This window comes from Eptesicus fuscus, chromosome 3 (genome assembly GCF_027574615.1).
Source record: "Eptesicus fuscus isolate TK198812 chromosome 3, DD_ASM_mEF_20220401, whole genome shotgun sequence".
In the NCBI taxonomy this organism is placed as follows: domain Eukaryota; kingdom Metazoa; phylum Chordata; class Mammalia; order Chiroptera; family Vespertilionidae; genus Eptesicus; species Eptesicus fuscus.
This window is the reverse complement of record NC_072475.1, coordinates 78,552,494-78,624,582: the sequence shown is the minus strand read 5'-3', so window position 1 is coordinate 78,624,582 and position 72,089 is coordinate 78,552,494. Positions and strand designations below refer to the sequence as shown.

At 39.3% G+C, this 72,089-nt stretch overlaps 3 protein-coding genes across 3 annotated transcripts in view; all 3 read right to left on the bottom strand.

The window, feature by feature from the left end:
• Window positions 1-37,404: 37,404 nt before the first annotated feature.
• LOC114228510 (olfactory receptor 5H2-like) lies at window positions 37,405-41,796 on the bottom strand. The gene is made up of 2 exons (XM_028134808.2): window positions 41,789-41,796; window positions 37,405-38,341 (listed from the first exon to the last, which is right to left on the bottom strand). Exons 1-2 carry the CDS (start codon window positions 41,794-41,796, stop codon window positions 37,405-37,407), a joined length of 945 nt encoding a protein of 314 aa, XP_027990609.2.
• Window positions 41,797-53,596: 11,800 nt separating this feature from the next.
• Window positions 53,597-54,529, bottom strand: LOC114228511 (olfactory receptor 5AC1-like). The gene has a single exon (XM_028134810.2). The coding sequence runs from the start codon at window positions 54,515-54,517 to the stop codon at window positions 53,597-53,599; it is 921 nt and encodes a 306-aa protein (XP_027990611.2). The 5' UTR covers window positions 54,518-54,529.
• Window positions 54,530-71,562: 17,033 nt separating this feature from the next.
• The window catches only part of LOC103303673 (olfactory receptor 5AC2), a 930-nt gene continuing 403 nt past the window's right edge, over window positions 71,563-72,089 (bottom strand). The window contains exon 1 of the mRNA XM_008160677.2: window positions 71,563-72,089. This exon is cut by the window's right edge and continues 403 nt beyond it. Coding sequence (XP_008158899.2) covers window positions 71,563-72,089 — 527 coding nt within the window.

The following is a 72,089-nucleotide window of genomic DNA, read 5'->3' as shown; positions in this document are numbered from 1 at the left end:
TAGAAAGAAAACACACTTTTTTCTCTGCCCAATGTTACTAAAGAAAATAATAACTATTAGATCAGGAAATAAATGAAATAAAGGGAGACAATAGAAAAGATCAATTAACATAAGAGCTGTTTTTTGGTGTTTTTTTTAAATACATACAAAATTGACAAATCTTTAGCTAGACTAACCAAGAAAAAGAGAGGACTCAAGTAAACAAAATAACAAACTAAAGATGGGATTTATAACTGACATTACAGAAATACAAATTATCATAAGAGGCTATGGTGAACAGTTAGCAGCTTGCAAATTGGATAAGCAAGAACAAATGGATAAATTCCTAGAAACGTGTAACTTACCTAAACTGAATCATGAAGAAATAGAAAATCTGAACAGAACTATTAATAGTAAGGAGATTAAACCAGTAATCAAGAACCTATCAACAAAGAAAAGCCCTGGACCAGATTATTTCATTGGTAAATTCTACTAGACAGTTAAAGAAGAACTAGGGTCAATCCTTCTCAAACTCTTCCAAGTAATCAAAGAGGAAGGAACACAATCAAACTTATAAAGGGCAACATTACCTTGGTACCAAAATTACATAAGAAGACTACAAGAAAAAAAAGTCAGTATACATGATGAATACAGATGCAAAAATACTTAGTAAAATGCTAGCAAACCAAATTCACTATCATGTGAAACAAATCATACACCATGATCAAATGTGATTTTATCTCTGGGATACAAGGATGGTTCAATATACAATAAAAAAATGTGACATGCCACATTAATAGATGGCCAATAGACATATGGAAAATACTCAACGTCACTAATCATCAGGGAGATGCAAATTGAAACCGCAATGAGGTACCTCACACCTGCCAGAACAGCTACCATCAATAAATCAACAAACAACAAGTGCTTGTGAGGGTATGGAGAAAAGGGAACCATAGTACACTGCTGTGGGAAGGCAGACTGGTGCAGCTAATATGGAAAAACTTACAGAGTTTCCTCCAAAAATTGAAAATGGAACTGCCATTTAACCCAGCAATCCCACTTCTGGGAATATATCCATCCTAAGAATCCAGAAACACCAATCAGAAAGAATATATGCACCCCTATGTTCATAGCAGCATTATTTACAATAGCTAAGATCTGGAACAGCCCAAGTACCCATCAGTAGTAAGTGGATAAGAAAGCAATGGTATATTTATACCATGGAATACTATGCAGCAGTGAAAAGGAAAGATCTCTTATCCTTTGCAACAGCATAGATGGACCTGGAAATTATTATACTAAGTGAAATAAGCCAATTGGAGAAAGACAAATATCACATGATCTCACTTATATGTAGAATCTAATGAACAAAATAAACTGACGAGCAAAATAGAACCATAGACATGGAAACAGGGAACAGACTGATGATCTCAGAGGGACGGTAGGACGGAGGGTAGGAAGATATTAATCAAAGAGCTTATATGCATATATGCATAGCCCATGAACACAGACAATAGTTAGCTGAAGTCCTGGGGTGGGGTGGGACCCCAGTGCAGTGGGGCAAAGGGGAGAAAATGAGGGACATATGTAATACTCTCAACAATAAAATAAATTTAAAAAAATAAAGATAGATATATCTAAAAAACAATAAAATACTTAGGAATAATTTTACAAAGAAGGTGTACATTGAAAACTATAGGACATTGATTATATAAATTGAAGAAGACACAAATACATGGAAAGATATCACATGTTCATAGGTTGAAAAAATGTTGTTAAATATTTATACTATCTAAAGATACCTATATTCAATAAAATCCTTATCAAAATTCCATTTCTATATCTCTTATAGATATAGAAAAAAATCCAAAATTTATATGAAATCACAAAAGACCCCAAATAGTCAAGGCAATCTTAAGAAAGAAGATCAAAGATGGAAACATTATTCTTTCTGATTTTAAATTATACTACAAAGTTATAGAGATCAAAATAGTATGCTAATGGCATAAAAACAGATATATAGATCAATAGAACAGATTCAAGAACCTAATAATTAACTGAACAAAAATGGTCAAAAAATATTTGACAACGGAGCCAAGAATATGTAAAGGGAAATAATAGTCTTTGCGAAAACTGTATATTCACATACAAAGGAATGAAATTATCTTACATCACTTGCAAAAATTAACTCAAAATGGATTAAAAACTTAAATGTGAGATCCAAAGCCATAAAGGTACAGTAAGTGTTGCTGCCAAAGTGGAAGTGGTCGTGGTAGGTACAAGCTGCATCTGAACGCAGTGCCCTCTGTGGAGACAGAGCACAGAGGTGCAGCCATGCTTGTCTGCCAACCACCATTGCCAGGGCCTGGCCGCCTCCCTCATCCTCCCAGAGCTACCAGCTGCTCCAGAAGAAGCTGTAGCAGTGAGTGTCAGGTTGCAGAGCACATTATCTGCAACCCTGAGAACTGGATTCACAGAAGCATTTTTCCCCTGAGCAGTAGGAACACGGTGGAGATAGAGATGAGGCCGATGAGGTCTGGCAGTCATCATTACTGGGAGAACAAAGCCATAAAGGCACCAACTGGCCTTTCCAGGTTCACTCTTCTCCCACCCGTCACGGCTACACTGCAGACAGAATTTGGTTACAGGCTACAGCACTGAGATTTCACAGACTTGAAACCCCACCACCCACCACATTTTGCTGCAGAGTTGGTGCCCTGAGACTGAGATGATCGGGTCCCAGAAGAGCCTCCCACCTTCCCAGGGAATACAGAATGTTTTCCACCACCCACCAAGATCTGAGAAGCCAGAGCAGCAGTTCAAGAGAAACTAAAAGAAAAACTATGCTTCAGTGCCACCTATTGGTAAACAAAAGAAAGACTTCTTAATTACCCTTAACCTACTACAGAAATGTCACTCATAGATGCTTAGAGAATACCATGAGTAACCAAAATAACAAGACAATTCAGAAGGAAAATAAAAAAAAAATCCAGGAAATAATGACATTGAAGTATGTGATTTAAATGACAGAGAATTCAAGATTGCAGTTCTGAAAAAAATCAGCAAAATACAAGAAAACACAAATAGGTAGTGTAATGAACTCAGAAAATAAAATCAGTGAACAAAGCAAGTACTTTACCAAAGAGATTGAGACTTTTTAAAGGAACCAAATAGAAATTCTGGAGATGAACTCAATAAAAGAGATAAAGAATGAGCTAACGAACTTAGAAAATAGAGCTGACCAGATGGAGGAAAGAATTTGTGATATCAATGATAGAAATTTAGAAATGACACAAATGGAAGAAGAGAGAGACTTGAAAGTAAAAATAAAAGAAAGAACTCTGCGAGAACTATCTGACTCCATCAGAAAGAGTAATATGAGAATAATGGGTATACCAGGAAGATAAGAGAGAGAGAAGGGAGCAGAGAGCCTATTCAAACAAATTGTTGACAAAAACTTGCCAACCTATGGAAAGAGCTATATAAAGAGCAAATACTATACCTAAATTTGCAAAGGAAAATGGAGATAAGATGCATTCAGAAGAAAAAGGACTATTGTATACATAAAACTGTTTTTGCAAACAGAATACTTAACTATTTAAGTATTATATTAAAATTGTGAAAAGTTAATGACAAAGGAAGAATTCTCAAGGCAACCAGGGAAAGGAAGACAGTAACCTATAATGGAAATCCCATTAGATTATTATTGGATTTCTCATCAGAAACCCTAAAAAGTAGGAAAGAGTGGAAACAAATATTCAAACTATTGAAAGGAAGCGATTATCAGGTCAAAATAATATATCCAGCAAAGTTATCCTTTAGATGTTAAGGAGAAATAAATACTTTTTCAGACATACAGAAGCTTAGAGAATTTATCACCATAAGACCTCCATTATGAGAAATACTCAAGGGGGTTATTCTACCTGAAGCAAAAGACAAAGGGTTACAAAACTATGAGTAAGATTACTAACAGACAAACAGAAGTAGGATATTGCAACCCTTTTTCAGAATAGGGTATTATATATTTAAATATAACATAAAGGATAAAGGAGGTAAAACATTTTTTTAAAAGAGAAGAAGACAATAGCTACTGCAATTCTTAAATGAACTCAGTATTAATAGGGGTAATTTGTGACAATAAAAACATAAAATGGGAGGGGTGAAGGTCTAAATTTGCAAAGGAAAATGGAGATAAGAGGCATTCAGAAGAAAAAGGACTATTGTATACATAAAACTGTTTTTGCATAAAACCTAATAGTAACAAGAGACAAAAGATGGGCATTTTACAATGATAAAGAAGACATTAATTACATCAGAAAGACATACATTTCTCAATATATATGCACCCAATCAGGAATCACCAAAATATATAAATCAACTACTAATAGAACTAAAGGGAGAAACTAAGAAAAACACAATTACAGTACCCCATTGATAGCTCTGGTCAAATAATTCAAGCAGAAAATAAATTAAAAAATATCAGCCTTAAATGACAAATTAGACCAAATAGACATGACATTTATAGAGTCTTTAATCCCAGAACACCAGATTATATATTCTTCTCTAGTGTGCATAGGACATTCTCAAGGATAGACCATATGTTAGGACACAAAACCAGTCTTAACAAATTTACAAAGATTGAAATAATACCCAGCATATTCTTCAACCACAATGCTTTGAAATTAGAAATCACCTGCAAAAAGAAAGTGGAATATGTAGAGATTAAACAACATGCTACTAGATTATAACTAGGTCAAAGAAGAAAGAAGAGATCAAAAAATACATAGAGACAAATAAGAATGACAGTACAACATATCAAAACCTTTGGGATGCAGCAAAAGCAGTAATAAGAGGAAACTTTATATCATTACAAGCCTATCTAAAAAAAAAGAAAAGAAAAAAGAAACACAAGAAAAATCTCAAGTACAGAACCTAACATTATATCTTAAAGAACTAGAAAAGGAATAAAAGCAGCCCAAAGTCAGCAGAAAGTAGGAAATAATTTTTTTAAAGCAGAAATAAATAAAATAGAGAACAAAAAAGCTATACAAAAAATTAATACAATGAAGAGATGGTTCTTTGAAAAGATTGATAAAATTGAGAAGCTACACTCAATAAGGCAAAAAGAGAAAAGACTCAAATAAATAAAATCAGAAATGAAAGAGAAGTTACCACAGAAATACAAAGGATCAAACAAGAATGCTGTGAAAGACTACATGGCACCAAATTTAACAGCCTAGAAGAAATGGATAAGCTCCTACACCGACTCACAAGAAGAAGTGGAAAATCTAAGTAGGTCTATCAACAGTGAAAAAATTGAAACAACCATCAAAAACCTCCCAAAAAGCAAAAATCCAGGACCAGATGGTTTCATTAGTGAATTCTACCAAACATTTGAAGATGATTTAATACCTGTCCTTCTCAAACTCTTCCAAAAGATTTAAAGAGGCAGTAATTCCTAATGCATTTTATGAGGCCAACATAACCCTGTTACCAAAATCTGGCAAGGAAAACACACACACATAAAAAATTACAGACCAATATCTCTGATGAATACAGCTACAAAAATCCTAAGCAAATACTAGCAAGTCAAATACAACAATACATTAAAAAGATAATACATCACAATGAAGGGAGTTAATTTCAGGGACACAAGGATGGTTCCACATACACACATTGGTCAATGTAATATACCACATTAACAAAATGAAGAGTAAAAACCACATGATCATATAAATAGATTCATAAAAAGCATTTGACAAAATACATCATTTATTATTAAAATGCTCAGTAAATGGGTATAATAATATGGGTATAGAAGGACAATACTAAATAAAATGGGTATAATAAAGGCCATATGTGATAAACCTTCAGCTAATATCATATTCTGTGGAGAAAAACTGAAAGCTTTCCCTCTAAGATCAGGAGCAAGACAAGGATGTCCACTTTTACCACTATTATTCAGCATAGTACTGGAAGTCTTGGCCAGAGCAATCAAGCACAAGAAAAAAATAAGAGGCACCCAAATTAGTAATAAAGAAGTAAAATTGTCACTTTTTGCAGATGACATGATTCTTTACATAGAAAACCCTAAAAAAAAACTATTAGAAAGAATAAACAACTAGAGTAAAGATGCAGGATACAAAATCAATGTACAAAAATTAGTCACATTCCTATCCAGGGGCGGGGAACCTTTTTTCTTCTGAGGGCCATTTATAATCATTTATAACATCATTCAAGGGCCATACAAAATTACCAACTTAAAAATTAGCCTGCTATATTTGGTCAAACATTTCATTAACTCACCCCATTTATAATCATTTATAACATCATTCAAGGGTCATACAAAATTACCAACTTAAAAATTAGCCTGCTATATTTGGTCAAACATTTCATTAACTCACCCCTAATTCCTTGGCAGAGCCAGACCAAATGATTTCACAAGCTTTATACGGCCCATGGGCCAAACGTTCTCCACCCCTGCACAATGAACTTTTTAACAAGAAATGAAAAAATCAATTTCTTTTGCAATTACAACAGAAAGAATAAAATAACTAGGAATAAACTTAACAAAGGATGTAAAAGACATATGCTGAAAAGTACAAGACTTCATTAAAAGAGATTGAAGAAAAAAATACTCCATTTTATGAATTGGAAGAATCAACATAGTTATAATGAGCATGTTACCCAAAGCAATATACAGCTGTAATGTACTGGCAGCTTAAAATAACATTTAAATCCCAATGTCATTTTTTAAAGAAATAGAACAAACAAACAAAATCAGATTTGTGTGGAAACACAAAAGACCCTAAACAGCCAAAGCAACACTGAGTAAAAATTATGACTCCCTGACTTTGAATTATACTACAAAGAGACAATAATCAAAACAGTATGGTGGGGGAACAACCAAGATGGTGGCATAGGTAAACACCTGTACTTGCTGCCTCTCACAACCACATCAAAACTCCAACTAAAGGACAGAACAAATATCATCCAGAACCACGGGAAAGCTGGTTGAGTGGAAGTTCTACAACTAGAAGGAAAGAAAAAAGCGCATTGAGACTTGTAGGAGGTGCGGAGGTGTGGAAGTGCAGAGGTACGAAAGCACGTGAAACAGGCTGGCAACTGGGTGCACTGTTTTTTTTTTTCAATCAGGAGGAGATACAAGCTCCCGATTGCTCTGATCTCCAGTTCCGGGAGAGACTCTGGGGACCCATACTCATATGGGGAGAAATTAGACCAGTGATGGGCAACCTTTTGAGCTTGGTGTATCAAACTTTCACCAAAAAACTGAGCATAACTCAGGTAGTGTGTCACTTTGAGGAAAAAACTAACTCCAAGACTCTAGTCACAAATGTTTCATCCTCAGGAGCAGCAAATGTTTCATCCTCAGCATGCGGCCGCGTGTCATCAGAAATGGCTACGCGTGTCAGTGCTGACACGTGTCATAGGTTCGCCGTCACTGAATTAGACTGTCTGGCATCAGGCTGGAATGCAAGGGTGGCTTTCTCTCAGAGGTGCTCCCAGTGATAATTATTCCTGCCTGGGGCCACAAGACACAGAGACCTGGGGACCTCTCCGGGGCAGGGCTGACTGGCAGCCATGCTGTGTGCTCCACCCTGGTGATTCTGTGAGACCCCACCCCACCAATTTACAACCTCACCCAAGCTGTGTGCAGCAGCTTTTGCATATGAATGGCCTGTCCTTTTGCAACCTAAAACCTAACAAACTGCAGCTAGGTCAGAGAGCTCCAAAGCTTCCAAAAGAAAGCCTAAGGCCCTGCAGCAGCAGTCTGCATTGCTTCACAGCTGGGCCTCATCTGGGCACTTCCAAGCAGAATACAAAGAGGAGGAATCTGCAGATCTCTCTGTAGCTCCTGCTGGGTGGCCTCAGGCAGTGGCTGACTTTGCACCTCCTTGGAGATCTAAGAGCCAGTGTACCCAGTGGTCAGTATGAGACCATACCAGATTACAACACTTCACATCTATAAACAACACACTCAAGGGGCAGACTCAGTGAACACCAAAGCCCCACTGAAGCAAGTCCTGCCCCATACGGGTGTCTCCAGCACAGCAGTTCTCCCACTGTAGACACAGCTGGTCCTCACAGCCAACTGGTGGAGGGGAGCTATGGGGGAAAAAAGAGGAACCAACTAGAGGTCTATTCCTCCCAGTGATACCAACAGCAATCAAAGCTTAACTACAACAAGACTGTGCACACAGCCCACAAAGGGGTGCACCAAGAGTGTCCACCTCAGGTAATTGGGGAGGCTGATCCACTGGGCCCTATAGGACACCTAGCACACAAAGCCACTCTATCAACACAGCCAAAATGCAGAGACAAAGAAACATATCACAAATGAAAGAAATGGAGGATAGCAAACTACTGTATATAGTTTTCAAAACCAAGGTTATAAGGTTACTCAAGAATCTTCTAGAAATCTCTAAGAAATTTACTGAAACCCTCAAGGATATGAAAAGGGACCAATCAGAAATTAAGCATACACAGACTGAAATAAAGAATAATATACAGAGATCCAACAGCAGACTAGAGGATCCCAAGAATCAAGTCAAAGATTTGAAATACGAAGAGGCAAAAAACACCCAACCGGAAAAGAAAAAAGAATCCAAAAATATGAAGATAGTGTAAGGAGCCTCTGGGATAACTTCAAGCATACCAACATCCGAATTATGGGGATACCAGAAGAAGAGAGAGAGCAAAATATTAAAAACCTATTTGAAGAAATAATGACAGAAAACTTCCCCTACCTGGTGAAAGAAATAGACTTACAAGTCCAGGAAGCGCAGAGAACCCCAAACAAGAAGAATCCAAAGAGGATCACACCAAGACACATCATAATTAAAATGCCAAGAGCAAAAGACAAAGAGAGAATCTTACAAGCAGCAAGAGAAAAAGTTAGTTATCTACAAGGGAGTACACATACGACTGTCAGCTGATTTCTCAACAGAAATTATGTAGGCCAGAAGGGAGTGGCAAGAAATATTCAAAGTGATGAATAGCAAGAACCTATAACCAAGATTACTCTACCCAGAAAAGCTATCATTTAGAATTGAAGGTCAGATAAAGAGCTTCACAGATAAGAAAAAGCTAAAGAAGTTCATCACCACCAAACCAGTATTATATGAAATGCTGAAGGGTATTCTTTAAGAAGAGGAAGAAGAAGAAAAAAGTAAAGATAAAAACTACGAACAACAAAGTGACAACAAATACATATCTATCAACAAGTGAATCTAAAAATCAAGTGAATAAAAAATCTGATGAACAGAATAAACTGGTGAATATAATAGAATCAGGGGCATAGAAAGTGAGTGGACTGACAATTCTCAGGGGGAAATGGATGTGGGGGGTGCGGGAAGAGATTGGACAAAAATCTTATACCTATGAATGAGGACAGTGTGTGGGGTAAGGTAACGGGGTGGGGTGGGAACCTGGTGGAGGGGAGCTATGGGGGAAAAAAGAGGAACAACTGTAATAATCTGAACAATAAAGATTTATTTAAAAAAACAGTATCGTATTGGCAGAAAAACAGACTATTGGAACACAATTGGGAGCCCAGAAATAAACCCACATGTACATGGGCAAATAATTTTCAACAAAGGAGCAAAAAATATATAATGGCAAAAAGAAAGCCTCTTCAATGAATGATCCTGGGAAAATTGGAAAGCCACATGCAAAAGAATGAAACTAGACTGCTATTTGTATCCATATACAAAAATTAACTTGTTATAAATTTTTGTCTCAAGAATGAGCAATTTTTATTTTAAACAATATGTAACAGTAGTCTGCATCCTAGAAATGATTAGAGTTTGTGGTGATTTGCAAAAATTGCCCCAAATCTTCACATCTTTACTATGTAACTTTGCAAGTGCCCTGCCACCCAGACCAGGGTGCACTGCCCCAGCCCTTGATGCTTAGACTCAATCATGTGATTTGTTTTGATCAATGGAATATTAGTAGATATTATACAAGCAGAAACTTGAAATGAGTTTGTGCATTAAAACTTGCTCTCTTGCCTGGCTGGATAGGTCAGTTGGTTAGTGTCCTCCTGATATGAAAGGCAACCTATGGAATGAGAGAAAATATTTGCAAACCACATATCTCACAAGAAGTTATTATATAAATTATATAAGGAATTCATGTAGCACAATAGCAAAACATCAAATAATTCCATTAAAATTTGGGCTAAGGCCTTGAATACTTTTTTTCAAAAAAAGAAATGAAAATGACCAACGAGTACATGAAAAGGTGTTCATATCACAAGACTTCAGTTTTACCCAGAATATTTTGGCTAACATTTGCCAGTTTCTTTCTGGGTGCCAGGTTCTGTGTTAAATATTTTACAATGATTACTCTTGTAAATCTTCACAACAAATCTCTGCAATCAATTTTAATTCTCACCCCCTTCTTGATTTATAAATGAGATGACAGAGGCATAGAGAGTTTGTGATTTAGCCAGAATTATATGGCTAATAAATGGTACAGCATGACTTCAAAACTGAAGGGTCTACACCTAGAGTTTATGCACATCACCACTCTATTTCACCAACATTAATAATTTAGGATATTACTGCTACTGTATCAGGCCAACTCCCATTTATTATGAACGATTACTCCAGAAAGATTTGGGGGGAAATTGGAGGCATTAATAAACACCTGAAGCAAATTTCAGTTAATGCAATCTGTGGCCAGCTTTAAATTCAAATTAGAAAAAGACTGTTCCTTTGTAGTACCTAGGACTCGGGACTATCAAATCTTGATAGGACTATCAGGAAGGTTAGGGGTGGAATATGGAATTAGATATTTGAGGGAAAATAATAAGTACTAATGAATCAGAATTAACAGAGAGAAGGGCTATAAGAAATTTCAGAGATCAGCCTTTACCACTTGCATCTTGCTCTAATGAGTCAACCTCAGCTTGATAGTGGTTGAGGGATGGGAGAATATGCAGTCAGCTTGGCTTAGGGCCAGAGCAGAGAAAAACAATCTGCCCTTTATGCAAGGTTACTTTTGGGTTTTGTCAATATTATGTAAACACTATTCTCATTTGATGACAGCCATATTATCCTTCCTAAGAAATCCATATGGATTCTCTAATAATGTCCACTGAGCATTGCACATGAATAATGATACATATTTATAATTACAGAAGTTTTCCTACTCACAGTCTCTAAGCATCAAACTTTTAATAAAGTCTCTAAGGAAGACTCTCAGATTCATTACTATATTATCAACAGAGAATGTTAATTGTCTATGTATGCCCTCAGTTAAAAAGTGAGAGTATTAGCAGGGTACTGTCCTCAATGATTCTCAAGTGATAGATTTTTTTTTCAAAGACTAATGATCGTCTCAGAAAGGAAATATTTTTATTATTTATGTTCTGATAAATCATTGAAGTAACCTCTCCCCTTGGTTTTATAATAAAATAAGAGAACAGTCTGTGGGTCTTATGTATCAGATTTGTTGAAACCACTGATTTATATTTATAATACATGAAAAATCAGTTATATATATTGGAGACTAGCTTGGCAGTAAACTTGAGATAATGAATAGAGGGGAAGGAAATCCAGTTTCTTTTGGAAAACCTTATATGCATCCATTTAAAAAAAATGCCATCCATTTTTTCATGGTGTATTGGTAAATTGTAATGGGTATAAAGCATTATCAAGTGACTTCCACACCTCTTTTCTTCCCTTTTATTTTATTTTTTTCTTTTCTTCCCTTTTAAAGCCTTTCTTCTTCCCTTTCCAATCTAGTAGAGCAAGAGCAGGGTGAACTTTTTGGATACCTTTCACAATCCAATACAAAGTCACTGTCAACCTTGACAGTATGTCAAGTGCTATGTCAAGACTGAAGTAGTGGGGTGTAACAGGAGTGCCCTTAGAGGGGCCTGGAACACCCAAAACAAGTCTGGACACTTGGATAGGACTCTACCTGGACACCAAAATGAGTGGGACATCCACCTCTCTGGGCTATAAGAACTCAGAGTTCCCACCATCCAATGCTCGAGCTTGGTTATATCATGGGTCACACTCTGAGCCCTGCCAGACTTGCACTCCACTGGGCACCTGCCATTACTATAGCCACCTGGCCTGAGACCAACACCCACCTCTCCACACCTGCCAACACGGCCAGTGAACAGGACTTTGTGCCCCATATTTGCTCTGCTCACTTCTCTTGCATGAGCTTCCCCTCTCTGTGTGTAACCTGCTTGTGACTCTATTGGCTTATTGGGGAGGCCTCCCCTAAGAAACCTGCCATTGTGGGAAGACACAAACATGCGTGAGTGACTCTTTTCAGGGATGCTCCCTTGCTCACAGCACAATCTCTAGCTCTACCTGTCACTGTTCTGACCTAAATATTTCTCTTCTTTCCTCCATCTTCTCTATCTCTTTCCTTCATCATTTCCTTAGTTGCTTTTCTCAGAGCTCCTATGTTTGTCCTTTCTTTTCCTGGCTTGTCTCCAGGTGTGGGAGGGGAGCTAGGATGTGTCTACCTTCAATCCTATTGTTCTGCACAACTCTTTTCATCTTTATATGGAGGTCCATGCTGGGGGTTTTTGTTTGTTTGTTTGTTTTTTCAAGAACAGAGCCTACCTCTCTGGATTTGTCTTGGACCACATCAGATCATTTCCAAAGGGAGGATGATCTAATTTAAGTAAGAGGAATAGGAAACACATTTATTTTTAAAACTTAAACAAACAAACAAAAAACCACACAGGCCCAAAATTGTGTCACTTATGCTGAAAGCCCATGATACCAAATCAGGTTTAATATCTGATTTAACTGCAGTTCCAACCTCTCTCAGAAACATAATCTTAATAAGCTAGTCTGGAATTTTTGAGCCAAGCACCAATAAGGTAATCTATCACATCACCCCCCTTAGAAAGAAGCAATCTGCATGATAAAAAACCTTTCCTTCTCTTCCCCCAAAGAAAAGGCATCCTGGCCCCAAAATAATCCTTTCTTTTCTTTCTCTAATAGCTCTCTTGCCCCACCTTGCTTCCTATAAAAAAATTTCCTGTGATGACCTCTGCCTTCCCTTAAAGAAAGGTGACCTTGCCTGAAATAATCCACTCTTTTAACTTAGTGCCACCCTCTTTCTGCCTGTGAAAACATTTCATTTTGTACACCCTCGGAATAACCTACTAGTTGCTAGATAGGATACTGCCCACTTCAAGAATCCCTTAATTAAAGCTAATTAGATCTTCAGATTTACTCGATTTGTTAGTGGCAAGATTGGCATCAGGTAATAGATTGGTGGAATCAGATCGGACCTTTGTTTAGCAACCTCCGTACTTGAATTCTGGCTAAGAAAGAATTCAAATTCAAGACTCAAACTATAAGCAAAAGTCTATTTAGAAAGTCACAGAGGTAGAAGTTACAGAGGCAAAACAAGGGCCCTTGGAGCTTAGAGAAAAGAAAGGTAATGGTAATACACCTTGGGGGAGGGGAGGGGGAGCAGAAAAGTGGGAATACGCTCCTGAGAGGGAGAGTGCTGGGTTTTAGTAGAGGCCCCAGGGGAGGAGCTCAGTAGAATATTCATCAGCTTTCCAGTTGAGTCCTTTCAGGGTCATGGTCTCCACTAATTAGTAGGTACCAAGGTAGGGGGTAATTAGTCAATGCATCTGGTCATTAGGTCAGCGGTGGTGTCACTTGTCTGGTATTTCTGCTTTTCTTGGCCTGGAGCTGAATCACAACTGAGGCCTAGAAGTTATCCTAAGGGGTTAATGCTTAAGGGAGTGGTCTTGCAAGGGCCCACATGGGAGTCACATGAGGCTACTCTTCGGCCCCTTGCTTCTCCTCTAAGGGGGTCTACCACATGACTGTGACATGCCAGGAGAGGAAAGGTCAGGGGAGGGGCCAAATGCATGACCAGTGATATGCTAGGGGAGGAAATGTTACCCTAGGCATGAGTGTGTGTTTTCCCAGTTTTATCCATTGCTAGGCACCCAGAGATTTCTGTCCCGATAACCTTCCATACCTGGCCTGTTGTCCTTACTATGCTCATGTCTGTCTAACTGTTTACCACAGATTGAATTTTGTGTTGTTGTTTTTTTTTTTAACAAAACAAAGTTCTGTAGCAAGAGAAATGGAAGCTAGTTCTTCAATTATAAACTGGCAAATTCTCATATTGTATCTCCAAGGACTACTTGACATCTCCCTGCAAATATCCAATCAGCATTTCAATTTTATTATGGCTCAACCTGAGCTTCTCTACTACTATCAAACCCCAATTCTATTTCTCCTTTGCCTTCCCCATTTTAGAAAATGGTGACTCAATTTTTCCAGTTATCCAGGCAACAATATGACCAGTCATCAAATAAATGTCAGCACTATTATAAAAATGTATTCAAAATCCAACCACTTTTATCATTCTGGGACAAACCCACCATTTCTTACCTATTAATGCCAAAGTCATCTAGCAAGTGTCCCCATTTCCACACGTGCACCCTACAGTCTTGTCTCAACAGAGCAGCCAGAGTTATAAGTCTAGTAATGTCACTCTGCTCAAAACTGCAATCGATCCTCACTTCAGTTAGCATAAAAGTGGAAGTCTTTAATATGGTTTATAGGGTTCTACCTATTTTTTCACTGAAATACTTGGTGTTTTTTCTAATTATTGTAGTTGTTTTTTAATGTATTTTGTTCACTTGTTTTTTGTCAGATATACTTTTGCAAATATTCTCTCCTGGTGTGTGGCTTATGTATTCATTTTCTTAATGTTTTTGATGGTCTAATTTATTATCTATTAAATGGTATTGCTTTCTATGTCCTGCCTAACCAATTTTGCCTAACCACAATTCTTCAAAATAGTCATCCATTTTCTTCTAGAAGCTTTATGGTTTTAGTTTTACATCTAAGTCTATGGTTAATCTTGAATAATTATTGTGTATATCAAGAGATAATAGTAAAGATTATTTTTTTTCCATGTAGGTATCTAGTTTTTCAAGCATAATGTGTTGAGAAGACTTTCCTTCCTCCATTGAAATGCTTTCAAATATTTGTTGAAAATCAATTTCTTCATTTCTGTGGGCCTATTTCTGGGCTCTACTATTCCACAGATCTGTTGGTTTAACCAATTCCCATATCATCACTTTAACTTTATTCACATATCACAATGTACTGGTATTAAAATAAAGTAGTATGTCCTCCAATGTTCTTATTTTTCCAAATTGCTTTGGGTATTCTAATTTTATTGCATTTTTATTTAAATTTTAAATTTTTGTTAATTTCTACACAGAACCATATTATGATTAGAATTGCATTGACTCTAAAAATAAATTTGGGAAGAATTGAATTCTAATGTCATTGACTGTTTCAATATATGAACATGGTATATAATTTTTCCTCCATTTACTTTGCCCCTCTTTAAATTTTTAAGCTGAGATCATTGATTTTTAGGCATATCTTCTTTCTTAATATAAGCATTTAAAATTATATCTTTTTCTGCTAGCACTGATTTAATGGCATGAAACAAATTTTGACATATTGTGTTTTAATTCTTGTTTAATTCACATTTTCTTCTACTTTTCCTTGTTAATTCTTTCATGCATAGCTTATTTGGAAGTGCCTTTGTATTTACAAATATTTGTAATTTGTCTAGATATCTTATTATTGATTTCTAATTTCATTTTATTATGGTATAAAATATATCCTGTATAATTTTATCTCTTAAATTCATGGAGACATGTAAAATGGTCCAGCATATGATTATCTCAATGAACTCGTGTGCACTTGAAAGGAATATAGTTTCTGCAGGTATTAATTGTGTTGTTCTATCAATATCCGCTATATCAAGAAGGGGCTTCTTGAGTGTGTTAGGGAACTTGTGTGTCTGGAACATCGATGAGTGTCGAGGGAAAAGAAGTTTGAATTGTTATAAAATGAATTGAATGCAATGGGAAAGATCTTGAACTTCATTTCTCAGGCAATAGGTATGCCCTGAAAACTTTTCTGAGTGACATCATAAGATATTTAAATATTAAAATAAAAATATTTTAAAAATTAATATTTGATACGAAGTGTAGAAAATATGCTGCAGGGAGAGGGAACTAGAGTCAGAGACTAATCAGAAAGCTGTTATGATTGTCCAGTAGTTTCCAAACCAGAGTACACATTATAATTATTGGGAGAAGTTTTTGTACAAAAACTAGTATAGATTGTGAGGTATTACTGTTGCTATCAATTAATTGGGTAAGCAATGGAAGTCCTGTAATCTGCATTTTTAAAATGACCTTCAGGCCCTGGCTGGTGTGGCTTAGTTGGTTGGGCATCGTCCTATGCACTGAAAGGTTGTTGGTTTGATTCCCAATCAGGGCACATGCCCAGGTTTCAACTTGATCCCTGATAGGGGGCAGGCAGGAGGCAGCTGATCAATGTTCTCCTCTCACATCAATGTTTCTCTTTCTCCCTCTCCCTTCCTCTCTCTCTAAAAAGCAATAAAATAATAAAAATGCCCTTCAGTTGATTCAAATGCATGTGAAGTTCATAGTTCAGGTATATGTTATTGGGATAAACAAGGAGGACAAAGAAATCCATCAAAATAAATCAGAATGTAGACTCACTAGGACTCAGTGACATATTAGAGGCAAAGGGATTAGTCAGTGAAGGTGAAAAGAGACACTTATAAGTAGACTAGTGGCCCGGTGCACGAAATTCATGCACAGGTGGTGGGGTGTCCCTCAGCCCGACCTGCACCCTCTCCAATTTGCGACCCCTCAGGGGATGTCCGACCGTGGGATCAGGCCTAAACCGGCAGTTGGACATCTCTCTCGCAATCCGGGACTGCTGGCTCCTAACCACTCACCTGCCTGCCTGCCTGATCACCCCTAACCACTCTGCCTATCAACCTGCTTGTCCCAACTGCACTCCCCTCCTGGCCTGATCGTCCCTAATTGCCTGTGCCTTGGCCCTACCACCATGGCTTTGTCCAGAAGGTCTCCTGGTCTAATTAGCATATTACCCTTTTATTAATATAGAAACAAAATACTTATTATTTTTTAAAAAATTAATATATATTTATTTATATATAAATAATATATATAAACAATTATTTATATATAAATAATTATAAATAAATATATATTATATATATTTATATATACATATATATATAAATATATATATACATATACAAAAATATATATTTATTTATATATATATTAGAGGCCCAGTGCACGAAATTCGTGCAAGGTGGGGGGGTGTCCCTCAGCCCAGCCTGCACCCTCTCCAATCGGGGACCCCTTGAGAGATGTCCGACTGCCCATTTAGGCAGTCGGACATCCCTCTCACAATCCAGGAGTGTTGGCTCCCAACTGCTCGACTGCCTGCCTTCCTGATTGCCCCTAACTGCTTCTGCCTGCCAGCCTGATCACCCCCTAACCACTCCCCTGCCAGCCTGATTGATGCCTAACTGCTTCCCTGCCAGCCTGTTTGCCCCTAACTGCCCTCCCCTGTAGGCCAGGTCCCCCCCAACTGCTCTCCCCTGCAGGCCTGGGTCCCACCCCAACTGTCCTTCCCTGCAGGCCCAGTCGCCCCCAACTTCCCTCCTCTGCTGGCGTGGTCACAACTAACTGCCCTCCCCTGCAGGCTTGATCGACCCCAACTGCTCTCCCTTGCAGGCCTGGTTCCTCCCAACTGCCTTCCCCTGCAGGCCTGATTGCCCACAACTGCCCTACCTTGCAGGTCTGGTCCCTCCTAACTGCCCTCCCCTGCTGGCCATCTTGTGGCAGCCATCTTGTGTCCACATGGGGGCAGCCATCTTTGACCACATGGGGGAAGCTATATTGTGTGTTGGAGTGATGGTCAATCTGCATATTACTCTTTTATTAGATAGGATAGAGGCCTGGTACATGAGTGGGGGCCAGCTGGTTTGCCCTGAAGGGTGTCCCGGATCAGGGTGGGGGTTCCCTTGGGGTGTGGGGTGGCCTGGGTGAGGGGCCTGTGGTGGTTTGCAGGCTGGCCACGCCCCCTGGTGACCCAAGCAGAGGCCCTGGTATCTGGGATTTATTTACCTTCTATAATTGAAACTTTGTAGCCTTGAGTGGAGGCCTGGGCCTGCCAGGGCAGGCGGAAAGCATGGCTTCCTCCATTGCCAGGGAAACCCAAACCTCCTGCTCACTCTGTGGCTGTAGCCATCTTGGTTGGGGTTAATTTGCATACTCGCTCCTGATTGGCTGGTGGGCATGGCTTGTTGGTGTAGCGGAATGATGGTTAATTTGCATATTGCTCTTTTATTAGATAGGATAATATATATACTGGGGATTGAGCCTACAACCAGGCATACTCGGGACCCTGCACTCTGCAGGCTGATGCTCAATCCACTGAGCCAAACCAGCCAGGGCACCACCAGTCACTTTTAGAATATTGTATTGCTTCTAGAAAAAAACCCGTGCCACCTTCCCCATCTAGCTGCCTGCCCCATCCAGCCATCTGCACACTGCTGTTTCAGACATTTCATGGGAATGGGACCATACACAATGGGCGTTTTGTGACCAGCTGCCTCACTTGGGTGTATACCTCAGAGTGGCGGATTGCAGGGTCCATGTGACTGATATTAATCATTTGAGGAGCGGCCGCACCATTTCCATTCCAACAGCAGTGTGTGAGGGCTCGGATTTGTCCACATCCTCGCCAACACTTGCTATCATGTAACTTTTGGTTCTAGCCTCCAAGGTGACTTCGGGGTCCCGCTGAAGCATTCCTCTCCAGAGCAACAATCTATGCTTTTCAATTCAGTTTTAAAAGTGGAAGTTGTTTAAAATGTCTGCACAAACATCCCTATTGGTAAGTTCTCGCTGCTCAGGATCCACTGTGACACAGCTTGCAGGGGCTAAGTCTGTCCCAGGCCAACCTCACCCCCCTGCTGCCTGGTCCTGTCTGGTACTGGGGAGGGCCCTGGGGAGGGCGCTGGGGGCACCAGCCAACCCTCTGCGGGGCTGGCCACAGGCTGCATTGGGCTTTGGGAGCCGAGGGAGGAAGAGTGAGGTTCAGGAGCAGCTTTGGGGCCATGCGGGTGGGGCGGTTGGCGGGCGGCACCTTCTCTGAATGAAGCCTTCGGAGTCGAGGAGTTCCCACCGTCCTGGCTTCTACGCCTCAGAAGGCAAAGGTCCGATCAGCAAAAATGAAAACTTTAAAGAGGTGTCGTGGGCTCCATCTCAGAGTGGCTCAGACACGGTTCACAGTCCCATGTGGGACTGCAGACACCAGTGGGTGTGGGCAGAGGCCACGTGGGCCCGGCATGGCCCTCTGGCAGGGCCCGAATGCAGGGAGGAGCCGGAGCTTCCTTGGGAGAGAAAGTTCACAGGGCTGAAGGCTCCCTCTTCAAACACTGATCGCTGGTCATGGTCTGGCCCCCAACTCTCATCCACGGGACGCTCCTCAGGGAGTAAAGGGCGCCAGGCAAGGCCTCTTCTTGCCCGTCCCCAAGGACCCGTTGGCTCTCCTGAGTCTGTGGGGACAGATTGTGGGGCTCCCCGCTGGGCAGCCCAGCCACAGCTGCAGCCCTGAGGCCAGGCTCTGGGCTCGGAGCTGGGGTCCCCAGGGCCGCAGCCCCCTGATCTGCAGACCCCCTGATCCGCAGCCCTTCCCCCCACCCACCCCCGCATCTGCAGCCTCCCTGGTCCACAGCACCCCTGGTCCATAGTCCCCCCTGATCTGCAGCCCCCTCAATCTGCAGCCCACGTGATCTGCAGCCCCCTGATCTGCAGACCCCTGTGCAGTGATTGGGCTCGTTATGAACACGTCATTATTCCAGGCCCGAGGGTATGCTGGCACGGGGGCTGGCAGCGCTGGGAGCCTGCTGTTCAGTGGCCCAGGCTAATTTGCATATTTCTCTATTATATATATATATGTGTGTGTGTGTGTGTGTGTGTGTGTGTGTGTGTGTGTGTGTAGATGGGTTAGGGTTGGGCAGTTTATGAAGAGAACATCCTCTGAACATCCAGGTGAGATATACTTAGTAGTATGAGTCTACTGAAGCTTAATAGAAACAGCTGGTGAATCATTGGGTAACTGAAGACATACTTATGGATGACATATCCATTGGAGAGTATCCATAAGGTAAAAAGAAGAGTATGGAAAGAAACATGAAGTTATATTAAAGAGATTATAGGTGGATACACGTCATATTTAGATTGCTAACAACTGATCCCCCTTTCTTATTTTTTTAATATACTTTTATTTATTTCAGAGAGGAAGGGAGAGGGAGAGAGATGGAAACATCAATGATGACAGATAATCGATTGGCTGCCTCCTGACCGGCAATCAAACCGCAACCTCCTGCTCCATAGGTCAATGCTCAACCACTGAGCCACACTGGCCAGGCTGATCCCCATTTTTAACCAGTTTAGTCTTTTTTTTTTTAATATATTTTATTGATTTTTTTTTTTTTACAGAGAGGAAGGGAGAGGGACAGAGAGCTAGAAACATTGACAAGAGAGAAACATTGATCAGCTGCCTCCTGCATACCCCCCATTGGGGATGTGCCCACAACCAAGGTACATGCCCTTGACCAGAATTGAACCCGGGACCCTTCAGTCCGCAGGCCAACGCTCTAGCCACTGAGCCAAACCGGTTTTGGCACCAGTTTAGTCTTGATGTCAGGCAAAGGCAACACTTCCCTTTCTAGTTCCCCTTTTACCTAGAGTGAAGTGACTTGATCTAGGTTGGTACAGTCAAACTCACTACACTGGATTTAAAATATGGAGTGGAGAGCCAAAGAGACAGAGGAAAAAGAGAATTTTGGTTTTAAAGTCAGCCAAGGCAGCACTCTCAAGACCCCAGCAAGTGCATCCTGCATCCACATCAATGTCATTCTCTGTGAGCTGTGAGTTCCCAAGTTCAGCAGCAGTGACAGCAAGCAGCTCATGTTGAGCTAGTGCAGGGATTTGATTTTGGCTGTTGACTAACTGTATTGCTTCCTTCTGTTCCTTCTCATTTTTCAGTTTATTCCTCCCATTTCCTAGAATTTCTATGTTTGAGACAATTTCCATTCAACTAACTGATTTTCTGTTGCAACCAAGTGCCCTGGCTCTAACCAAGGAGAGATAAGGGAGAGAAAAGAATACTGAACAGAGTGGTCAGAAAAGCAGTGGGTAACGAGAGCTGAGTGTTGTGGACATAAAGAGAGATAAGATACTCAAGAACATACTGGAGTACAGTACCAATTGCTAAAATGAATGTTCTGGTAGAAAAGTACTGAACAGAGGTCATTTAGTGTGGGAAATATGAGCTTGTTAGTGCCTTTAGTGAGAGTAGTTTCCATTTCATGATAGAGTTGAGGCCAGAGAATAATGAGAAGTGAATGGGAAACATGATGACAATGTGAGAGGAATGTATTTGAACACTCCAAGTAATGTGGAGAGCAGTTGACATTTATCTATTGCCCACAGACAAAAGTAAAATTTTTTCCCTGTAGAGAGTTTTAATGAAAGTTTTCCAAAGAGAGGAGAGGAGAGGAGAGGAAGACATTAAAAACAGAAAGAGGACAAGAAAAGCGAAAAGTAAAAATTTGGGAAGGTGGAAAAGAACAGGTGAGAGGAAGATAAATAGAAAATAAGATGAGAATAAGAGAGACATGGATAGATAAATGTAGGAAAGACAAGACAATGAAGAGAGACACAGGAAGTATCAGAGAAAGGCTGAATAGGAAATAAAGGGAAAGGTTCAGAGATTGCAGATAAATGTTTTTGTTGACCTATTTTGTTTTTTTATTAAAAGTTGTGAATACTGGGAATTCTTTCTCTTTTAATTCAAAATTCAAGGTTTATTTCCCTATCAAATTTTTGTATGAAAGAGATTTTTATTTTAAAAGTTACTTTACAAAATTTGTATTGTTCTTACATATATTAGCACTACATGAAAGTTCTTTACAATTTTAATAGTTGCTTTATCTTTGTCATTACAAATCCTGTTGGTATTTCTTCAGAATGCTTTTTTCTCCACCAGTTTATTTTTAGTACAATAAAATTGAGCCAAAGACTGGAACCTATTTCAGGCAATATAAATAACCAGTGTCAATAATTATTTGATAAATGTATTTTTATTTGGAATGGGCTTCCTGCCATGCAATCCCAAATCATTAAACAATTGAAAATTCTCAAATTCAATTTGTGTGTGGATACTTATTAACTCATAAAGCTAAAAAAAATCAGTGGGGGGACATTTTCTTCATATTTCTTGTTATATTTATACTAAGGGCCCAGTGCACAAAATTTGTGCACTGGGGATGGGTCCCTCAGCCCAGCCTGCCCACTCTCACATACTGGGAGCCCTCTGGGGATGTCCTACTGACCAGAGGCAAACGGGCTGATCAGGGATGTCCTACTGACGGGAGGTGACTGGGCTGACCCAGCCCTATCACCCCACTGCTGCAGCCACTGCCAGCCACCATAGCTGCCAAGGTATTTTCATCAACACGGACTCCAGTCCCTTCACCATAAAAAAATGACAACATTCTTTAGTCATTTTCAAGATGTGTCTTTCATAGGATATGTCATTTCTTTTTTTCTTTCTTTTTTTATTCTCACCTGAGGATATGTTTACATTGATTTTTTTCCCCGCCCCTCTGATCCCCAGCTTGGCCTGAGGCTTTAGGCTTGGGCAGGGGCCTCCCCACCCCTCCAATGGCCAGCTTGGAGTGACCTGGGTGCCAAGGATGTTCCTGGGACCCAGGTATGTATGAAAATTAACTGCCATCTTTGTTGGGTTAATTTGCATACTCACTCTGATTGGCTGTGGGCGTAGAGGAGGTACGGTCAATTTACATGTTTGTCTATTATTAGGTAAGATAAAATAATAAAATTATTGTCAAAAGTAGGTGGAAGGATAGAGGAGTTAATACATAAGGGAACTACCTTGAAAGTTTAATTAGAAAATGTTATTAATTAAACAGAATAGATCTTTTAATCAGAATAACCAGAAAGGTTTCTTAGATAGGCAACATTATGACCTCATATTAAAGTCCAGTTTGAATTATTTAACATACTACTTCACTTATCTGATATCATTATAGTTATGTTAAAATGGTAATAAATCGTTGTTAAGGTGAATAATTCTTACAGGTATTTTTCTTCAAATTTACTCATAAAAAATAAGATCTATATATATATATAAAGCCTAAGCGACCATTACAACTGGTCAACTGAATGACAGGTTGCTATGATGCGCACTGATCACCAGGGTGCAGATGCTCAAAGCAGGAGCTGCCCCCTGGTGGTCAGTGTGCTCCCACAGCCAACCTCCCATGGCCAGCCAACCTCCTGTGGTCCCTCCCCCCCGGCCAGCCGGCCCCAATTGGCCCCGACCGTCCCTGATCGCCAGCCAGGCTGAGGGACCCCACCCGGGCATGAATTCGTGCACTGGGCCTCTGGTATACAGATAATTCACTAATTGTTTTACATTTTTCATCTGACTTATTTGGCATCTTGTTGACCAAATCTAAAATATTACATATAATACCATTTTAACTCTTTATATAAAAATAATGTTATAGAATTCATTTCTCTCTTACCCATATCTTGTAATAAATTGTGAAGATTTTCAAAGTTAAGCTTTCTAAAGTAGAAAAACTGCAATAGCACTAGAATGACACTTAAATAGGTAGTAACTCTACAGACTGATTCAATTTGCAAGTTTCATTTTCCAAACTCAGGAAGATTTTGTATAAAGTTGTGTTGAAAACCAGAGTCAATCAATCGTAGAAATGTGGGCTATTTCCAGAAGAGAAAGGAATGCAAAACTGAAATTCCCCTAACAGCACTCAAGGATTCCCTTTAGGACAAAACTAAGCTATTCTTCTAAGTATTGCAAATTTGAACATGTATATGTGCTTGTTCCACCGGGCAATTCAGACTCTAAAAGTATAAACATCAAGTCATTATAGACAGTTCCAGTTTTAAAAACTGAAATTGCACTTTATACCACTATTTTTCACCACATTTAAATTTCTGACATGTTTATGCAAACTTCAGTTTATCATAAATTTTGATGTGTTGAATGATTAGTATGGTCTTGTCTAAGCTAATCATACATGATTTTAATGAGGCCAAATTTCTAGATTCCCTTCAGGAGCCAACCCCAAGTAAAGTTGTTGCCCTTATGCAAATTGCCATTCACCTTTCAAACCTATATCTCTCTCTCTGTAGGAAGCTAAAAACTCATGAGAAATCTTACGAGGCAAGATGGTCAGTGGGAGAAGCAAAAACAAACAAAACAAACAAAACAAAACAAAACAAAACAAAAGACCATAGTAGGAGGTAGCCTAAGTCTGTGCTTCTGAGACTTTAATGCCTGTCTTTAGACTTTAATCATTTGGAGATTTTCTTAAAATGCAAATTTTGTCTCAATAGGTCAGGGGTCAGGTCCCAAGATTCTTTATTTCTAACAAAGTGATGCTTCTGGACATTTGCAACCCTTAGGGCCTTCCATCCCCAAAGAATCTAGATTTTCAGAAAGCTAGGTCATTAGGGAGAGAAAAAATGCAAAGAGAGAAGCAAGGAGGAGCAAGGTGGGTCAAGGGAGGCCAGCATAGGTGGGATCATATGGGGTCTGGAGACTAGGTCAGGGACTTTGTTCTTTTCCCCACTTAAAGGAAAACTATTGAGGGATTTTGAAAATGATGGTAAGGTGTTTATATTTGCCTTTAAGCATTAACAGAGAAGTTGATAATGATCTTCATTCAGAAACATAATGATATTATTTATGTTAACATCATATATTGTAAGAATAGAAACATTTTTATTTGATTTGCTATCTGAAAAGTATAAATTATATTTAACCTCCACTTGGGACTTGATTGGCAGCTAGGGGGAAAGCAAGTACATATATTTTGGTAGACTCATTGATTAATTATCCTGTGTCCTTATAATTTTTCTAGTGAAGGCCCAAAAAAACAAAAAGGAGAAAAACAACAACATGTATATAATATAAAAGAAGTCACTGTAAAAACTCAGCAGAAGGGTGGAGTAAGCCATATAATGTGCATCAGTAGCTACAACATAACACAAGCTTCACTTAAATTTCCTTCCCCTGCAATTTTGTGTAATTATTTCTTTACTCATTTTATTGCCTGACTATAATTATAAACTCTGTTTCACTGCTTCCATTATAAGTAGTTTTCAATTTTAGTCATTTTAATAAGTGGGACATGATATCTTATTATAGTTTTCACTAGAGGCCCGGTGCATGAAATTCATGCACTGGGGGTGAGGGGTCCCTCAGCCCAGCCTGCACCCTCTCCAATCTGGGACGCCTCAGGGGATGTCCGACTGCCGGTTTAGGCCCGATCCTGGCAGTCAGACATCCCTCTCACAATCCGGGATTGCTGGCTCCTAACCGCTCACTTGCCTGCATGCCTGATTGCTCCTAACAGCTTCTGCCTGCCAGCCTGATCACCCCCTAACTGCTCCCCTGCTGGCCTGATTAACACCTAACTGCTCCCTGCTGGCCTGATCGCCTCCAATTGCCCTCCCTGTAGGCCTGGTCCCCCCCAACTGCCCTCCCCAGCAGGCCTGGTCACCCAAAACTGCCCTCTCCTGCCAGCCATCTTATGGCAGCCAACTTGTGATGACATAGGGGTGGCCATCTTGTGACAACATGGGGTATGGGGGCAGCCATCTTGTGCAAGGGTGTGATGGTCAATTTGCATATTACCTCTTTATTATATAGGATTTGCATTTCCCAAAGGATGAATTATATTGAACATATTTTTTTCTTTGACATCTGTATATCTTGTTTAGTGAAGCATCTCTTCAATTCTTTTGCCCATTTTTTACTTGTTATATATTTAATTATTACTCAGTTTTGAGATTTCTCCATATATCTTAGATACAAAGTTTTTACCAGATATATGATTTGCAAATGTTTCTCAATGCCTTGATCTTCTTCCCCTCCTACAAAACATCACACTGGTCCATTATGCTGACTGGTGCTAGTAAGCAAGAAGTACTAACTACTATAGACTTATTGATAGACATTGGTATGCCAAGAAGTGAGAATTAAACTCAACAACAATTCAAGGTCCATTTTATCTCAGTGAAATTCTAGAGGTCCAGTTGTGTGGTTCAAATGGAGATAACCTTGAGGATAAGTTGTTGCATGTGGTAAATACCTACTGGGCCCCTACAGATTTTGGAGGCAACATCATCCTCGTTTGGGTGTATTACTCCATCCCATTTACCAAGTAATCAGTTAAACTGCTAGTTTTAACTGGGGCTCAGAGCAAGAGAAGGCTTTGCAACAAATATAGTACAAGCTTCTCTGCCAGTTAGGTCCTATGATCCAGCAGAAACAATGGTGTTTGAAGTAGTAGAAGCAGAGTGGAATGCTGTTTGGAACCCTTGTCAGGCTTCTATAGGTCATCACAGTGCAGACCTTTAGGTTTGGAGCGAAGCCCTGCCATCTACCTTCAGACTCTACTCCCGGACAACTACTCTCCATTTGAGAAACAGCTGTTGGCCTCTGCTATAGAGCCTTTTGAGACTGAATGCTTAACCATGGGCTACCAATTTCCCTTGGGACCAGAGCTGCCTGCCATTCATTCATTCATTCATTCATACTCTTTATTGTTGAAAGTATTACATATGACCCCCTCCTTCCCCCCATTGACCCCTTCTGGCCTGCCCTCACCCCCTGCCCCAGGCCCTTCTAATGTCTGTGTCCATGGGTTATGCATATATATATATGCATACAAGTTCTTTGGTTGATCACTTCCCACCCACCCACCCTCCCCCACTACCTTCCCCCTGAGATTCTGCAGTCTGTTCTATGCTTATGTCTCTGGATCTACTTTGTTCATCAGTTTATTTTGTTCATTAGATTCCACATATAAATGACATCCTGTGATCCTTATCTTTCTCTGACTGGCTTATTTTGCTTAGCATAATACTCTCCAGTCCTTCCAATGCTGTCTCAAAGGGAAAGAGATCCTTCTTTTTAATTCTGCATAGTATTCCATAGTATAAATGTACCACAGCTTTTTTATCCACTCATCTATTGATGGGCACTTGGGCTGTTTTGAGATCTTAGCTATTGTAAATTGTGCTGCTATGAACATAAGGGTACATACATTCTTTCTGATTGGTGTTTTGGTTTCTTAGGTTATATTCCTAGAAGTGGGATCACTGGGTCAAACAAAGCAGCCTTTTATAAACTGGGTGTTATATGACCCACCAATCCATAAAGTTGGGAATACACAGACACAACTTCCTCAAATGGAAGTGATATATACATGATCTAGCTTTAGTAGGCCCTAAAGGCACCAGCAAGCTACATGAAAAAGTGGCCAAAATGCCCATGGTCCCCATATCTGTTACACTGGATCTTTTATCCCACAATGCACTTATGGTCTCATGGGAGTTCTCTATAATTAGTAGGCAGAAGAGGGGATGACCTGGACATGGTTTACTGATGGTTCTGCGTGATGTGCAGACACCACCTGAAAGTGGACAATTGCACTACTGCCACTCTCTGGGACATCCCTGAAGGACAGTGGTGAAGGGAAATCCTCTGAGAGGGTAGAACTTTGAATAGTACACCTGTTTGTTCACCTGCCTCGAAAGAAAAATGGCCAGATATGTGATTATATAACAGTTTGTGGGCTTTGGCCAATGGTTTGGCTGAATGGTCAGGGACTTTGAAGAACTCCTACTGGAAAACTGATGACAAAACTTATGGAGGAAATATATGGATATATATATATATATAAATAGAGATAAAATGATGAAGATATTTTTATCCCATGTAAATGCTCACCAAAGGGTTATCTCAGCAGTGGAGAATTTTAATAATCAACTGAATAGGTTGACCCATTCTATGGACACCAGTCAATCTGTTTTGCCAGCCACCCCTGTCATCACTAAATGGGCTCATGAAAAAAAGGGACCAGGGTGACAGAAATGGAGGCTATACATGAGCTCAGCAACATGCACTTCCACTTGCCATGGCCAACTTGGCTATGGCCATTGCTGAGTGCTAATTCTGCCAGCAACAGAGGTGAACACTGAGTCCCCGACATGGCACCATTCATGGGGGTGATCAGCCAGCTACCTCCTTGCAGGTTGATTACATAAGAAAGATTCCAATGTGATGGAAAGGGCAGTGTTTTGCTCTTACTAGAATAGATACTTATTCTGGATATAGATATGCAATTCTGCATGCACTGCTTTTGCCAAAACTCTATCCGTGGACTTATAGAATTAATTCCTTATCCACTGTCATGGTATTCCACACAGTTTTGCTTATGATCAAGGAACTAGCTTCATAGTAAATAAAAGGGGTCATAAGGAAGAAAGCATCTCAGATAGTGGGATCTGTATTGACTTTCTGAAGAGGATGCTATTTACTCTGACTTTCTGAAGAGGATGCTATTTACTCTGAGTTTTCAGGAAATTTGGGAACTGACAAGTTGGAAGAGCATAACAGGCAAAGAGCACAGCCTAGAAAAAGACCTAGAGGTGTAAGAAAGGGTAGACCATTCCAGAAATTATAAGTAAATGTGTGTAGCTTAAATCTCAAGGTTTGAGGATATTTGAGGAAAAGCCAGATATGAAGCTTTGTGGAAAATGTTAAGGAGTTTGGACTCCTCCTGTTAATGGTAGGGAAGGCCCTGGGAGGTTTAAATAGAACCGAGGAATTTCAGAAAGGTATTTTACAAAGACCACTCTAGGAGCCATGGGGGTAGAGAGGATGAATGGTAGCAAAAATGGAGGTAGGCCTGTACTACAGTTATCTGTAGCTGCATAACAAATTACCCCAAAAGTTAGTAGCTTACAAAGATACTATATTATTTCTTATGATTCTTTGAATTGACTAGGCTCAGTTCTTCTGTGGTGTCAGCTAGGATTATCTTCTGGTTACATTCAATTGGGTGTTCAACTGAGGCTAGAATAGCCACGACAGCTTCACTCATATGTTTTTTTTAAATATATTTTTATTGATTTCAGAGATTAAGGGAGAGGGAGAGAGAGATAAAAACATCAATGACAAGAGAGAATCATTGATTGGCTGCCTCCTGCGTGCCCCCTACTGAGGCTTGAGTCTCCCCCACCCCTGCCCCAAAAATGTAGAAATGGCCCACGATTATAGAATTGATTTTCCTTACCATTTTCCAAACTATCCTGCTACAAGATCTTTGACAGAATGATGGAATGGCATAGTATTGTTTCTCCCATAGTTAGGATTCACAGGTCTAGGAATAAAGAGATGAAAATGGGAGTGGCACCATTTATTATAACCCCTAGTGAACCACGAGCATAATTTTTGCTTTCTGTTACCATGCCTTTATGTCCTGCTGGTCTAGAGGTCTTAGAGCCAGAGGGAGGAATGTTTTCATCAGCACACACAACAACTGCCACTGAGCAGGAAGTTAAGACTACTATGGACCATTTTGTGGTCCTCATTCCTCTGAATCTTCAGGCAAAGAAGAACGTTACAGTAATCCCTCATTATCCATGGGGATACCTTCCAAGACCTCCAGTGATGCCTGAAACTGCAGATAGTACCAAACCCTAAATATACTGTACTATTGTTTTTCCTATGCTACATACCTTCTCACTAAAGGAAAGCATTTTAAGACATCCAAATTGACAGCATCACTACTCTTGTGCTTTAGGGCCGTTATTAAGTAAAATAAGGATTACTTGAACACAAGCACTGAGATACCACAGAGTCGATGTGATAACCTAGATGTGCAGGTAGCATGTCCAGTGTGAATACACTGGACAAAGGGATGCTTTACATACTGGTCAAGATTTCGTCATACTACTCAGAACAGAGCACAATTTAAAACTTAATAATTATTTATTTCTGGAATTTTCTATTTAATATTTTTTGGACTGTAGTTGACTGTGGGTAATTGAAACTATGGAAAGCAAAACTGTGGATGAAAGGAAACTATTGAACTGTGCTTGCTGGTGTGACTACCAATGAGAATTTGGATTACTATTACAAGTGAAGCTAAGGACAAATGTGCCTAAAATTCAAATCACTTAGGGCATCTCTTAGTAGTACTATTTCCTTTAATTAGATCAACAGAAAACTCCAACAAACCAATCCAGGCCGGACTTCTAATGGCCTAGACAATTCAGGAATGAAGGTAAAGAAAAATGACCCCCCCCAAAAAAAAAAAAACAAAACAAACAACTGACCAGATGAGGTGCTTGCTGAAGGCAAAGGAATTATAGAATTGGTAGTAAAAGAAGGTAATTATAAATACCTGCTCCAATCACATAACTAGCTACAGAAATGAGGACTGTAATTGTCATGAGTATTATCACTTAGTTTGACAAGAATACATTTGTACACCCTCATATATTTATATATTTTTGTATGCATATATATATGCATACCAGGTATCTTTGGTTTTTTGCCACTATTACTCCTTATCATATATCATAAAATGTATTAAATTTATATCATAAAAATTAAGTACTGTTAATTTGACATTACAGTATTTAAGTTACTAGATATAAAGAAGAAGAGTAAACATTACTCAAGGATTTTACCTTCTCTGCAGAAGGGGTTAGTGCATTTTCAGTTTAACACAGCATAGTTGTACCAGATTAGATGGAATTATGACCTTGCAGTGTTTTTATCTGGAGATTAAGTATGGTTTAAGGAATTGTGTATGGGTGCCAAGTTAACAACAGGTAGATTTGTGATGGTTCATTTTATGTGTTGACTTAACCATGGGATGTCCAGACACCTAGTAAAACATTATTTTTTAAAATATATATATTTGTATTGATTTTAGAGAGGAAGGGAGAGGGATGGGGAGATAGAAACATCAATGATGAGAGAGAAGCATTGATCGGCTGCCTCCTGCATGCCCCCCTCTGGGAATCGAGCCCAAAACCCAGGCATGTGTCCTGCCAGGAATCAAACCGTGACTTCCTGGTTCATAAGGCAACGCTCAATCACTGAGCCAAGCCAGCTGGGCAATTAAACATTATTAATGGTTGTGTTTCTGAGGGTGTTTCTGGAAAAGATTAGCATTCAATTAGTGACTGAGTAAATTAGTTGGCAGTCCCTAATGCTAGTGGGTCTCATTCATTGTGACATATGGAACAAAATGGAAAAAGAAGGTTGAATTCACTCTCTGCCTGACTGATTGACCTGTGGCATTGACCTTCTCTTGCTTTCGGCCCTCTTGGTCCCCAGGCCTTCAGATTTGCTGGTGTCTATACCATCAGGCTTTGATTGCCTATCAGTCTTGGTTCCCAAGAAAATCAGAGCAATAGGAATATTATACAGCAACAAATTTCAACAAATACAAATATGTGCAATCACATGGATTCTCTGGTGAGAAATAATGAAAGTGTCTGGACATTGATATATTCATTCTTTTTCCTGGGAATTGTGGGTATCCCTTAAGGAAACAAAAAGAAGGCAGAACTTGTCTAATCTTAAAGTGAACCTTCAGAAATAGACCAATGATATTTGTTTTAAATAGTTATATTTTTATATCATTAATCCAAATATCTAATTGAATAACCTCTACCTGACATTTTATCATAGTCTATTCTAAGTGATAAGGAGAGCAAGAATAATTCACTGTGAGTGTCTGAGACAATTGTCATGAAGAAATTTATGAAGGTTGGTTCACATGCAGTAGCCATCCATGCCCAATAATCTCCTGGGGCACATTATAAGATTGAAAAGTAGTAAGGCATTCTTACTGCATTCTGTGTACTTGTGCTGTCACATTTATTTCAATTTTATAAATATTTCACAAATACTTTTTTGGGATCTATCTATGTAAACTATTTTGTTAAGCACTGCAAAAGATTAAAAAAGTACTAAGATTTTTAAAATAAAATCTAAAAAGGCCAAAAATAGGTATTATACAAGGTCGTTTGTGTCTTAAAAGAATAAATAGCCCTGCCTGTGTGGCTCAATTAGGTTGGAGCATTGTTCCATACACCAAAAGGTTACAGGTTCAATTCCTGGTGAGGGCACATACCTAGGTTGCAGGTTCCATCCCTGGTTAGGGTGCGTATAGGAGGCAATTATCAATGTTTCTCTCTCACATTGATGTTTCTCTCTTTATCTTCCTTCCTCTCTCTAAAAATCAATAAACATAAATAAACTACTGAATATTTCAAGTGAGGGAGCATTCCTATCCTCTTCGAGGCCATCTGGAAATGCATCATGGAAGCTGTACCACTTGAGATAGATTTTAAAGAAAAGATAGCATTTTAATTGTAAAAGAAAATGGGGTTATTTGGTGGTGGGTGGGGTCTTTTTGTGGAGAGACCTGTATTAACAAAAGCAAGTACTTGAAAGAATGGTATGTCCAGAAGGTTTCTAGTAATTCCTATTTTACATAACAAGGTCAATTAGAAAATTTGTGGAGAAAGAGACTTCAGAGTTTAACCTGTTTTATTGGAAAGGACTTCAAATAATTCCAGGAAGTAGATATATATTATATTATCCTACCTAATAAAAAGGTAATATGCAAATTGACCGTACCATCAACACACCACAAGTCACGCCCACCAGCCAATCAGAGCAAGTATGCAAATTAACCCAGCCAAGATGGCTACAGCCACAGAGAGCAAGGTTTCCCAGGTAACAGAGCAAGCCAAGCTTTCCGTGAGCTGTTGCAGGCCTAAGACTCCACTCAAGCTACAAAGTTTTAATGATAGAAGGTAAACAAATTCAAACAGAAATGGCAGCAGAACGGAGCTTGAGAGAGCAAGCCAGGGTTGCCGGCAGCAACAGGGGAAGCAAAGCTTTCCGCACACCCTGGCTGGGCCCAGCCTCCACTTAAGGCTACAAAGTTTCAATTATAGAAGGTGAATTAACTGCCACAGAAATGGCTGCCGGCTGTGGAGGGAGCAGCAGGCTTGGCTCTGCTCCAGGCTACAAAGTTTCAATTGTAGAAGGAAAATAAATTCCAGATACCAGGGCCTCCACTTGGGTTGCCAGGGGGCGTGGCTGGCCTGCAAACCACCACAGGCCCCTCGCTCAGGCCGCCCCATGCCCCAAGGGAACCCCCACCCTGATCTGGGACACCCTTCAGGGCAAACCAGCTGACCCCCACCCATGCACCAGGCCTCTATCCTATCTAATAAAAGAGTAATATGCAGATTGACCATCACTCCAACACACAATATGTCTGCCCCCATGTGGTCAAAGATCCTGCCCCCATGTGGACACAAGATGGCCACTACAAGATGGCTAGCAGGAGAGGGCAGTTGGGAGGCAACTGGCCTGCAAGGGAGGGCAGTTGAGAGGGACCAGGCCTGCAAGGGAGGGCAGTTGAGAGGGACCAGGCTTGCAAGGGAGGGCAGTTGGAGGTGATCAACCCTGCAGGAGAGGGCAGTTAGGGGTGACCAGGCCGGCAGAGGAGGGAAGTTGGGGGCAAACAGGCTGGCAGGGGAGTGGTTATGGGGTGATAGGCTGGCAGGCAGAAGTGGTTAGGGGCGATCAGGAAGGCAGGCAGGCAAGCAGTTGGGAGCCAGCAGTCCTGGATTGTGAGAGGGATGTCCGACTGCCGGTGGTATTGGGCCTAAACGGGCAGTCGGACATCCCTTGAGGGGTCCCATATTGGAGAGGGTACAGGCTGGGCTGAGGGACAACCCCCCTCCGTGCACGAATTTCGTGCACCGGGCTTCTAGTATGTATAATATTTACATGTATCTGTTTAGATATATATGTGTTTATATATAACTAGAGGCCTGATGCACGAAATTTGTGGAAGGGGCTCAGCCTCCACCACCACAGCTGCCTCTGCCTTGGCCCCCACTGCCGCGGCTTCATCTGAAAGGTGGTCCGGAAGATCATCTGGAAGGTTGTCCAGTCTAATTAGAATATTATGCTTTTATTATTATAGATGTCATCTATATACACATGAATAAATAAACATAAAATGCATATATAGACATAGATCTATGTACATATACTTATCCTATATAATAAAAGGGTAACATGCAAAATGACCCTCATTGCAGAACAACTGGGAATGACCAGTCACTATGACGCACACTGACCACCAGGGGGCATATGCGCAACACAGGAGCTGCCCCCTGGTGGTCAGTGCACTCCCACAGGAGGAGCTCTGCTCAGCCACAAGCGAGTGCAGCGGTGGTGTCAGGAGCCTCTCCTGCCTTCTCTGCAATGCTAACGATGTCCAACTGACAGGTTAGGCCCACTTCCCGCAGGGAGAGGGCCTAAGCCATCAGTTGGACATCCCCCGAGGGCTCCCAGGCTGCCAGAGGGATGTCTGACTGCCAGTTTAGGCCTGATCCCCCCCCACCAAGTGCACGAATTTTCATGTACCAGGCCTCTAGTCCTACCTTATAATAGAGAAACATGCAAATTGACCGCACCTCCGCTATGCCCATGATTGGGCCTGCGAGAGGCTGGGGGACGGGACTCCAGGTGGCTTATCCGGCCGTTGAAAAGATCAAGATGGTGGCGCCCAATCCTCTTAGTTCTGGGGGTCCCTGGGGAGATTGCCAGCCTGGGGGGGCGTGGCCGGGCCCAGCCAGCCGCTCCCGGGGTGTCCCTGGGGAGATCGGCACCCCGGGGAGGTGAGGCGGGACTCGCCCAGCCGCTCCCAGGGTCCCTGGGAACATTGCAGGCATGTGGTTGCTGAGACCCAGACCAGGCCTCTGGCCACAGATTCATAGCTTTTCGGAGACTTAGGGCAGGGATCTGCCTCATCTGCAGAGAGACAGAGGTTCTGCAGTGCCCTCAAGACGTGGGTGGGCCCAGCCAGGGATCAAGGGGCATGGAAGGACTTCTGGCAGAGGGGCAAGGACCCTCACCCCTGAGGCGGGGGTTGAGGGGTGGTGCCACCCAGTACTGCAGGGTACTGGACTGACTGATGTGATTCAGAGAAGCTCCTAGTGCTAATGGGCCTCGCTCAGTCAGCCTTCACACTTCAGAGGCAGTGACTCCTGCTCCTGCCTTGACTCAAAAGCAAGCTCTCTACACCCTGCCCCATAGCAGAGCATGCCTAGGCAGTGAGTGGGAAGCCTTCCACCTGCTTCGGAGAAGAGGGGGCAGTAAAGAATGGGGGGAGAGGAAAGAATGTGGAGCATCCGCAATGAAGAGGTGCTTGAGAAAGAGGCTCGGAAGCCTGACTGGAAGGTTTGTTCTGTTTGCTGGGCCGCTGCCCCTTAGGAAGCGCAAAGAGCATGGCTCTGAGGGCTTCCTGTGTGCTGAGTCAAGTTCCAGAGCCAACTGGAATTGGCCTCAGTTTCCTGGTCTGTAAAATGGATTAAGCGTGTCCCAGTGCCTTCACTGAGCTTTGATGGCCAATTGAGATACTATATAAAGAAAATGAGGGAAGAAGTGAGAAAGGAAAGGAAGGACAAGCAACACAAAAGAAAGACTGAAAGGAACCTGTAAACCCATTGTCACTTAAATAGGGAATATAGTTAATAGTGTTGTAATGATGGTATGATGCCAGGTGGGTACTAGAAATATCGGGGAACACTTTGTAAAGTATATGATTGTCTAACCACTATTCTGTAACTAATATAAAACCTGAAACCAATACAAAATAATATTGAATGTAAAGAAATGAAAATTGGAGTGAAATTTTTATAAATTTCAAAGTTTAAATAAAAGCTATAAAGGAAGGAAGGGGAGAATAAAAAGTCTTTTTCATTTTACCACTTCATTAAAAAGACAGTTGTCTTTATATGGTGTTTTTATAGTTTTCTAACTCATTATCTCATTTTAATTTCCGGGCAACTTAAAGACAAGATAAGTATTCCCTCCACTATTCAAAGAAAGGAAATCTTGGTGTCTGGTCCTAATGATTCCATTGTCAAGCCCTTATTGTAAAGAAGGGTTAGCAAAATTTTCTGTGCATGGTCATATCTATACTAATAAAAGCCTTGGGGGTGATCAGGCCAGCAGGGGAGGGTATTTGGGGGCAATCAGGCCCACAGAGGAGCAGTTAGGGGGCAATCAGGCAGGCAGGTGAGTGGTTAGGAGCCAGCGGTCCCGGATTGTGAGAGGGATGTCCAACTGCAGGTTTAGGCCTGATTCCACAGGGATCGGGCCTAAACCTGCAGTTGGACATCCCCCAAGGGGTCCCATATTAGAGAGCGTGCAATCTGGGCTGAGGGACACCCTCCCCAGTGCACGAATTTCGTGCACCAGGCCTCTAGTATGCATATAATCTGTTAGCAATGACGATCCATTTCAAGTTATCAAAAAGAGGTATGACTTAATCATATCTCTATTTATTTTTTTTTAAATTTCTTTATTGATTAAGGTATCACATATTTGTCCTCATCCCCCCCATTCCCATCCCACACCCCTCCCCACACATACCCCCACCCCCCTGTTGTCCTTAACCGCTGGTTAGGCTCATATGCTTGCACACAAGTCCTTTGGTTGATCTCTGTTTATAAAGAATAATCTAATAGCAATGTTTGAGAAATGAGAGAGCATGCTGATTTTATGTCTTTTCCAGACATCCTCTAACCACTATGATATTATATCTTAACATTGTTTAAAGTTTGGTAACGTGCATTTGAACCCTCTCATTATTAACACTTTCGAATAACCTTTATATATATTGCAGATTTCTTCATCTTATTAGTTTCCTGTTTATAATTCTATGGAGTTTAAGACCATTTCCTTCCTCTCCCATCATTTTTTTTTTCTTCTCTATATCCATTGCAATTAAATTCTTTAATTTTATCTCTTAGCTTTCTGAATAGTAAAGTACTTCATATTTTTCTACAAAATACAAAACAGCTGGAAAGGAACCTTCAAGCATCATAGATAGCTAGAGACAACTCCACTTTTCTTGTCACTCAGAAGCACATTGGGCTAAAAGCATTCTCTTATAATTTGGCCCAACCTTTACTGTCTTCACTCTATTTTCATTTCTTTCTTCACTGCATTTCCATTATTGTTTATTTTTCTGTGTGATATATGAATCCCCACCAGAAGTAAAATTCACCATGACCCAACTATAATGGAATGAAAGACCTTTTGATGGCTGCCAGCATTCCTGTGATTTGCCTCTATTCACTCAAACACAAACCTGCCTCCACTGTGGGTTAACTGTGATGTGATTCTTCAGGCTGCTCAGCCATATTACTATCAAAGACATCAGAATAAGCCCTGTTCAGAGAAATTACACTATTTTGGTGCTTAATGCATTTATGAAGCCACATTAAGAACATTTAAGAATGTAAAATATTTTATTAGTTTTAGTATGATATAAATACTTGATTTAAAATTTACTGTTTCTGAATAAAATATGCACATATATTAAGGTATTTATTGGTACTCCCACCTTAAGTCTTTACAATAATAGGGCAATTGTAACTGCAAAAAGCTTGGAACACTAACTGAAACAGAGCTACATTTAATCTGCACAACATTTTGACTATTTCAATAAACGTGAAAATATACATTACTCTGAGATTTAAACATTTCTCTTTAACATTTTTGCCAGTGAATCTAAGACTTTCTTATTTCTCAGGCTATAGATAATTGGATTTAGCAAAGGGATGATGACAGTGTAAAACAGAGAGTCCATGATGTTTTGGCCATCTGCTTGTGCAGATCCAGGGCGCACATACATGAAGAGAAGAGAGCCAAAGTATAAAGACACAGATAGGAGATGGGCTCCACAGGTGGAGAAGGCTTTCCTTATGCCTTGTAAAGACTTCTTTTTTAAGACTGTAAAGAGAACAAGTGTGTAAGAGATAAGAATAGCCAGTATGGTGAGTACCTGTATTGATCCAGAGAAAATAAAAACCATCAGAACATTAATGAAAGGGTCAATACAGGAAATCTTAAACAATGGCATGATGTCACAGTAAAAGTGATAAATTATATTAGAATTACAGAAGGCTAATCTGAATAAAACACCTATATGAATAAAAGCATGAAGAACGCCACCTGCAAATGATAAAATTAATAGCCGGATACATAGTCTATTAGTCATAACCATTGGATAAAGTAATGGTTTGCATATGGCCACATAGCGATCATATGCCATTGTTGTTAGCAGAAAACATTCTGTGGTTGCACTGAATGCAAAGGAAAAAAATTGAATCATGCATTCAGAGAGAGATATCATCTTACTCTTGGTTAGGATGATAACCAGCATCTTGGGGGTGACTGTAGATGCTATCCAAGCATCCACAAAGGCCAAACTCCCAAGGAGTAAATACATGGGAGTATGAAGGTGAGAGTCATTGCAGATGAGAGCAATTAGACCGAGGTTTCCCACCATGGTGATGAGGTATATCACCAAGAACACCAGAAACAAGGGGATTTGCCATTCTGGTTGATATATAAGTCCTGTGAGAATAAACTCTGTCAGCAATGTTGAATTTTCCTTTTCCATGTCCTCACTCTATGTTGCCTGAAATGAAATGGAAAAAATGAAAAAAAATATATCACTAAGGATTTATAACATAAAAATGGGAGGGGGAGTAGTTGAAATAAAATCATGAATTCCTTCCTTAATTTTCTTATCTCTACAGTAAGATCAAGTTTAGGGTAATTGAACAAATGGAAGAAAATGCAATTATTTCAAACAAAATGTGCAGAAATGAGAGCAGATTTAGAAAAAAATAAATACATTCTAAGTATGTGCTATATTTATGGGGATACCATTGGTTGTAATAGGAAAATTTTGTGTATGAAACATGGATGTAGGTATTGTAAGATATTATAAAAATAAATACATGATAGTGTAGGCTGCTGGGAGGTAAAATTGGAATCAGGAATACTAGTCAGTCACTGGCAGTCATGTCCAGTGAGTCCTAAACCAGATTATATATCAAAACTGTGAGGACCTTTTTTATGCAAAATATAGATTGGAGGTATTGTTGTAAAAATTGATTGATTGGGTCAAGAAAAGGTTCATATCTGCATTTAAAAAATCCTCTCCAAATGATTTGAATGCACATCAAGTATTGGGAGTGATGAGTAGGAATGAGATATAGATGCAAAAGAATTCAGAAAGGACTCAGTGATATATTAGATGTGAAAGGGGTGAAGGAGAGGGGAGTCACTTGATGACTTGGTAAAATGGTCATCAAAACTGAGACCTAGAACTCAGATGCAGTGGCTAGTTTTGGGAGAGAGTATCCTCTAAAATCCATGTGAGATGTACTTAGTAGTATGAGTCTACTAGAGCTTAACAGAAATAGTCTTGGGAGTCATTGGGGTAACTGAGGCATATGTAGGGATGACCTATTCATTGGAGAATATGCATAAAGTAAAGAGAAGCACAGAAAACAACCAGAGGAAGTTATATTAAAGAGGTTATAAAGTGGGTACATGGCATATATTAGATAGCCAACATCTGATCTTTTTTTATACTACATCGTCTTGGTGAGCGACAGAGGTTACCCACCCACTCAAGATGCCTAAATGACTAGAAATTGCCTTTCCCATCCTCCTTACACCTAAAATGAGGAGACTTGACCCAGATTTGACAAATCAGACTCACCTAGGCAACATTTAGAATATGGAAAGAGGGAGAAAATGTACAGGGGGAAAAAGAGAATATTTGTTACAAAGGCAGAAATATGAAAACTGCAACAAATGCTTCCTGTATCCGTAATAACATTGTCAGTGTGAGCTGAAATTCCAAATTCAGCAGAAGTAAAGCAGATCTCACTGAGCAATTGTTGGGACATGATTCTGGCTGATGAATGAATGGCTCCTTGGCTTTCTTCTGTTCCTACCCCTCTTTTTTCCAACTGATTCCTCCAAGGTCTGTTATACTTCTATATTTGAGCCAATTTCCATCAATTAACTCATTTCCTGTTGCTACCAAGAGGCCTGGCTAACATCAAAGGAAGACTAGGGAGAGACCAGAAAAGGATTCTACTGAGCAGAGTAATCAGAAGCAGGAGTGCAACTGGGAAGCTAAGTGTTATGAAATATATTTAATTTTATATTTAATATATATATATATATATATATATATATATATATTCAAGTAGAACAAAGTGATGTAAATGTCAAATACCAAAATAAATGCTTCAATAGGACAAGGAGTTAGGTTTCACTGAATGTGGAAATCAAGAGATTTTTAGTGGCTTTAGTGAGAGCAATTTTGATTATGTGATAGAGTTAAGGCCAAAAAATAAGAAGAAGAGAAGTGAAAGGGAAACAAGTGGTTAATGAAGAATAATACAGAGTGTTCCCAGAAATGTGGAGAACAGTTGGCATTTTTCTACTTCTCATAGGCATAGGTAGGATTATTTTTTCTTCTATATTTTAATAAAAGTTTTCATGAGAAGGCATTGAGAGAAGACAGGAAACAGAAGAAGTAGGAAGGAAATATGTGTGTATGAAAAGAAAACAACAGGGATAACAAATAACAGAGACATAGAGAGATAAGTCTAGGAAAGACAAATCAAATAAACGAGAGAGGTAGCATCTGAGAAACACTGAAGTGGAAATACTGGGAAAGGCTCAGAGGCTTGGGGGTAAATGTCTTAACTCTAGCATTCATTAAAAGTTGTCAGTCCTAAGAATCTTCCATTTTTTTTTAATTTGAAGTTTTTTTCTCATGAAATGTGTGTATAAAAAGACATCTCAATTTTAAATTTTATTTTATAAATTTATGTTGTTCGTAAATGTATTAGCACTACCTGAAAGTTCTTTCCATATGTAAATGTTGCTTTCTTTTTCAATTACATTAATTAGAAGTGGCCTTCTCTAAAAATCCTTTTTGTTTTACTTGAGAGCACTTTCCTCTCCACCAGTTGTAGGGTGTGTGTGTGTGTGTGTGTGTGTGTGTGTGTGTGTGTTGCAAAATTAAACTGAGCCAAAACTGGATTCTAAATACAATATAAATAATGAATGTCAATAATTCTAGTTAAGTAGATTTTTATATGGAATGACTTTCCTTCCCTGCAATTCAATCACTAAATAATAGAAAACTCTCTAATTCAGTTTTTGTGTGTACTTATCTATAATAATAAAAGGGCAATATGCTAATTAGATCAAATGTCTTCCTGACTTCATCTGGATCTCCTTCCTGACAAAGCCTGGGTGGAGGGAAGCCAGCCCGGGTCCCGCAGGCAGCCGAAGGAGGAAAGCAGCCCAGGTCCCAGGTGCCGGAGGGAAGCCAGTGCCGGCAGCTGGGGGAAGAAAGGCCTACTCTTGCACGAATTTTTGTGCATTGGGCCTCTAGTTTATTCATAAATGCTGGAAAGCACATTGGAGAGACATCTTCTACATATTTCCAAATATATACCAAAATTTATCATATAAAATCATTATAATTAGGTTAACAAAATAAAGGCAATTTAATTAACACATTAAAGGCAACAATTTAGTCTTAATAGCTATTTTGCATATCTAAATTTTAGTCATGAAGATAAAATGTACAATTAATTCACTTTTTTTTTTCTCATTTCCACCTGGCAATTTTGACATTCTATGAACCCAATCTAAAATTATTATAAATTAAATAGTATTTTTAAAATGTTATATAAAAAACAATGAATATTATACAAATCATTTTCTCCTTACCCATATCTTTTGAGAAATTGTGGAGATTCTTTCAATACATTAGGCCTTCTAAAGTAGAAAAATATACAGTAGCATAGGAACGACAATAACATAGGTAGCAATTCTTTGCACGCTGATTCATTTTGGAGGCTTCATTTTCCCAACTCAGGAAAATATTGTTTATATTAATTTTCTTTGAATAGAAGACTCAACTAATTATACATCTCTGTGCTTTTGCCACAACAGAAGGAGTACAAAAATAAAAATTCCCATGATAATGCCCAAGGATTCCCTTTAGGACAAAGCTACTGGGCATTGTGGACTTGGACATGTATGAGCAGTCCCTGTCGTTCCATAGGTTATTACAAACTCTAAATTCATAAACATCAAGTCACCGTTGGCAGTCCGAGTTTTAAAAATTGAAACTATACTTTATGTCACTATTTTCCACCACAGATTAACACTTCTGGCATATTTATTTAAACTTCAACTTATTTATAAATTTTGATTCTCTGAGAGCTTTGACTATTATGGTCTTGTCTGAGCTACTCATACATTATTTTAAAAGGCCAAAATTTTGATTCCCTTCAGAAGCCAATCCCAAGTAGTTGTTTTCATACAAACTACAGCTCACATTTCAGATATATAGCTAACTCCCCACTTCAAGCTGAAATGTGATGAGAAATCACAATGGTTAATGAGAATCTTTGGCAATACTTTCCATACACTCTTTTAAGTTATTTTATTTTGCAAAGCACTCTCTATTATAGGAAAATTTGAAAGCTAGTAATAAGCAATAAGAAAATAAAAACACCCCGTAGTCACCTAGAAATACTACTAATATTTTGGCATGAATCTTTTTAAATGTTTTTATTGTATATAAACATTCATACATCTACATGTTTGCAGAAAAGAAAATTATACAGTATACATACAGTTTTGCAACCTTCTATCCATGCTTAATTTATTTAAATAGCTCTACAGAAAGGAATTCAAGTCCCTATTCTGATCCCTTCTGCATTTTCTTTTCCTTTCTCCCAAACAAAGGAGATATTGACATGATACTGGAAATGACAAGATTTTGGGAGGACCATGTGGATGGTTTTATGGGGCATCCACCTGTGGCTTTGACTTACCAATGATTTTCTATTCTTTTAGCAGAAATGCTAAATAGTCCATGGGCATAGTCCATAGTCCATAGTCCATAGTCCTTGAAACAGGCCAAGTTATCTCACCCTTCTTCCTGACTAGAAAAGTAAAGTCATCCAATGACTTTTTAGAGCACCCCCACAGCTCAGAGACTGCCCAAACCCCTGCACAATACCTGGCCTATTGGGGAAGGGAGCACACAGGAGGGTGTTGGAAACCCATACAGGTTAGAGAATCAAACCAGTCCAGCTCCAGCTCTTCTGGCCCATAACCTACACCAGTGGTCGGCAAACTCATTCGTCAACAGAGCCAAATATCAACAGTACAACGATTGAAATTTCTTTTGAGAGCCGAAAACCGACTTCTGCGCATGGGCCATGAAGTTTCAATCGCACTGTACGTGTACGCCTGCACGTGGTATTTTGTGGAAGAGCCACACTCAAGGGACCAAAGAGCCATATGTGGCTCGCGAACCGCAGTTTACCGACCACTGACCTACACCATCCTCTGGGGGTGAAAAGGCAAAATTTGAAGCCAGGGCTTCTGCCATACAGAAGTAAGGCTCCCAAGCTGGCTACCTGGACCACATTCATTTTTGAAAGTTATTTTTTATTGGGTATAGAATTCTGAGTTGGCAGATATTTTTCCTTCACATTTTGAAATATATAACTTACTTACTTGGCTTTGTACTTTTCCCCCCTTTGTCTACCTTCAAACTTTTCTTTCTATCTTTGGTGTTCAGCAACTTCAATATAAAGTGTCTAAGTGTTTTCGTAATTTTTATTTTGTTTGTGATTAGGGTGCTGTTTATCTTGGTATTTATCCTGCTTCAGGTTCTATGAACTTCTTGAATCAGTGGTTTTATACCTTTTCTTATTTTTGAAAAATTCTTGACCATTATATTTTCAAATATTTCCTCTGCTCCACTTCCTTCCTTTTCTTCTCAGATTCCAATTGCATATATATTAAAAAAAACAATATTCTTTCCCTGTACTTGATTGTTCTCTTTTTATTTACTCTTTTCTTTCTTTGTCTTCAATGTTCATTTATCCACTCTGTGTAATTTACTGGTGAACTCACCAAAGGAATTCATTACCTTTATTCTCACGTGTTTGTTTGTTTTCTTTCTAGCATTTTTTCCCTTGACTCTTAAAACATGCTTTCTATTTATCCCTTGAAATTCTTTATCTGGTCATGCATGAAAACTTTAACATATTAATCATCATAATTTTAAATTTCCTAAATGATAGTCCCAATCTCTGAGTCATATCTGAGACAGGTTCTTTTGATTGCTGACTTTTAACATGAAGTTGTTTCTTTCTTGCTTTTATTGTTTGTCTCATTATTTTTTATTGAAATCAGGCCTTCATTTGTAGGGACAGTAAAAATGGAAGCAAAGAATAATTAAAGGCCAGACAAATGAGATATACTGAATTGTGAAAATCTAAAATTATTTTAAATTAGTGGCCTGGTGCATGAAATCCGTACACATTAAAAGGGGATTAATTAGAGGAAATATTTTAATATTGCTATTTGCCCTTTCTCTATAAGTGTCAGAGATGAAAGAAAATTAGTAAAATGTATATAAAAATCTTCCTCCTGTCAGAGTCTGGGGCACACTGTGGAACCCAGAGTCAAGTCCCTGCCCACCCACAGAGCCTCAAAATCACGCGACACCCAGACCCAGCCGGCTCCACCCTTGTCAAGCCCCGCTGGGCAGGGGGCGCAGCCTCAGGTCTCCCAGTGCACCCTCAGGTCCCCTGGCCTGGTGCCAGGGCAGGGGGGCACAGCCTGAGGTCCCCTGGCCCAGGCATGGGGCAGGGGGCACATCCTGAGATCCCCCAGCCTGGGCCGGGGTGGGGGGCGCACTTTGATGTCCCCCATCAAGCCCCACCAGGTGGGGGATGCAACCTGAGATTCCCCATCAAGCCCCGCTGGATGGGGGGGTGCAGTCTGAGATTCTCCATCAAGCCCCACCGGGTGGGGGTCACAGCCTCAGGTCCCCCATCAAGACCCACTGGGTGGGGGGTGCAGCCTCAGGTCCCCCGTCCTGGTGCTGGACACACCCTCAGGTCCGCTGGCCTGGTGCTGGGGCAGGGGCGCAGCCTGAGATCCCCTAGCCTGGACCCGGGGTGGGAGCATGCTTTGAGGTCCCTCGACAAGCACCGCCAGTTGGGGGACATGGCCTGAGATCCCCCATCAAGCCCCGCCAGGCAGGGGGCACAGCCTCAGGTCCTCTGGCCCAGCACCGGGAGAGGGGTGCAGCCTCAGGTCCTCCATCAAGCCCCACCAGGTGGAGGTGCACAACCTCAGGGCCACCATCAAGCTCTGACAAGTGGGGGGTGCAGCCTCAGGTCCCCTGGCTTGGCGCCGGGTGGGGAGCACAGCCTCAGGTCCCCCGGTGCACACTGGGCAGGGGCGCAGCATCAAGTCCCCTGATGCAACCTCAGGTTCCCTGGCCTGGCGCCGGGGCAGGGGGTGCAGCCTGAGATCCCCCAGCCTGGGCTGGGGTGGGAGTCACACCTTGAGGTCCCCCGTCAAGCGCCGCCAGGTGGGGGTGTGGTCTGAGATCCCCCATCAAGCCCTGCTGGGCGGGGTGCACAGCCTCAGGTCCCCAAGCACACCCTCAGGTACCCTGGCCCAGTGCCTGGGTTGGGGGCATGGCCTGAGGTCCCCTGGCCCAGCACTGGGGCAGGGGGCGCAGCCTAAGATCTCCCAGCCTGGGCCAGGGTGGGGGGACGCCTTGAGGTCCCCTATCAAGCCCCGCCAGGTGGGAGACGTGGCCTCAGATCCCCTGTCAAGCCCCACCAGGTGGGGGGCACGGCCTGAGGTCCCTTGTCCTGGACCAGTGCCACACAGCCTCAGATCCCTGCTGATTGCTTGTTAAGGCTCGTTACGGGAACTCGGCCTCTGCTGTTGGCACAGCCATCTTGTTACGGAAACCCCACAGATAGCTGAAGTCTGTATTTAAGATACCAAGTTAAAAGTGACATTAACCTTCAACTTTGACAGTGTTATGTTTCTGTGTGGTAGAGCATAGACTCTTAAAGATTTGAGGTAGAAGAATGAACCACTTTAAAATTCTACTTGAGAGAACCAAGATGGCGGCATAGGTAAACATCTGTACTTACTGTCTCCCACAACCACATCAAAATTACAACTAAAATACAGAACAACTATCATTCAGAACCACCTGAAAGGTGGCTAAATGGAATTCCTACAACTAGAGAAGTAAAAAAGAAAGTGCATGGACACTGATAGGAGGGGTGGAAGCATGGAACAGGCTAGTCTGACACAAATGTGTGCCATTTTTAAAAATCAGGATGGATTTTCAGACCCCAAACCCAGGGTCCCAGAGCTGGGAAGAGAATGTCTCCTAACTTCAAGCTGTAAAAACCAGCAGGGAATATGGCTGGGTGACACGGAGGCTGCTGGAGACACAGGTGGTTCCCCTTTAAGGGCCAGCACACAAACTTACACGGACTTGCTCTCTCTGAGCTCCAGCACTGGGGTAACAGCTCAGGGGGAACCAAGGACATTTGGGGAGGAACTGGATTGTCTGGTATCAGGGCAGGAATTTGGGGGCAGCTTTCTCCCAGACAAGGGTCAATATTCCTATGCTGAGACCTCCCCTGTTGCAGAGCTGTTTGGCAGCCATGTATGAGTTTCCATCAGCCTGGCTCACACTGTTTGCTCCACCCTGGTGATTCCTTGAGACCCTGCCCCATTCAATTTGAAGCTCCACCCAAGCTGTTTGCAGTGGCTTTTCCATATGAATAGCCTGTCCTGTTTCAGGCTTCAGATTTTCCTAAAATCTCTCAAAGAAGCAGCAGCTGGCATCAGCATGCCCCAGACCTCTCAAAAAGAAACTCAAAACAGCTTGGCCTCACCTGGGCATGCCCAACCCAAACACAAGAGCAGCCATCTGGAGATCGCTCTGTAGATCCTGCCAGGTGGCCCCAGGCAGTGGCTAACTTTGCACCTCCAAGGAGGCCCCAGAGCCAGTGCACCTGATGGACAACTTCAGACCATACCAGATTACAATTCTACACATCCACAAGTCCTGCTCCACAGGGGTGTCTCCTGCACAGCAGCTCTTCCACTGTAGTCGCAGGTACTCCTCACAGCCAATTATCCTGGAGATCAATTCTTCCCAGAGATGTCAACAGCAATCAAGGTGCAACTACAACAAGACTGTGCACACAACCCACACAGGGGTGCACCTAGAATGCCTAGCTCAGGTGACTTGGGAGGCTGAGCCACTGGGTCTTACAGGACACCTACTATACAAGGCCACTCTATAAATTCCAGGAGACAGAGCAGCTCTACCTAACACATAGAAACAAACACAGGGAAGCAGTCAATATGCAGAGACGAAGAAACATGTCACAAATGAAAGAACAGAAGAAATCTCCAGAAAAAGAAATAAATGAGATGGAAGCAAGCAAACTATTGAATACAGAGTTCAAAACAATGGTTATAAGGTTGCTCAAGGATCTTAATGAGAGCTTGAAGGGACTTAGTGAGAATTCCAAAGGTCTTAGTGAGAATTTCAAAGACATGAAAAAAGAACAGTCAGATATTAAGCATATACTAATTGAAATAAATCATAATTTACAGGGATTCAACAGTAGCATAGATGATTCTGAGAATCCAATCAATTTGGAATATGAGGAAGCAAAAAAACATCCAATCAGAAGAGCAAAAAGAAAAAAGAATCAAAAAATATGAAGATAATGTAAGGAGCCTCTGGGATAACTTCCAGTGTACCAACATTCTCATTTTGGGGGTGCCACAAGAAGAAGAGAGAGAGTAAGATATTAAAAACCTATTTAAAGAAATAATGACAGAAAACTTCCCCTACCTGGTGAAAGAACTAGATTTACAAGTCCACAAAGCACAGAGAGTTCCAAACAAGAGGAACTCAAAGAGGCCCACATCAAGACACATCACAATTAATATGCCAAAGGTTAAAGACAAAGAGAGAATATTAACCCTTTGCACTTGCTTGCTTTTTTCTCGATTCCTTTATTCTACTCGGGATCTAATTTTTTAAATACCCCAGATTTTACAAAGCGCGGCAGTAGAATAAAAACCTGGAGTTTCTTTTCATACAAACTTATTTATTTGGATTTTTTAAATTTCAAATTATTGATACATTCAAAGAGTAATTTTAATCTCTATAATTTTTCATGGTGTGATATTTTTTGAAACATTCACCCACATGAAGACCTGGTTTACATTCACATGTTTCGCAAATATAAAGCATCCCTCTTCTTCCTCCTTTGATTTTTCTGTTAGAACAATCTTTGTGTTTTTTGTTAGGGTGAGGTGTGATTATATGGAGCTTTCCATCTAAACGTTGCTCTAAGTTAGTGGATAATAATCTACCCCTGGAAGTTAGTGTACCATCTCTGAATTCTCCAACAAGATCATGTACTAGTTTCCTAATAAATTTCACATGCGTTATCAGTTTTTCATTTTTTCTTTTTTGGCATCAGTTGAGACGGCATTTACATTTTATTTGTCCTTTCATGCTAATGAAAACAAGAAAAGATACTGGAAAAATAGACAAAAATCCCCCTTCCCCCCGCGGTGAAACTACGTGTCGAGTGTGGCTTGACATACGAGCTGCTACCGATGCTAACCGTGTCGAGTCACACTCGACATCCGAGTGCAAAGGTTAAAAGCAACAAAAGAAAGGCAGTTAGGAAAAAGAAGGAGAAGGAGAAGGAAGAGGAGGAGGAGAAGGAAGAGGAGGAGAGGGAGAGGGAGAAGGAGAGGGAGGGGGAACAGGAGGGGGAGGGGGAAGAGGAGGGGGAGGGGGAAGAGGAGGAGGAGGAGGAGGAGGAGGAGGAGGAGGAGGAGAAGGAGAAGGAGAAGGAGAAGGAGAAGGAGAAGGAGAAGGAGAAGGAGAAGGAGAAGGAGAAGGAGAAGGAAAGGAGGAGGAGAAGGAGAAGGAGAAGGAGAAGGAGAAGGAGAAGGAGAAGGAGAAGGAGAAGGAGAAGGAGAAGGAGAAGGAGAAGGAGAAGGAGAAGGAGAAGGAGAAGGAGAAGGAGAAGGAGAAGGAGAAGGAGAAGGAGAAGGAGAAGGAGAAGGAGGGGAAAAACAAAATAACAAAAAATATGAACAATAAAATGGCAATAAATACATGTTTATCAACAATTGAATCTAAAATTAAAAATAAATGAACCAGAAATGTAATGAACAAAATAAACTGAGGAACAAAATAGAACTAGAGGCATGGAAACATGAAACAGACTGACGAATCTTAGAGGGAAGGGGAAGAGGAGGAAGTTGGGAAGAGATTAACCAAAGAGGTTATATGCATATATGCATTACCAATGGAAACAGAAATAGGGTGGTGAAAGTTTGGGGTGAGGTAGGAACCAGGTGGATGGGGACAATGGGGGGAAATATGGGGGACATCTGTAATACTCTCAACAATAAAGATTTTTTTAAATAAAATAAGCCCTAACCGGTTTGGCTCAGTGGATAAAGTGTCATCCTGCGGACTGAAGGGTCCCAGGTTCGATTCTGGTCACCTTGTAGGGGGTGTGCAGGAGGCAGCTGATTGATGTTTCTCTCTCATCGATGTTTCTAACTCTCTATCTCTCTCCCTGCCTCTCTGTAAAAAGTCAATAAAATATATATTTTTAAAAAATAAAAAATAAGATAAGATAAAATAAAATAAAATAAATATTATTTTAAAAATTCTACTTGAATCTAAATAACATGTGGATAAATAGGATATTTTCAAAATAGTGAGAGGCCTTCAATCATTAATATTTCTGTAGAAGTAATAACTGTGTCATGTTTAAGTAAGATGGTATAGGTATGCCTAGTTCCAGTATCAAATCTGAATTCTGCCTTAGGGGAACAGGGCTATCTCAGTTTGTATTCTACCAGACCCTGAGACGTGCAAGTAATTTATGTGTGAATAGTTGATGAGTGATAAAATGAGGAAGTGGGACAGGAAAGGGAATGTAACCAATAAAGGGTGATTTATGAAATAAGTGACAACTGTAGACAACCAAACTTAATCTTTTGTGGAAATTCCATGAGCCAGTGTAGAGCGTGAACTTTAAATTTATATCAACTAAAGGGCAAAGAGTTGGTATCTTTATTCACCAGCTCCCCTCAGTCACTGGTTGATAAATGGTAGAGGAAGATTCTATGAATGGCATTCATTTCCTAGATCTCATAGTATGCCTTAACTGAGGGTAGAACAGCTCTGGCTAACAGTGAAAGCACTCAGATGTAGTTGTACAGTTAGAGAAGATGTGGGCAGGCACCAACAGTATCTGTGACAGGCACTCTATAGGAATCAATGAACAATGTGATCAGTGATTCACTTAAATGAGCCCTTCAACACCAGCTATTATAGTGGGTCAGAGTGTCCCTCAAGGAACTCATTCTCAAAAAACTAAAGGTGTAGTCTGTTTACAAATAACCAAAAGAAATGATGAAATTTGTTTTTCTGGGATTAGAAAACTGGAAAACACGGTCTCAAAGCGAGTCATAGCATACAATTTGTACTGCATAACACTTAATATAGGAGCTTTTAACTGGAAGAGAGTCTCTAATATTGGCCAAAACTTCCCTAAAAGAGAGATGAATATTATTTATTTTATAGTCCTTAAAATCTAAATAAATACTTATAATACAGTTCCCAATCACATTATTATCATCCAGTGTTTATGGTGTCTTATACATGTACACAGGGCAGCCAGCCACACAATATTGTTGTGAATAGTGTCCCTCGGGTTAGCAGTGCATTCAGCCTGCATGGCCATTCACAATCTCTCGGCCTGCACTTTGTCTCAACAATACTCATGTATCCCACTATTTTCCTATCAATAATTGATAAATGTTGTCCCACTGTTTTTATACTTTCAGTCCATCAGATGGGAAGTCAGATGTTACTGTACTTATCATTCTTTGTTAATAATCTAGTCTCTTTGTCTGGAGGCCTACAGATCTCTTTACTCCTGGAGTCTGGGATGCTTTGCCAGGAGCATATTCTCCTTGTGGTTAGTATACTGTAAGTGAGCCCCATTGTTTCTAGGAAATGGCTTGATGAGCTCTAGTTTAGACTGAGTGAGCCTGACTTGCCCATTCTAGAATCACAAGCTTAGAAGTGGTAAGTGCTCTATAGATCCTTTCCAGTTGTAGACACTCTCCTAAATACTCTTAAAAGATAAAGAGTACAATCTTTGAAATTTTCAGAGGAGTTTTATTATTATACTAGGAGCCCAGCGCGCGATTCGAAATCATGCGTCACCACCCACCCTCACGTTGCCAGTCGGCCCTGCCTCGCTCTCTGGCCCTTGAAGCAGCAGCAGCCACTGCTGATCAGGCCCTCCCCCAGCGCAGGCGAATGGACGCCCCTGCCGCCCTGCCCTCCACGCTGCGCACACAACCTCCTCCTGTCCAGTCGACCGGTTACAGCATCCCAGTTGATTAGCATATTTCTCTATTATATATACAGATGGCTTCACAGCTCTTGTGTTTTGAAATAAGAGTGTCCTTCACAATCCAAACCATTTTTCTCTGCCTGATTGAAGAGAGCAGGGAACCTTCCAGAAACATGGATGGGCATTTGGATCTCCATCAGTACCAAAGATACTTCTGTTTAGTCCCTCCTATTATATGACAAGAGCCATTTTCAACTATTACTGATTTGATTAAAAGAAAATTTGAATTTGGTTGGTTTCAGTGTGTACAGTGCAATGCCATGCTTCAGTCCTCAGCCTTGCATACGCCTATTTTGAATATCTGTTATGTCCATATGTTGGTAGCACAATGGCACCAGAATGTTACTAAAAATTGGACCTGGGTTCAGCAACCTTAGTCCTTGAGTTCTGGCCAAGAAAAAATTCAGAGCTAATATTCAAATACACACAAAATTTTATTTAGAAAAATCGAAGAGGTAGAAGAAGTGAGCCAAGAAGAAATGGGCTCAGGAAACAAGTTATAAAGGCAAAAAAAAGAGCCCTTAGAACTTAGAAGAAAGAGAGAGGCAAGAAAAACGTGTCTGGATGAATGGGGTGGGCATGCTCCTTAGAGAGAGCCACACTGGATCTTCAGTCTTGATGGTCTTTATCTGGAGGTCTCAGGGGAGGATCCCAAATACAATATTCATCAGCTTTCCATGTATGTCCTTTCAGGGTCATGTCTCTACAATTTATCAGCATCAGAGCAGGGAGTCATTAGTCACTGCAGCTGGTCCTGATGTCAGCCACGGCATCACTTATCTCAGTGGTCAGCAAACTCATTAGTCAACAGAGCCAAATATCAACAGTACAATGATTGAAATTTCTTTAGAGAGCCAAATTTTTTAAACTTAAACTTCTTCTAATGCCACTTCTTCAAAATAGACTCGCCCAGGCCGTGGTATTTTGTGGAAGAGCCACACTCAAGGGGCCAAAGAGCCGCATGGGGCTCTTGAGCCGCAGTTTGCCGACCACAGACTTATCTGGTTTTGCTGCTTTTCTGGGCCTGGAGCTGAAACACAACTGAGGCCTAAATTTTACCCCTAGGGGTTAATGCTTAAGGGAGTGGTCTTGCAAGGGCTTGCATGGGAGTCGCATGAGGCCACTCTTCAGCCCCTTGTTCCTCCTCCAAGGGGTTCTACCATATGACTTGTGACATGCCAGGAAAGGAAAAGTCAGGAGAGGGTCCGAACCTCATGACCAGTGATAGGAAAGGTCAGAGGGTCTAAACTGTGTGACCAGCAATATGTTAAGGGAGGAAACATTGCTCTGGGAGCCAGGTCCTTGTTTTCCCGGTTTTGCCCATTGCTAGGTGCCCGGGTGACCTTCCGTACCTGACCCATTGTCCTTGCTCTCCTCATGCCTGCCTAACTGCCCACCACACATACATGAGATTTTCTGTATACATGATTCTTCCTTTTAATTCTTCCTTACTGCTCAGCCTGATATTGCTGAGGATTTTGTAGCGGCTGTGAGTAGCCAAAGATATTACAACTTTAAACAAATTATACATTTAGCACTCTAGAGATACTTTAAATTTAGGATCTGGTGAACAAATAAAGTTACTACACATTTTTTAAAAAGCAGTCATTGAAAAAAATATATTACATTGAAGGTTTTTACAATCATTTCAGATATAAGAATCATTCCATAGTGGCACCCAAATTAACATATATTGCATCATGTAATTGCAGAAGTAAATTATTTTTGCTTAAATAATAATAAGCATGTAAGAGATTATAAGCAGAGTGATAACTATACAAATTTCTGAATTTATACTTTATTAAACATGTAAAGATACATATAATAGACTAAAATATTTGAAGAGCTATACCCCAAAATCTGGAAATTCTTGAATACCAATATTGCCTATATTTTCCCTGATAAAAGGCTCTTTGTATTTTCATATATTTGAGCCATACTTTTATAATAGTCTATTTTCTCCAACTTCCATTATTCTCAATAAAATCCACCAATATCTTATATTCTACTTTTTTAAAAAAATTCTTTACTGCAAAGAAATTTTTATCTTTAGGGATAGTTTCTTCCAAGAAGTCAGTTAACCTGAACCTCAGAACAGTTGAGAAACCAACAAGAATTTTGATATGCAAGCTCTGGACAATTGTTTTGGCTCAGTCACACCACCCTCAAACAAATAAACATGCAAATGTTTGCAGCAGTAAAATTATAGACTACTATATCTGATTTTGAGGGAATTTACAAAGAGTCAAAAATTACAAATTTTAAATGCTTAATTTTAAAAAGTATGTCCCATTGTAATGAAGAGTTTAGTTTTATGTGATATAAAGCACTTGCACTGAAACAAAAATCCACTGGAGCTGACTTGCATCATCACAGACTCATAAACTACCATAGACACTAGCCCTCTATTAAAATGATCAAGTCAGGCTGATTTGTACAACTCCATATGCCTTGCAGTGTACATAGTTTGAAAAGAACAAGTTTGAAATTTGCCTTTAAAACTGTTCATTTATTTATTATTCTCCTCAAGGCACCTTTCACGTCTTTATTCCTCAGACTGTAAATAAAAGGATTTAGCAGGGGAATTATGACTGTGTAAAATAAAGAATACATTTTATCCTGATTCTGATTGCGGCCAGACCCAGGGCACACATACATGAAGAATAGAGTGCCATAGAACAAGGAAACAGAGAGCAGGTGGGCACTGCATGTGGAAAAGGCTTTTCTTCTGCCCTTTTCAGACTTCGTTTTTAGGATGACAAACAGAACACGGGTGTAGGAGACTATGATGGTCATAAAAGTGAAAAGTTGTATAAACACTGAAAATATAAATATCAGGAGCATATTAACTCCAGCATCAGTACAGGAAAGCTTAAACAGCTGTAAAATTTCACAGTAGAAATAATGTATTATATTAGACTTGCAGAAAGTTAATCTAAATAACAATCCAACATGCATCATGGGGTGAATAAACCCAATAGTATATGAAATACCTAATAATTGAATGCAGAAGATATTGGACATCACTACTGGATAAAGCAAGGGGTTACATATAGCTACATAGCGGTCATAGGCCATCACTACCAGGAGAAAACATTCTGTGTTTGCACTGGAAGCAAAAATATAAAATTGGATGATGCACTCAACCAAGGATAACATATGATTCTTAGATAAAAAATTAATTAACATCTTAGGAGTCACCGAAGATGAAGAACAGGCATCTGCAAAAGCTAAACTGCCAAGGAGTAAGTACATAGGGGTATGTAGATGGGGGTCCTTCCAGATGAGAAAAATGATTCCAAGGTTGCCCACCATGGTGGCTAGATAGATGACCAAGAACACCAGGAACAGGGGGACATGCAGCTCTGGAAGATCTGTAAGTCCCGTGAGAAGAAACTCAGTCACCTGTGTTTTGTTTACCTCCATCACATTCCCTCAAGCTAATCACTGCAATGAAAGAATAAGTGAAGAACAAAGATATAAAATTCCATGAAAATAACATCTTATTTGAAAAAAATGCATCTTCCTTGTTTATGTATCTCCTTTAATCAGAACATTTACCTTTACCCTGAATAAAAGTTATTTACAAACAATAAGTATTTGGGAAATTGTTTCTAAAAAGTAAGAGAAATTGGCCTATTTTTTAATTTGTAAAATTGATTGTAATTTAATAATCATCTTCTATATATAAAAAAATCTTTGAAAATAGAAATAAAAATAAGTTTTTTAAATATGTTAAGGATTAGCTATCAAAACTAATAGCACACAGTCTAAATAATACAGTGTCTCTTCAAGTTAAAATGCTCACTCTGATCATTATTATATAGTATTATCTGAGAAACTGTAAAATAGCTAAGATATTTAATAAAATGAAAATAACAAAGATATAAAACACCATTAAACTTATAGATGATAAGTTTATATTTCTTATTGATGTTATATTGTTATCATTAAATAAACACTATGATTTTAATAAATATCAGATGGAGGATGAATATGTAAATAATCACTAGATTTTTCTATGCAAACAATAACCAATAAGAATGAGAAATAAAAGAAAAATGTACCCATTTTATTAGCCATAACACTTTAAAATACATTGAAATTTTTTTTTAAAAAAAGACCTATGTGAAGAAAATTACAAAAAGTAACCAAAGGGCATTATACAATTTCTGAAGAAATAGCAAAATGTGTTCTTAGATAAGAAGACAATATTATAAGTATGTCAGTAAAGTTGAAATTAATTTCAATTAAAATCCTTATCACATGAGCATAAAATTCATGTAAAATAAAATTATTTTGAGGAGCTAAGGAAAATAGAAACAATATGGAAATCAAGTGTGTCATGGTAAATGTTAAAACACAAAGCTATTCAAGAGAGTATAATATGGTGTGAAAATAGAAAAATATAATAGTGAAATCAAATATAGACTCCAAAAACAGATTCCAGTATATAATGGAATTTAGTATATTACATTGGTGATTTTTCAGTTGAGAAAAATGATGATTTATTTAATAAATAGTATGGCTATATATGTTTATCTATCTGGGAAAAAATTAAGAATGGCTCCTTATTTATTCCTGTTTTTAAAAAGCTGCTGGATCAAGGACTTAAAAGTCAAAATTTTATAAACAAGCAATTAAAAAATTCTAAGAAAATTCATTAAATAAACATAATTGAAATATATTAAAAATATTTGACTAATATAAGGAACTCATAAATTATAAAGAAAGATATAGGTATATTTAATTTATTTTTCAATTGCAAGAAAATTGAATATATATCAAATCTTTAATAAGGTAAAAGGTGAATAAAACTTTAGAAGTATAATAAATATGATAGCTAAAATACTAGTACTTATCACATACAAATAAATATTACAAATTGATAAGAAATTCTGTAGAAAAATGAAAATGGTATTGAATGGGCAAGTCACAGAACAATATGTCAACACATTTAATAAATGAAGAAAAGGATGCTCATCTTCCCTGGTGTTCAGGATGTGCAAATAAAATAACAATATAACATCAATTTTCATTCCTCAAATTCATAAATGTGCTGCTTATGGAAATTTGGAAAAGTTCATTCTCACACTTACTGGTGAAAATGTAGACTATTAAGCCTTTTAAAAGCAATTTCGCAGTATCTTTTAAAAATAAAAACACTCTTCAACCCAGAGATCCACATCTACAATCCATCCTATAGCAATGGCATAGCACTTTAAAGGGAGAAAAGTCTACTGCAGTGGTGTTCAAGTGGCAAAAGATTGGAAATAATATGAAAATTAATCAGGATGAAGCAACAGTTGAACAAATCCTGCTGAACTCATCAATATTATGGTAGTCATTTCAAAATGAGGTCTTGCTCTACCAGTTGCTTCAAAGTAATTTTCACAATTGTTAGGAAAGTAAGAAATATAATGCCTGGCTGATGTGGCTCAGTGGTTGAGCCTTGACCTATGAACCAGGAGGTCATGGTGAGATTCCCAGTCAGGGCACATACTAGTACCTGGGTTGCAGGCTCGATCCCCAGTAGGGAATGTGCAGGAGGCAGCAGATCAATGATTCTCTCTCATCGATGATGTTTCTCTTTCTTTCTCCTTCTCCCTTCCTCTTTCTGAAATCAATAAAAACATAATTTTAAAAAAGAAATTTAAGATGCAGAGAAATGTATATGAAATCACTACATTAAACAAACAGAAAACAACAGTCTTAAAATTCTAACTCTATGTATATCTATGAATATATGCACATATATATTTGCATATAAATATAAAGATTGTATAAAATAATAGATTCCAGGTTAATATTTATTATCTTTGTATAGGTGAGAGGAAAGAATGAAGAAGAGGAGGAGAGAGATAAATAGCCCCCCCAAAAGAGTTTTCCTGATAAAAGCACAGTATACAGTATTTTATAATACAATTAATACAATTATATATATTTATATGTTAAAGAAATATTTAAGAATAGTCTTAAATTGTTAGTAGTGAGAAAGAAAAAAACAAACAAGAATAATAATGCTATTATTGCATTTAGCAGGTGGCAATAAAATTTTAATGAAATTATAAAAATTAATTATAAATAAATTTTTTGTGAAAATATATTTTAAGTTCAGAATTTTTTTGAATGATATAGCATATGCATTTGGATATTTTTAGTGATTTCTTTTAGTCGGTCTTCTTTTTCTGAATAGACAAAAGCATTTTGTAAGTGAATCAAGTTAGGTATATAAGTACAATAATTTTTTATACTTTTCTTCATATTTATGTACCATTCTTTTGGGATATATTAGTAAATACTTCATACATTTTTTCAGTATTTCAAATGGAATATTTGATGTGGTGTTTAAATAATTTGATTTTATTCTATGACATACAATATTTTTTCTAAAAGTAAATCCAAAAGAAGAAATCCAAAGATATTTGGAGGTGAATGCTAACACTCTTGCATTACTTAGGAGAAAATCCACCTCTACTTTGGTGTGTAAGTTTAGTTGTTTCTCAAAAACAAAAAACAACAACACAATTTTATACACATACTTGTTATTGATTAAAATACATTAAAATGTATCTATTTACCAAAATTGGATCTGTTTAACTTTAAAGTAGGTCCAGAGGCAATATATTTCTTAATGGTTCAACATTAGGGAGAATTGTTCAATTATTTCCCATGTTCACTGAGAATAGAACAAGAAAAAGTAGCTTTGAAAATGTATCTTTTAAAGTACCATATATACCCACAAGGAGCTCTGGAAACACAACACTAACAGACTGATATGTCTCTGCTGAAAATTGGCTTTGTCATGCTGAGGTCAATCATTTAGTTTTCAAAGTGGAGGTTTTATTCTGTGTGAGCCTACCTAGCTTTGTTGCCATCTTTAAAAACATAATTGTATTTCTCATTTTCACAATTAGATCAAGGCTCATTAGGCATTTGGGATCTTTTTCCTTTATATATATACACACACACATATCTCACCATACATTTTAAAGAGCCTAAGAAAATTATCATTGGTGATAACTAGTTCATCTTTTCATGATTTCATGAATAAATCAAGGAAGTTTGAGTAGTATAGTTTAGTTGTCATACCCTGACAAAGAAAATTTTCTATAGTATGAAATAATTTCTGAAACTTTTGAATCATTATCATTTTTTCCATTTGTCTCATTCCTTTATTATTCCAAATTTACTATGAAAAAGAAATCATGTCTCCTCAATAATAAACATCTAGTATTTATGACAGAAATAAATAATTTTCAATCCTGAAGACAAACAGAAAATCTCATAGGGTTGTCAGGATTTTCATTTCTTACCTGGACATTTTATTATCAAACAGGCAAGCTGAAAAGCTACAAATAATTAAAATTAGACATATCTTGATGTCCTCACTCATTTCTTCTAAGTCTTTGGGATATTAAAAATGGTTGACTTTTTAAGTAAAAAAAAAAAAAAAAAGTATATTGTCCTCTATTGTCCTCTGCACTAGGGCAGAGTCCTCTATAAATTGCTAAACTAATGAGGCCCCACTACTCTCACATCACGGCTGCACCTCCTCTTAAAGCCTTCCTATGAAGAAAAGTGGAAGTTGCAGAATGAAGCAGTGTTTCCTTGTGCAAAGATTTTCCTGGGAAACCTCAACTTCAGGGACATACATATTTATATGTATTCTTTCAAATCTATTCACAAATAAAAAAGTAAAAAGAACCTTGGAATTCCCTCAATGAAAGTTACCAATGGATTCCCTGTAGGATGAAGGCAATGCTGTTCTACTGGGCATTGTAAGTTAATCAACAATCATCCAGACACACCCAAGTGTAACAATTAGAACCACAATGTGTGTCCTTAGGGTTCACTGGGAGGGCACTTTGACTACTTCTGAGAAGTTTTTAGGATATATTCGTTTCCTTATCTTATTACTTTTGATGTTGCCACTTTCCAACTATTATGTCGAACAGTTTTTTCAGACATCTCAAAGATTCATCAAGTTCAACATAACCAAACCAAATTTAGAGTCTCTTCAAACCCTATCATTAAACCTGTACTTCATCTTATCTTCCCTTTCTCCATTAATCTCATTACCATCTGCTCTATTTTTAAAGAAATAAACCTGAGAGTCATCTTTGAATTCTCCATTTCCTGCCTCCCACAAACCCATGTCAAAACCATTATCAAATAGCTTGTATCTCTTTAATGTCTGCTGAAACAATCCACTTCTTTCCAAATTGAAGAAAACTCCATCTCCTGCCTGGAATACTGACATAGCCTTTTAATAATCTATGTGTATTGTGTGATATTTTCCCCCACCATTCTCTACATTTGGGCCAATGTCATCTTTATAAAAAAGCCAAACTGAGATTGGTTTTTCTCATGCCCACAGCTGTAAGTCCACGTAAGCCCATAAATAACTTCCCATGGCTCTTAGTAGAGCGAAATCCTTAGGCCTTTCCTTTTCCTTACCCTGAAACAGATCCAATTATCCTTCACACAAAGTTTTGTCCAATGTAGTCAGATTTTTCAGGCAAATGATCCTGGTATTTCTTTGACAATAAAATTGATCTAGGAGTTTAAGCTAAATATCAGAATTTCATCTGTGACTTCTGTAAGCAATGTTGCTAAGGAAAAAATTCAGTTTATTCCTTTGTTTTTCTCATCTTAGAAGAATATAAAGAGTTCTCCATGCAAAGTGGCCAAGCTACCCAGTCTCTCTACAGTTCCATTCGGGTTCTGCCTGATATGCTGCGTCTACTGGAGGAGGAGGGCACGTGCTGTGTGAGTGAGGCTGACAGAGCTCATGAACCCAGAGAGAAGCCCTGGAGGTGCCAACTGCAAGCAGGCATAAAAGTTTCCAAGTATGAAGATGACAAACCAGAATTATGAGCTTGTCCTTTTCACTGCCTTAGACATAGTAGAACATTTAGCAAAATCTGTTTTGATACAAAATAGTAAAACTGCAAATTTTTGATAAATATGAGAATTTATGACTCAATTCTTTTGAGTTGCAATGGTTTCTTCGGAGATATATTTGTGATGTAGTAATTGAGTGAGATTTACTCGGTGAAAAGGAAAATTATGCTATCTGTGGGTAGCTCTATGGTTTGTGCAAGTTTAATACCCAAGGATTATAATTTCTTGTCAGAGCAATTAACTTTTAAACATTGCATTATATTTTACTCTTGGGCATAAAATTTTTCTTATTCAGTCCAGCTGGAAGCTTTCTTACCCCCACGCCCTTCAGAGTAATCTGGCCCCTTACTCAACTGGTACTCAGTGTCTTCATCCCAATTTGCTGCAGTTGACTTGTTTTGCCATTTCTCACAACACAAATGCTGAGCCTCATGACTGCAACAGATTTTTGAAGTCTGATAACTGATGGTGTCTCTTCTTGATGGGGAAAATGAGATATTTTCAGGGGGCTAGCAATCTGAATCTGTGCCAGTAACCCACATTCTTGTTAGCCTATAGTCTAGTCACTACCCCTTTTTTAATTATCTGGTCTTGCAAGACTTGTTTACCTAAGTACTACTCCCATTTTAGAAAGGCCATAAACCATGAACAATACACAACCCCCAGAAGGAGTTATCAGTGCTGGTGCCAGGCCAGGCCTTTAGATTTAGTCTCACGGCCCCCATCCCAACACCTGGGGCTTTTTGCAAAGCCCACAAAAGGTCCGGATGTCCCATCCCATATTTGGAGGACAAAGAAACCAAAGGGTATAAAGAGAAAGCTTTCTCCATATTGGCTTGCTCAGGATTTGGAGAACTGACCCCCTGAGTCACTGTACCAGTACATGTGAAACATGTGAAAATAAATGGGTTTTTCCTGTGTCTCCAAGTACTCCTGTGTGTTCTTCAGTCACCTGGTAAATTCTGTAACATTCTCAGATGGAGGCTTGTTGAATATAGAGATGTTAAAATGAGCATTGAAGTGATAAGGAACTGCCTCTGTTAATTACACTCCTCACTTGTACAAAAATGAAGATATTTGGGCAGTGGTCAGCAAACACATTAGTCAACAGAGCCAAATATCAACAGTACAACGATTGAAATTTCTTTAGAGAGCCAAATTTTTTAAACTTAAACTTCTTCTAATGCCACTTCTTCAAAATAGACTCGCACAGGCCGTGGTATTTTGTGGAAGAGCCACACTCAAGGGGCCAAAGAGCCGCATGTGGCTCGCGAGCCACGGTTTTCCCGATCACTGGGCTAGAGGATCCTAATTCCTTTACAAGTCTACTCTCCATTGAACCTGCTATTCTAAGGAATTTTTCGTTATTGGAATCTGGGAGCATTTACAAAGATCATGGAAGTAGAAAAGTAGGGAGGAGAAGAAAATAGCCCTTTCTCCTTGATTTGGCTGAAATTCAAGCTTTTTTTTTTTTTTTTTTTGCATAGTAAGGAGGATGAAATGTATATCTCACTAGTGTTCAGTATTCAGAAATTTTAATGCTTTCCTCAAACCCTGCATCAGTGAGAGAGCAATTTATAGGTTTTTATTCTCCTCTCTATAACCAGAATTCTAATTAATATTTAACATATTGTCATAAATGAAATATCCTACAGTGAATTCTATTAACTGAATAGGGTCTCTCTTTTGGTGGGATTTGTTGTTTTGTTTTTAATAGTAGAATTCATTGAAACTAGCTTTAATTGGTGGTAGATTTATTTTTAATTTTCACCTAATTTGTCTTTTTCTCATATTTTATAGTATGGCTAAAGCATCATGGTTCTTTAGTTCATTGATTATGTTGTTTAATATTCTGTGTGCATATATTAGATCATGCATTCAGATCTGTTTCAGCTTTTATCAAGTCACTACACTCAAAAACCTGAGTCCCTATTGCAATTTGAATAAAGCCCCAAGTCCTCAGCTAGCCATTCAAAATTTCTCCAAACTTTGTTTTCAACTTACATTTTCAGATTCATCTCCAAAATTTACTGATGACATAGCTACAAAAGGTACTCAGCTTTCTCTATATTGAAGAATATCTAGTATCCTATTTGTAATTAATTCCAATGCTCATAACAATGTATTCCATGAATGTCAAATGTCCAGTATCTATACTTACTATCAGGAAAAAAAATACACACACACACACAATGGCATTACAAATGAGCAATATTTCCCTTGGTAGGTGAGATATGGATGTGTCCCACTGATTTATATCATACTCCTGATCTGGAATTTTTCTAACCCACACAGGAAAGTCAGTAGTTTCCTTGAGTAGCTAGCATTATTAATATTATAGTCTCAGATATTCTTTTTTTTTAATATACCATACTTTCCGGCATATAAGACGACTTTTTAACCCAGGAAAATCTTCTCAAAAGTTGGGGGTCTTCTACGCCAGAAAATATGGTAGGTTAGAAAAATCTCTGATAATGTATATCAGATTGCTTAAAACCCAAATACCGTATTTTCCAGCGTATAAGACCCCCGACTTTTGAGATTTTCCTGGGTTAAAAACTCATCTTATATGCCAGAAAATATGGTATTTGTATTGATTTCAGAGAGGAAAGGAGAGGGGGAGAGAGATAGAAGCATCAGTGATGAGAGAATCATTGATCGACTGCCTCCTGCATTCCCCCTCCTCGCCCCCCCACCCCCCGCAACCTGGGCATGTAGCGCTTGACCGAATTCAAACCCCAGGACCCTTCAGTCTGCAGGCCAAGGCTCTATCCACTGAGTCAAACCAGTTGGGGCAGTCTCAGGTATTCTTAACTGAACATGGCATTCATAGTGATATAAAACCACATTCACATGGCCTGACCCCATGCATTATTAGGATGTACATCAAACATGTCAAATTCACAGGCTGCAGGCCACATGTGGCCCACAAAAAATATTTTTGTGGCCCAGGCAATATAACAGTAAGAAACGTGTGGTTGTGTATTTTTTTTTAATTTAATAAATCTTTATTGTTCAGATTATTACAATTGTTTCTCTTTTTTCCCCCCATAGCTCCCTCCACCCAGTTCCCACCCCACCCTCTGCCCTTACACCCCTCCCCCCCGCCACTGTCCTCCTCCATAGGTGTACGATTTTTGTCCAGTCTCTTCCTGCACCCCCCACACCCCTTTCCCCCCAAGAATTGTCAGTCCACTCCCTTTCTATGCCCCTGATTCTATTATATTCACCACTTTATTCTGTTCATCAGAATTTTTATTCACTTGACTTTTAGATTCACTTGTTGATAGATATGTATTTGTTGTTCATAATTTTTATCTTTACCTTTTTCTTCTTCTTCCTCTTCTTAAAGAATACCTTTTAGCATTTCATATAATACTGGTTTGGTGGTAATGAACTCCTTTAGCTTTTTCTTATCTGTGAAGCTCTTTATCTGCCTTTCAATTCTGAATGATAGCTTTTCTGGGTAGAGTAATCTTGGTTGTAGGTTCTTGCTATTCATCACTTTGAATATTTCTTGCCACTCCCGTTTGGCCTGCATAGTTTCTGTTGAGAAATCAGCTGACAGTCGTATGGGTGCTCCCTTGTAGGTAACTAACTGTTTTTCTGTTGCTGCTTTTAATATTCTCTCTTTGTCTTTTGCTCTTGGCATTTTAATTATGATGTGTCTTGGTGTGGTCCTCTTTGATTCCTTTTGTTTGGGGTTCTCTGCACTTCCTGGACTTGTAAGTCTATTTTTTTCAGCAGGTGGGGGAAGTTTTCAGTCATTATTTCTTCAAATAGGTTTTCAGTATCTTGCTCTCTCTCTTCTTCTGGCACCCCCATAATTCTGAAGTTGGTACGCTTGAAGTTGTCCCAGAGGCTCCTTACACTATCTTCATATTTTTGGATTCTTTTTTCTTTTTGCTTTCCCAGTTGAGTGTTTTTTTGCTTCTTTGTATTTCAAATCTTTGACTTGATTCTTGTGATCCTCTAGTCTGCTGTTAGATCTTTGTATATTATTTTTTTATTTCAGTCAGTGTATGCTTAATTTCTAGTTGGTCCTTTTCCATATCCTTGAGGGTCTCACTAAATTTATCGGCCTTTTCTAAAAAATTCTTGAAAAACCTTATAACCGTGGTTTTTGAACTATATATCCAGTCATTTGCTTTCCTCCATTTCTTTCATTTGTGACCTTTTTCTTTGTCTCCGCATTTTGGCTGCTTCCCTGTGTTGGTAGAGTGGCTTTGTGTGCTAGGTGTCCTATAGGGCCCAGTGGCTCAGCCTCCCCAGTTACCTGAGGTGGTCACTCTTGGTGCACCCCTTTGTGGGCTGTGTGCACAGTCTTGTTGTAGTTAAGCCTTGATTGTTGTTGGTATCACTGGGAGGAATTGACCTCCTGGCCAATTGGCTGTGAGGATCACCTGTGTCTATGCTGGGAGAACTTCTGTGCTGGAGACACCCTTATGGGAGAAGACTTGAAAAAGCCTCTATGCTCAGCTTGGATGGGGCGGAGTCTCAGGGCGGAGCAGACAGCATTGGTTTCCCATCAGCCCTGTCCTAATAAGCCCCTGGGTCTCAGTGTCCCATGGTAATCGCTGCAAGCACCTCTGAGAGAAAGCTGCCTTCGAGTTCCGCCCACTGCCAGACAGTCCAGTTTCTCCCTGAATAAGTCTGGGTCCCCAGAGTCTCACCCGGAACTGGAGTTCAGTGCAGTTAGGGGCTTTTGTCTCCCTCCTTCTTGAGAAAGCCAGCCGCGCACTCAGTTGCCAGTCCTCTCCTCGCACGCGTCTCAGTACCTCTGCCTCCTGCAGCTCCTCTGAGTCTCAGTGTGCTTTTCTCTTTCCTCCTAGTTGTAGAATTTCCACTCAGCCAGCCTTCCTATGGTTCTGGATGATGTCCATTTTGTCTTTTAGTTGTAGTTTTGAAATTGTTGTGCAAGGCAGCAGTTTAGGTGTTTACCTATGCTGCCATCTTGGTTTCTCTCCTGTAAGAAACGTTTTAATAAAAATTTTGTAACTTAATTTTTACAATATCCTATTATACATAATTTTTTCAAATATATATTTTTATTGATTTCATAGAGGAAAGGAGAGGGAGAGAGATAGAAACATCAATGATAAGGTGACCAGATTTTAACATTGGTAAAGTGGGACACCATTGACCAGGGGGGAGGGGGGTTCTTGATTAAAAATTTGGTCTATATGGAGGAACAAAAATTTTCATAGAACGCAAAAATAGTATTGTAATATATTTTTTTAAATTTCAACATAGGTACAATTTACAAATATAATAAATAAAACATTATGTATAGTATTATTTTATTCTTTGGCATATTTCTCATTTGATCAAATTTTTTTTAGTAGATTGCTGTCATTGTTTAAAAGGTCATGAATTTGCCGTAATGTAAGTCATAAGTGTCACTTTCAAGGCCGGCTCTAGACTTTTTGCCTCCACTATAAAATATAAATAATACGAGTACTGTCTGCTAAATTCAAGAAAATTTATGTATTTATGAAATAAATAAATAAATTACTTACCTAAATTATCTGAATAGCTGATTTGTAATGACATCACTTGTTTAACTAGCTTACTAGCACGCAGTATGATGTGTATCGTCTGAGAGACAGTTACAATATGTTTTCATCATTGCCAATCCCAAAAAATGCCATTGTTCATTAAGTCCAAACAATGGTGGTCGAATTCTAACAACTGATCAACAATGCAAACTTTGATAAGCAGTTCTCAATAATCAGTTCTCAACAATTATTTGTTATTATTGAAGTTTAACATTATAAAATTAACAAAAATAATATAAAACTCATATCCTGGCTAAATAGCCACATGGCCACCGAAAACCGTATATTCCCTTCCTGTTCTCCTGCCATTCCCTAGCTTGTCATGCATTCTTTCCAAAAATCGGGACTTTTTTAAAACGTCGCAGGACACGGGACAAATTGTTAAAAATCGGGACTGTCCCGCCAAAAGTGGGACGTCTGGTCACCTTAATCAATGATGAGAGAGAATCATTGGTTGGCTGCCTCCTGCATGCCCCCTACTGGTGATTGAGACTACAACCCAAGCATGTGTCCTTGACTAGAGTCGTACCTAGGACCCTTCAGTCCACAGGCTGATGCAGTATCCACTGAGCCAAACCAGTTAGGGCTGTTATACAAAACTAGAGGCCCAGTGCGTGAAAATTTGTGCACTTGGGGGTCCCTCAACCTGGCCTGCACCCTCTCACAATCTGGGAGCCCTCAGGGGTTATCCTTACTGATGGCTTAGGCCTGCTCCCCAGGGAAGTCGGCCTAAGCTTCAGTCTGGTCTCCCTCTGTGGGAGGCGACCTGGCAGGCCAATCAGGGGATGGGGCCACCCCCGTCACCCCACTGCTGCCTCTGCTGGCCTCCCTCTGCAAGAGGTGCCCCTCCATTGCCCCTTCACCGCAGCTGGTCGCTGCTGCCCCCTCCCCATCGCCATCCCCTCCCTCTACCCGCTGGCACACACCTTGACTGGCCTGGCACTGCCTGCTTACCAGCCCTGCCCCCGCTGACTGGTAGTTCTGCTGTTAGGTTGATTTGCAGATTACGCCTTTAATATATAGGACTAGAGGCCCGGTGCACAAAATTCGTGCACTCAGGGGCCCTTCAGCCTGGCCTGCGCCCTCTCGCAGTCCAGGAGCCCTTAAGGAAGTGGTTCTGAACCTTTCTAATGCCGCAACCCTTTAATACAGTTCTTCATGTTGTGGTGACCCCCAACCATAAAATTATTTTCGTTGCTACTTTATAACTGTAATTTTGCTACTGTTATGAATCGTAATGTAAATATCTGTGTTTTCCGATGGTCTTAGGCTCTACAGCAGCAGTTCTCAACCTGTGGGTCACAACCATCGGAAAACACAGATATTTACATTACGATTCATTAACAGTAGCAAAATTACAGTTATGAAGTAGCAATGAAAATAATTTTATGATTGGGGGTCATCACAACATGAAGAACTGTATTAAAGGGTTGCGGCATTAGAAAAGTTGAGAACCACTGCCTTAGGGGATGTCTGACTGATGGCTTAGGTCCGCGCCTCGTGGGGAGGGGGCCTAACCTGGCAATCGGACATCCTTAGTGCTGCCATGGAGGTGGGAGAGACTCCTGCTACTGCTTCTGCGCTCTCCAGCCATGAGCCCGGCTTCTGGTTGAGTGGTGCTCCCTCTGTGGGAGTGCACTGACCACCAGGGGGCAGCTCCTGCATTAAGCATTTGCCCCCTGATGGTCAGTGCATCACAGGACCGGTTGTTCTGCCATTTGGTCGATTTGCATATTAGCCTTTTATTATATAGGATTATTAATAACGAACTACAACATTCGTTAATGACTGATTACTATAATCGTGTTGTATTCATTTCCCTTACGCGCCTTATGCGCAGACGCACCATTTCTCTACACTAATACTAGTGGTGAATATTTTAGCAGCCGATTGCCATGTCATTAGTCTTGGACTGACTTGTTTGGTGTGCACAACAGGAAATACTTTGCTTTCGGAGAACAAGAAAAATTACACTTACACTTATTAATTTTTGCAGTTATTCAGTGTCTGGTAAGTTAATGTTCAAGAAAAAAATATTACTTTTTATTAAAATGTTCTATTATTTTATGTTAACGATTACTCATCTATTTTAGCCCTTTGTATTCAGCATGTCTCTATCGAAATAAACCTATGTTTCTATCAAAATTGAAGCTTTTGTTTTTCTGCGGCCTACATAAACTTAAACCTTGTTTATTTGGCCCATGTTAGCCTTTGAGTTTGACATGCTTGATGTACATGATGATGGCATCCACAGAAACAAATGATAGAGAAAAATGAGAGACCTGTAGATTGTAACGTCTTGGATCTTGTGACTTCTTATCTAATCAGCTGTCACTAAGGTGGTAATCTCATGTAATAAAACTGTACACCTAGCTGCACAGACCTGCTTTAGGCTCAGTGGGAGCTGTGGGTATAGGAGGCACCTAGAGTTTTGGACTATTTTTTAGTACAAACACTAATTTATCTAGAGAATTTTCTGCAAAATTGTATGTTAAGCAATACAGAAAGACTAGATACTGTCATCTAAAAATCACACATCAGGAAAGAAATATAGCAGAAAATGAAAGACATTGCTCATTTATTTAGATAAATATTTTTGTTTTATTCATCAGTAAAATACAAGAACATAAATAAGGAGGCTAAAAGGCATACAATGGATACCAGGCTGGAAGGAAAAAAGTAAAAGGAGATACGAAGGTACAATGACATTTAAATTTAATCAGTCCCTCTCAAATGAGACACCAATAATAGAAGAATACTGGAAACACTGAAAATTTTCAGATGGTTTATAATTCTTTTTGTTTGTTTGTTTTGTTTTGTTAATCCTCACCGGGGATATTTTTCCATTGATTTTTTCTTTTTCTTTTTTAGAGAAAGTGGAGGAGAAAGGGAAAGACAGAGAGAAACATCCATGTGAGAGAAACACATCGATTGGTTGCCTCGGAACCTGCAAACAAGGTACGTGCCCTTGACCAGAATCTAACCCAGGACCCTTTAGTCCTCAGGCCGAGGCTCTATCCACTGAGCCAAACCAGCTAGGACTAATTCTTTAAAAATTCATTTTGTATTGACAGTACTTCTAATAACAATAAAAACAGCATTCATACATACAGAAATGTTTTTATCTCTTATTGTAAAAATTATTGATAAATATATGTCTAAATATATCAACGTATATTTGTCTAAATATGTACTTAGATGAATATTTTAATATCAGAGGACAGGTTACTTGTTTAAAATTACTGTTAAAAGTGACTGTGATTACCTGTAAATGCTTGAAGAATGTGTAGTCATTTTTGTTTTTAAAACACATAAATTTATTATTTCATCACAAATAATTTTTATATAAAATTCTTGCAAAGGAACTCATTCAGGAATAATAAAGTTGAAAAATGGCTTGATTTTATGGAAAATTTTAAAAAGACTTAGATAAAACTCTTTATTTACATGTGCTTCAAACAGTTTACAAGAAGGGCTATTACTGGAGTGAGAGCTTGTATGCATTTACTCACCGAGTGCTTATCCACTGATGTGATAATATAGCAGTAGATGCAACTGAAATAGTCCTCCACTCCTGACTATAGATGAAAACCAGATCATGCACTCTGACAAATTAGTAGTGTTTAAAAGACTTAATAATCACTCATAATTATCAACCATATTTATAGTATAGTCACATAAAGATTGCATCTTTTCCATTTTTTAATACAAAATTTATTGAGTACTATCAATGTGCAAGACACCTATAAGATGTTATTTATTAAAATAGAAATTGTAAAAAATATTAAGAACATTTTATTTAAGAAATATATATTCCTTTATCATTTTATTAGTCCACCTGAAATTTGCTTCTTTTGCTATATAAAAAGATATTTAGTTCCCTGGCCAAGCGGCTCAGTTAGAGCATGGTCCCATACACCAAAAGGTTGCAGGTTCATTTGCCAATTGGGGTACATAACTAAATTTCGGGTTCGATACCTGGTCAGGGCACATGTGTGGGAGGCAACCGATTAATGTTTCTCACATCAATTTATTCTCTCTTTCCCTCCCTCCCTCCCTGTCTCTCTTTCTCTAAAAATCAGTTACAAAAACATATTATTGGGTGAGGATTTTAAAAAGTGAGATATTTAGCAAGAGATTACAATAATACACAAAAAAGAATTCATTTTGCCCTGTTCTTCATCTGGGCCAAATGCAAGACTCACACATCTGAAAAAAAGATCATTATACTAGAACAAGAGAACAGTGAGCCTATAGACCAGTGGTTCTCAACCTTTCTAATGCTGTGACCCTTTAATACAGTTCCTCATGTTGTGGTGACCCCCAACCATAAAATTATTTCGTTGCTACTTCATAACTGTAATTTTTCTACTGTTATGAATCATAATGTAAATATCTGTGCTTTTTTACATTATGAGACCATCAGAAAACACAGATATTTACATTACGATTCATTAACAGTAGCAAAATTACAGTTATGAAGTAGCAACGAAAATAATACAGTTCCTCATGTTGTGATGACCCCCAACCATAAAATTATTTTTGTTGCTACTTCATAACTGTAATTACAGTTATGAAGTAGCAATGAAAATAATACAGTTCCTCATGTTGTGGTGACCCTCAACCATGGTTGGGGGTCATCACAACATGAGGAACTGTATTAAAGGGTCGTGGCATTAGAAAGGTTGAGAACCACTGCTATAGACACTGCTGTGGAGAGGCATTACTTCTGCCTTTTTCATAATTCCTTTTCAGTATGGCAAAGAAGACATGAGTGTCAGAGATAATATTATTCATAAGAGTGAAGTTTGAGTAAAGACCAAGAAAATAAAAAGAATCAATGCATTAATAGATTCATCTGTTTGGAAATTTTATATGACATTGAGTGATGTTTTGTGTTGGACCTAAATAGAATGTTAAAATAGAAATCACATATGAACAATGAGTGGCAGAAAGTCAAAAACGTGAAACACTCAACAACTAATTCAGTTCAGAAGAATATTAATAATATTGCAAAATATAAATAGCCACAATATCAGCAACAAATAAAAACTAAAGGTAAATGAATTCAACTCTAAATATAAAAGCTAGAAGAAAACAAATTATTACAAGAAAAGAAAGCAGATAGAAAATTTTAAAGATGAGGAAATTAATGAATGAAATAATAGCAAAGAAAGTTAGATGTAACAAAAATTATGAGATGGTTCTTTTAAAACATCTATAAAATACTAAAATTACTAGCTAACCTACATTTTTAAAAATGAGAAACCCCCCCACACACAATGTAAAAAAGAAAATAACCTTTTATACCCAATACATTTTTAAAAGATTATGATCATCTTGGTCCAATTCTAGAAAAATAAACCACTTATCCTATATAATAAAGAGGTAATATGCAAATGGTTGTTACACTGTGACGAGTAACGACCAAACAGGAGGGCAGGGCAGCGAGCTACAAGCTTTGGAGAGCTACAGGAGGGCGGGGCAGTGGGCAAAGAGCTATAGGAGGGCAGGGCAGTTGGCAGAGAGCTACAGGAGGGCAGGGCAGTGAGCTACGTGTGGCAGAGAGCTACGAGTGGCGGTGGGCCGGACAGCCCCCTGAGGCAAGCGGCAGCGAGCTACTTGCGCACGGATTGGTGCACAGGGCTACTAGTACATATATAACAGTCTCAGTTACTGTCAATTATTAAATAAAATGTGGGGGACAAGTCCCTTGCAGAGAGCAAATTTTTACAAACTAAATGTTCAATAAAAAGCATTTATGATATTTTTAAATAAATCAACTATGGAAGATGTAAGTCACTTCAACTGAAGTAGTAACTTCAACTGGGCTCACATCCAAGAAAACATTGTGTGAAGCTGGGTTCCTTCACCCAGTGCCCAGAGAGCACCCTGACCACTAGCCGTTTGGTGAAAGGGCAGAGCCATGGCTAACCTGCAAGACTTGGGAACTTGTTTATGCAATGAGTGAAATGAAAACAATTTGAAATTTTCCTTGGGAACTGTCTACTGGTTTGCAACTCTTCTCAAGGCACCTATAACCTCTTTATTTCTCAAGCTGTAAATAAATGGGTTTAGCAGGGGAATTATAATCGTGTAAAACAGGGAATACATTCTGTCCTGATCTTCAGCTAGGCCAGATGCAGGACGCACATACATGCAGAAGAGAGTGCCATAGTACAACGAGACAGAGAGCAGGTGGGCACTGCATGTGGAGAAGGCTTTGCCTTTGCCCTTTTCAGACTTACTTTTCAGAATGTCAGAGAGCACCCGAGTGTAAGACATTATGATGGTCATTAAAGTGGATATTTGTATAAAAGCTGCCAAAATAAATATCATTAGTGCATTAATAGATGGGTCATAGCATGAAATTTTGAACAGCTGTAAAATTTCACAGTAGAAATAATGTATTACGTTAGACTTGCAGAAAGTTAATCTTAATAACAAACTCACATGAACCAGAGGTTGCAGAAAACCAATTGAATATGAAATACTTATCAACTTAGTGCAGAGTCTGTTGGACATCACCACTG

Bases quoted from the DNA above. Each gene is read 5' to 3' on its own strand.
- LOC114228511 (XM_028134810.2), bottom strand. From the start codon at position 54,517: ATGGAGGTAAACAAAACACAGGTGACTGAGTTTCTTCTCACGGGACTT.